General features: G+C 38.1%; 5 protein-coding genes and 1 pseudogene across 5 annotated transcripts; 3 read left to right on the forward strand and 3 right to left on the reverse strand.

The window, feature by feature from the left end:
* The first annotated feature begins 17,014 nt into the window (after positions 1-17,014).
* Positions 17,015-17,933, forward strand: LOC117668723 (olfactory receptor 14A16-like; annotated as a pseudogene).
* Positions 17,934-26,409: 8,476 nt separating this feature from the next.
* LOC148114017 (olfactory receptor 14I1-like) lies at positions 26,410-27,348 on the forward strand. Its single transcript, XM_087893616.1, has one exon. The coding sequence runs from the start codon at positions 26,410-26,412 to the stop codon at positions 27,346-27,348; it is 939 nt and encodes a 312-aa protein (XP_087749742.1).
* A 2,707-nt stretch (positions 27,349-30,055) lies between these two features.
* Positions 30,056-31,024, forward strand: LOC148114018 (olfactory receptor 14I1-like). The gene has a single exon (XM_087893617.1). The coding sequence runs from the start codon at positions 30,056-30,058 to the stop codon at positions 31,022-31,024; it is 969 nt and encodes a 322-aa protein (XP_087749743.1).
* Positions 31,025-43,151: 12,127 nt separating this feature from the next.
* On the reverse strand, positions 43,152-44,108 carry LOC117668724 (olfactory receptor 14A16-like). Its single transcript, XM_034422782.1, has one exon. It carries the CDS (start codon positions 44,106-44,108, stop codon positions 43,152-43,154), a length of 957 nt encoding a protein of 318 aa, XP_034278673.1.
* Positions 44,109-53,564: 9,456 nt separating this feature from the next.
* LOC117668725 (olfactory receptor 14J1-like) lies at positions 53,565-54,536 on the reverse strand. The gene has a single exon (XM_034422783.2). It carries the CDS (start codon positions 54,531-54,533, stop codon positions 53,619-53,621), a length of 915 nt encoding a protein of 304 aa, XP_034278674.2. The 5' UTR covers positions 54,534-54,536; the 3' UTR covers positions 53,565-53,618.
* Positions 54,537-61,106: 6,570 nt separating this feature from the next.
* On the reverse strand, positions 61,107-62,039 carry LOC117668726 (olfactory receptor 14J1-like). Its single transcript, XM_034422784.2, has one exon. It carries the CDS (start codon positions 62,037-62,039, stop codon positions 61,107-61,109), a length of 933 nt encoding a protein of 310 aa, XP_034278675.2.
* Positions 62,040-72,089: the final 10,050 nt, after the last annotated feature.

The raw sequence follows: 72,089 nt of genomic DNA on the forward strand, positions 1-72,089 counted from the left end.
TGGAAATCTCAATACACATAGGGACTTGTTGCAATAGATAGAGTTTCTCTTTCTCATGGATGTCGTAGTTCTAATGTCAGAGAGAGGAATGCATGGAATTGATGAGCAACCACCAAACTTTCTATAAGAAGCCTTAGATTGGAATGAAGCAAGAAACAAAGCCTATGAGATGAAAGTAACTTAATTGACTGCCTGGACAAGTTGGTGCAATTTTCTTGGCAAGATTTTTCAGAGATGACTTGCCGTAGTCTCGTTGGAGGACTGAGAATGACTGGCCCAATGGTACCAAACTAGTTTTGTTCTTAAGGTGGGACTAGAACTCCCAGTTTCCCAGTTTCTAGCCTGATGCCTTAATCACTATCACCAATTGGCTCTCTAAATGCTTTAAATAAACATCCTCAAATCAGGACTAGTAGGTCAGGAGTAGAAAAAAATATTTGAACACTAAATTGCAGCATAAGGAAAAGTCATAACTCTTGACTGTTATATAGCCCTCTGAATGTGATGATATGTTTATAACTATTCTCTCATTGATGAGCTTCCTGGGGAATCTTTGCTTTTACATATGTCCACTTTCACTACTTGCCCACCATATCAGTACAGCAACATTATCTATGACTGAGCTAAGAACATCAAGATGTGAAAGCAAGTCAACCTGATGAATCCATACAATACATGAGAAAAGAGAGTATTTCAAAACATGGAAAAACAAAAGGTATATGAATCTTTCAGTCTTATTTGGTAAAATATCAGTCCTTTAATTAGTTAATTTGGAAAAAAGAAGTTCAAACAAATCATAGAGACCACAGTTTAAGGAATTATCTAACAGGATTGGAGAATTGTCCATTCATTTTCCAAGATTATGTATGTAATTCTTCCTTTAATGCTAATTCTGTAAGCAGCAGAACAAATAATACTTTTATTAAAAATGATCAAGATCCAACTTCAATTTTTTTGTATCTTAAATGTATTTATTTATTTATTTAGAGGACTTAAACAACTGCCTATTGTGTATATAATGATTGTCACAAGGATACATAAAAACAAGGATAAAAACAGAATTCTTCCCCCCATGGTTAGTCCATCATAACATGTACTATGGTGCAGGTATGCTACAGGATGGCATGTACTACAAGCACCACTGGTTTCCTAAAAGTGGCATAATGAGATAACAATAGCAATAGTACTTAGACTTATATACCACTTCATAGTGCTTTACAGCCCTCTCTAAGGAGTTTACAGAGTCAGTATATTGCCCCCAACAATCTGGGTCCTTGTTTACCAACCATGGAAGGCTGAGTCAACCTTGAGCCTGGTAAGATTCAATCTGTCAAATTGCAGGCAGTCAGCAGTCAGCAGAGGTAGCCTGCACTCTAATCACTGCACTACTGCGATATTATTGAAGCCCCGGCCCTTTTTGCATGCATGCTGTGCAAATTAAAAAAGAACAGGCTTTTGGTCATTGAGTGTTGCAAGATTGTCCTTCAAGAGTATTGTCTCTTCTAACTTTCACAGAAAGTGAAGCACTGCCAAATTAGATCTAAAATACAGGAATAAATCTTACACTATAGGGTTTATAGATTTCGACTGAACAGCTGTATCTTATGATTCTTGATTAATGATTTTTTTTCTTTTTATGTACACTGAGAGCATATGCACCAAAGATAAGTTCCTTGTATGTCCAATCATACTTGGCCAATAAAGAATTCTACTCTACTCTACTCTACTCTACTCTACTCTACTCTACTCTACTCTACTCTACTCTACTCTACTCTATCTATTCCATTCTACTCTATTCTATTAAACATTTATTTATTAAAACTATTACAAATCAGTTCAAACACCCTTCTTTCCAAATAAAGTATTTACCAAGTACTTGAAAGCATATACTTGCTTCTATGGGAAGGAAAATAAGGTCTAGGACAACTTAACATGGCCAACTTACCACATCCAATTTGCCACTACCAACTTGCCAACCCGCTGCAGTCAACTCACTGAGGGACAAGTTGCTATGACCAACTCACTTCAGTACAACTTACCACAGAACAAGAGTTACACTATTATTGAAGAAATTGTGGAATTAGAGATGGGAAGGCTTGGAAAAAAAAACCTGGAAAAATAGGGGGAAAAACAGGGTTTTTTTCCATTTTTTTCCAAATGGTTTTTGGGTTTGTTTTTTTGTTTTTTGTTTTTTTGCAAAAAAATTTAAAAAAAGGAGTGTGAAATATGTTCTTCAGTTGCTTCTAGAACATTACCAAGTGTTTCTTCACCAGCAGCATTTTCAAGTAAGGAAGTGTTGCAAACCACTGCTTCACAAAAATACACAATATCTTCTTTTGTAGATAAAATGACACCTGAAAATCAAGAGAAAATTGATCATTCTCTTGCAAGAGAGTGTGCTTCTGGATCAGCATTGTCAATAAACTTAAAATGCATATTGTCAGGGAACTTTTAAATTATTACAACTATCATATCATTTGCCAAGCAGATGTTTCATGAGCAAGCTTCTTTTGGAGTCAGAATATGAATATATGATGGAATCTGTACAAAGAAAAATCAATGAAACAGTATGTCATGCAGATGGATGGGGAAGGAATCATCAACTTTGTGATAACAACACCTCAACTAGTCTTATAGAATAGAATAGACTAGACTAGACTAGACTAGACTAGACTAGACTAGACTAGACTAGACTAGAATAGAATAGAATAGAATAGAATAGAATAGAATAGAATAGAATAGAATAATTGATTGGCCAAGTGTGATTGGACACACAAGGAATTTGTCTTGGTGCATATGCTCTCTGAATACATAAAAGAAAAGATACATTCGTCAAGAATTGTAAGGTACAACACTTAATGATAGTCATAGCGAAACAGTCAATATAAATGCTTTATAGAAGCATTGAAACTAGAGGGAGCAGACATATTGCAGAGTATATCAACAATGAAATATATGCAGTTTTAGAGAAAATTGAGAGTGGTGAAGTATTTGCTTTGCTGATTGACAATACAAGTAATATGAAAGCTGCATGGAAAATCATAATGAACAAGTATCCACATATTACTGCAACAGGATGTGCATCTCATGGACTAAACTTACTTTTTAGTGACTTGAACTGAATTTGAACTGAATACCCTTCAAAGGCTTTATAGAAGAGCTAAAGAAGTTATCAAATATATAAAAGCTATTCATGTTGTCACTGCAGTCTATAGGAAGAAGCAAGAAGAAGAAAAAATGCACAGAATAAAAAAGTGATACTGAAGCTCTGTAATAAAACATATTGCAGTGGAGTGGTGATCTCCTTTAAAAGTTTATTAAAAAACAAAGAAGCTCTTCAAGTAATAGTAATAAATGAGGATCTTAAAATTCCGAGAAACGTAAGGAACACTGTGCTTGATGAAGAGGTGTTTTGGGTTTAGCTGCAAAACTCCCTACAGATTTTAACAATTTTTTCAGCAATTCATGCATCTGAACCAGATACTGCACTTTTATCAGAAATTCTTAACCATCTGGCTATGATAAAAACATCTGTTTTTGAAAAACTGTAAGTGCATCTCCATTTACAATTGCTGAAGAAAGTAAAGTGGAAGATTTTATTAAAAAATGAGAAGAATTTTGATGCCATCCAATACATGCTGCGGCAAATATACTGGATCCAAGATTCAAAGGCAGTGGTGTGAGTGATGAGAACACATTTTCTGCATTTGATTGGATTACAAAACAAGCTGCTCATTTAGGACTTGATGTTGGAAAAAAAACTTTCAAATGTTGCAGAACATAGAACATCTTCAGGGATTTGGACAGGAATGCATTCTGGGATTCTGCAAAACATATCCCTCCTGCAACATGGTGGCAAGGTCTCTGCACCATACAACTTCTGATACCTCTTGCATCTTGCTTACTGAAGATTCCTGCATCTTCTGCTGCATGTGAAAGAATCTGGTCTCTGTTTGGTAATAGTCATACTAAATGAAGAAAGAAACTGACCTGTGAACGGGTAGAAAACCTTGCTTCAATCCGTGCAAACCTAAAGTTTTTAGAAGTCCATGAGAAAAATGACAAAGAGGAAGAAGAAATGGAAAATGATAACGTCATTCAGAAAATGAGTTAGAATAAACTGCATGTATATATTGTATCTTCTGTTTCTTTTCTTTTTTTAAAAGCACCACTCAAAAGGCAAACCTTCTATGGAGCTTAAATTTTGAGATAGACATTAACTTTAATTGCTACAGGTGTTTAAGGACCAAATCTAATTAATTTTTATGTTGAAAGTTGCTTGCTTTTGTTGTTGTTGTTGCTTTTGAGGGAAAGGGTGGTTACTTGTTTACTGGAAGCATAATAATTTTATATACACTGCATTTCATGCAATTTGTAAAACTACTTCACACTGAACTTTTTTCTCCCAATTTTTCCAAAGTTTTTATTATTATTTTTTCAGAAAAAAAAGGGGGGGCTGTTTTTTTTCTCATGGTTTCAAAATTTTCAAAAATTTTATATTTCTTGGAGGAATGTAATCATTAAAGAAAGAATGCAAAAGGGGGGACAAGGTGAAATGTGAATGGCAAAAATTAAAATATTTTTTAAAATTAATTTAAATATTTAAATTGAATTGTTGAATTGTCCTATAGCAAGTTGTCCCACGGTGAGGGACCATGGTGAGTTGTCCCACAGTGAGAAAGCCATGGCAAGTTGGCTGTGCTGATTTGGCTGCAGCAAGTTGCCCCATTCCAAGGAAAAGGGGCGTTGGTCCTACCTGATACGCCCCTTCTCGTTGAGTGGAGACAGCAGCCAGACGTGGGTTGTGCTCATTGGTCAGAGGATGGACTGAGCCTGGAATTCTTTTAAATCCGCCCCCTGTTGCTAGGGCTCCCAGCTTTTGTCGAAGGAAATCCAGACTCGGTGTGTGGAAAGAAAAAGACAGTCAACAATAAATCAATAATACAAATAAACATAGATGACCAGACTGAGTTCAGGGTGGGGCTGGCTGCTGTCTCCACTCAACGAGAAGGGGCGTATCAGGTAGGACCAACGCCCCTTCTCCCTTGAGGGTGGAGACAGCAGCCAGACGTGGGACATACCAAAGATCACTGTCCCAAATCACGGGCGGGAACAGTCTGGGCAGAATACCCCTCCCGGGCCTCAACACGGTGTAACACTCTCCTCCCAAAATCAGCCTCCGCCGAGGCGAACTTATCCAGTTTATAGTGTCTGATAAACGGGGAAGGAGATGACCAAGTCGCCGCTCTGCAGATCTCGTCCAAAGAGGCGTTTGAAGACCAAGCCGCCGTGGTCGCCGCACTCCTGGTAGAATGGGCTGTGACCCTGGAAGGAAGAGGCAAAGACCGAAGTTCGTATGCAGTCGCAATCGTTGTTCTGATCCAACGCCCCACCGTGGAAGAAGTAACCCGTTGACCTAAAGAAGACGGTAGAAATGAAACAAACAGTGATTCTGTTCGTCGAATAGTCGCAGTCCTCCGGATGTAGAGTTCGAGCGCCCGGCGGACATCCAAGGTGTGCAACCGGCTTTCCAGTGGGTTGGAAGGGAATGGATAGAAATCTGGAAGAACCAGTTCCTGCAAACGATGAAAAGGAGAGTTAATCTTAGTCACAAATGTAGGATCCAATCTGAGGACCACACGATCCCCATGGAAAACACATAAATCCTCCTTAGTGGAGAGCGCTGCTAGTTCGGAAATTCTGCGCGCTGAAGTGATAGCCACTAAAAAGGCTACTTTGCCGGATAACAGACGTAAACTGACAGAAGCAAGAGGTTTGTATGGTGAGTCCATAAGGGAATCCAGCACCAGGGCGAGATCCCAGGAAGGATATCGATGTAGTACGGGAGGACAGAGGTTGGTTGCCCCACGGAGAAATCGTCGGATCAGAGGCTGCTGGGACAACAAATGAACCGAATTATATGTCAAAATGGAAGAAATAGCAGCCACATGTCTCCGGAGGGTGTTTGGAGACAGCCCTTTGTCCAACCCCGACTGTAGGAAGCGCAGGACCTGTAAGATGGAAGCCTGGAGGGGGGAAAATCCCTGAGTCTTATACCAAGAAGCAAAAGCACGCCAAGTAGCGGAATAAATCCGTTGGGTAGATGACCTCCGAGATGCCTGGATGGTATGAATTATGTCAGACGGGATGAGGTCCCGCTGTAGAGTTTCCCACTCAACCGCCAAGCGGTCATCTGAAGCCACTGGGGGTCCGGATGTAGAATCGACCCTTGGCTGAGGCAATCTGGAGTACAAGGAATCCTCCAAGGCACAACACAGAGAGATGCATGAGGTCCGCAAACCACGACCTCCTTGGCCAGTGTGGAGCCACCAGGATGATCTCTGCCTGTTCCAGCAGCAGTTTCCAAATTACCCTCGGGATGAGGGGAAAAGGAGGAAAGGCGTAAAGAAGGTACTGTGGCCAAGGAGTGCGCAGGGCATCCACCGCTTCCGCTTGATTGGACGGAAAACGGGAAAAGAAGCGAGGTAACTTGTTGTTCTGGTGGGATGCAAACAGATCTATCTTCGGACTCCCGAAGCGAGCAGTTATACCCTGGAAAAGGAGAGGATGTAGGCTCCATGCTCCATGGTCTATCTGTTGGCGGCTCAACCAGTCTGCTGTCAGGTTCGAGACCCCTGAGATATGCTCCGCCTTCAAGGAGGCCAGATGTTTCTCTGCCCAAAGGCCTAGTCTTTTGGCTTCCCGCATCAGTGAAAGGGACCTGGTGCCCCCTTGGCGATTGACATGTGCCTTGGCAGAGGTGTTGTCGGTGAGGATCAACACGTGCTCGCCGGAAACCAGAAGATGGAATGATCGAAGCGCCAGGTAAATTGCTCGCAGCTCCAGCCAATTGATGCTGCGGGTAGTTTCCACCGTGGACCACGTACCTTGCGCCATCTGATTTCTACAGTGGGCTCCCCATCCGAACATGCTGGCATCGGTGGTCACTGTTACCCACTGGGGGTCCAGGAACAGACAGCCCTTGGAGAGCGTTGGAGAGAGCCACCAGCGAAGGGAGGAGAGCACCTCCCTTGGAACTGCCACCTTGGTGAGAGAGGATCCCCTGCCCGTTCTCTGAAAAGGCAAGAGGAACCATTGGAGGTCTCTAAGGTGTAACCTGGCCCAGGGAACAATCGAGATGGCCGAGACCATCTTGCCTAGGAGTTTTGAAAGAAATAAAGGGGAAGCCCTCCTATCTTTCAGGACCTTAGTTACCATGGATCTCAACCCGGCCTGACGATCCGGGGAGAGAAAAACTCTCCCCTGCTCCGAATCAATAATGGCACCCAAATGCAGTATCCTAGTCGAGGGAGTTAGGTGGCTTTTCTCCACATTAACAGAGAAGCCGTGCGACGCCAGTGTCTGAATTGTAAGACGGAGATCAGACATGGCCTGCTGATATGAAGATGACATAAGGAGGATGTCATCCAGGTAACACTGGAGACGAACGGCCTGAAGCCTGAGGTGAGCCGCCAAGGCCGCCAAAATTTTTGTGAAGCTACGGGGAGCAGAGGAAAGGCCAAAGGGCAAGGCCGTGTACTGGTAGTGAACCCCAGCATAACAAAAACGGAGGAACTTCCTATGGGAAGGGCGAATGGGGATATGGAGGTAAGCCTCCGTGAGGTCTATTGAGCAGAGGAGATCGCCCCTCCGAACACCGTCTAGGATTGAACGTAAGGATTGCATTTTGAACCTTCTATAGATTACAAACCGGTTCAAACGTTTAAGGTCCAGAATGGGTCTCCACCCACCCGATGATTTAGGGACCAGGAAGACCCGAGAATAAAACCCCTGTCCCGCCTGATCACAAGGCACATGTTGGATGGCATTGATGGCCAGCAGATGACTGATAGCCGCCTCCATGAGAGATCTACGCTCGGCTATGTGGGACAGGGGGCAGCGAAGGAAGGACAAAGGGGGGGTGGAAACGAATTCGATGGCCAATCCCGATGAAATGGAGGCCAGGACCCAGCAATCCGAAGTAGTATCCTCCCAAGCTTTGGTGAAGAGGCCCAATCTTCCACCAATGGGAGGACCGCATGGACGACTAACGACGGCGACGGATGGAGCGACCCCCTCCCCCTCGAAAGGGCTGCCGGGAACCGAAACCCCTCCCCCTGGGAGGTCTGTCTTGGAAATTCCTCTGTCTAGGGCCTAAATACCCCATATGGAAGTTACCCATGGAACGGGAGGAGCCCAAACCGCCCTCCGAAGATCTCATCGGGGGGCGAGGACCATAAGGAAGAAAACGGGGTTCCCCTCGTCGAAAAACAGCAGGTAAGATCTTTCGTTTGTCCTTGGTTTCGATAAGAAACTTGTCCAAGGCATCACCGAACAACTTCGTGCCCGAAAAGGGGACAGAGGCTAGGCGCCACTTGTGTCTGGCATCCGCCTGCCAGTGACGAAGCCAGACCAAGCGACGAGCCGCAACAGCGGAGGCCATGGATTTTGCCGCAAACCGCGTAGCGTTCAAGGTGGCGTCCGCGGAAAATTGCACCGCAGCAACAATCTTGTTGAGGTCTTGCTTCAACCTTGAGTCCTCCGAAGCCATCTTGTCTTGCAGCTGGCGAAGCCAGAGAAGCGTGGCTCGATTGAAGAAGGAGGCCGTGGCTGCCGATTTAATGGCCCATGCTGCCCCTAGGTGAGCCCTCTGCAGGACCTGCTCAGCCCTGCGTTCCTCCGGCCTTAGACCTTCCTCCGGATCCCCTGGCAGAGATGACGCCGAAAGTAAAGCTGCCACAGGGGCGTCAAAAGTAGGTGTCTGCAGCAGGGAATCAAGGTCTGGGGACACAACAAAATTCTTTTTGTCCGTGGAGGACGGTATCGGTACCGAAGATGGGGCGGACCATTGCTTGTGTATGACCTCTAAAAAGAGAGGAGGGGTTGGGATCGTTGTTATCGATTTAGGTTGTTCCGCAAACAACGGGTTCAAGGAACCTGCCGTAGTTGCAGGTTCTGGAGTGGGAGATGGACCCAGCTGGGCTGCATTTACCGCTTTAAATAATAGCGACTTAAAAAGGGCCTGGGGAAACAGACCAGTAAATGCAGGTTGATCTGCGGGCAACCCCTCATCCTCAGATAACTCTGGTTCAGGAGCTTCAGTGTCAGCCTGGATGACATGATCGCTGACACAGGAAATTGCTGGGGAATCTGAACCCGCCAGAGAAATTGCATCTTCCATATTAAAATCCTCCATAGGCTCCTCAGATACAGAAGGCGCAGGCTGGAGGGGAGTTGGTGTCTTAGCAGGAAAACCACGCTCTGCCAAGGATTGCTGCACCGCCACAGTGATCATGCGCTGAATATCCTCAGGTCGCCAAGAAACCTGAGTTTGACCAGGAGCCGGACTGACCTCAGTAGAGGTTCAGTCCGGGACAGAAAGGGGAGAGGGTTGGAGTCCCGAAGGGACGGGAGCGTTAGACTCCACAGTAGAAACCCTACCCCTGGCAGAAGAGGACCCCCATACATCAGCTGATTCAGCTGACAACTGATAATCCTGAAGAGACACCTGATCAGAAGACACAGAAGCTGCGTGTCCAGGGACATTAGAGTTAGCCCTGAGTCTCTTGGGATGAGCCAGGTCAAGGTTAGGAGCTGCTCTATCTTGGTTCCTGCCAGAGTTATCATGACCTATCTGTGAGGTGGGAGCCTTGGCAGAACGTTTTGCGCCTGTGCGGGAAGGGCTCAGTAGAGGTCCCTCATTATGCCCCTGGGTCTGCACCTCCCTGCTTGAGGCCACTGACTGGGCTTGAACTGTGGCCTTTTGGCCATGTTTTGATTTAGATATTGATTTAGGCATGATAAGCCTTGATGACCAGTATAAGATAGTGGCAGGGAGGAAATTTGGCTAGTACCCAAATATCGTACAATTAATGGAATCAAGAAAGACCCAGCAGCCTAAGAGCCCCCAATTAGCCTCAGATAGGCACTGCTGTTAGAAAGGAGAGACTCCGTCAGAAGGACAGGGGACTCTCAGCAGAGAGGCTAGGGCCGTTTTAGGGTGCCACAAAATGGCGCGGGCGCGAAGTCAGACAGGAGCGCTAAGAGCTCTCTTATGTTGGGGGCTGCAACGCCACACAGCAGAGCCTAATTCGCCTGAAAAGCACAGGTCTCTGCCTAGAAGGGCGAGCGCTCACAGGCAGCATGCTCCTCCGAAGCGCCGGCGAAAGCGCTAGTCAGCTGAAGGCAATTAACGCCGGGCGCAGAAAAAAAAAAGGAACAGGCAAAGCAGGCAGAAGGCGGGGAGCGCGATGCTCCACTAGCACAAGGCAATCACACCGCTCTGGATGGCTTACTAAGAAGCCAGGTGCCGAATTAGAGGCAGAGGCTATCCAAGCCGCTAACAAGACCTCCGGCACTATCGGGTAAGTAAGAGCCGGGAGAATTATGCAGCCGACAAGCGGCGAAGCTCAGAGAGCGCAAGGCCCCAAACTAAAGGCAGCAACAGCAGCGAGACCACGAGGGACAAAATGGCTGCCAGCCCGAAAAAAAAAAGGGAGGGTAGGCTCCACTGAGCGGCCTGAGGCGAACGGCTACACCAGAAGGTGATAGCCAGTGGGACCACCCTCCCCAGGGGAGCGCTAAACTCCACTGACCAGGTTAAAACACTGACCTTCTAATGAAGATGACAAAGGGGAGGAATGGAGGCAAGGAGAAATAAACTGCAGGGATTCAAGGAATCCCTTGCTAGGGAAGGTTCCAAATCAGATTAGAATAGAATTGTCAAACCGTCCAATGTCAACCAAATAATCCAGCAGAAGAAATTAGCTCTAATACACAAGACTACTAGAGCTCCAATCCACACAACTGTCCAGTCTGATGACTGAGCAAAAAGCTGGGAGCCCTAGCAAGGGGGCGGATTTAAAAGAATTCCAGGCTCAGTCCATCCTCTGACCAATGAGCACAACCCACGTCTGGCTGCTGTCTCCACCCTCAAGGGAGAATATAATGTTTATCATAGGTATATGAACCCAAATTACCTATAGATATGTTGTGACATTTATGATTTTTTTCAGAGAGAGTTATTTCAAATTACTAATGCACTAATTTCTCTTGGGCTATACATTATTTATCTATACTAGGTGCTGTGGTATTACAGACATACTTATAAAATATAATTCAACAGGATGAAAAAGTATTGTGTTCTCATCCAACTCAAACTCAGAAAAGCATGGATTTCTAGGACCTGCATTCTAGGCTGTGTAACCTTTCTTTAATGATACCTTAGTGAAGGCACCATTAAAATGAATTAAGATGTTGCCTTGAGAGGTAATTTATCTCTTTTCTATATGTCATACTTTTTCTCTGTGTGTATCAATTCTTTCATCCTTCATTATACTTTATTGTAGAAGTGAAAGCCATGATATAGCACAAAAGAAATATTGTCTTAACAGTGTCCACATAATTTAGGGGAAAAAAACTTAATTCCTATTAAATTTGAGATTCAATCTCCTAGAGATAAGAAAAAGTATTTTAGCATTAACATAAATTTTGGGGTAGACATGGTTTTGAATATGCTATTCAATTCGTTAAATAATATATTAAATTGTGTAAGATTAAAACAATATAGTTCCCTAAGATCAAGTAACTTCCAGATGTCTTGATTTCATGGCTATGTTTGTTGGTTTGCTTGTTTACTTATTTACTTAATATGGTCACCCCTCTTATGTATATAATTCTGGGTTGCTAAAAACAACCAAAGCTAGAAATAATATAAATAACATAGAATTAGTGCAGGGAAAGCACCTCAGAGGGAGACCACAGCTGCAATATAAGGATATCTGCAAGAGGGACCTAAAGGCCCTGGGAATGGACATTAACAATTGGGAAACCTTGACCTCTGATCGTTCAGCTTGGAGGCTAAAGACGCAACATGACCATCTCCAATTCGAAGAGACAATTGTTCAGCAGGCTGAGGCAAAAAGGCAGTCCTGGAACCAGCGAAATCTGGGGGCTGAGCAGCGGACATAATGTATCAGCCCTCAGTGTGGAAGGGATTGCCACTCTCGAATTGGCCTTTTTAGTCACACTAAATGCTGTTTTAGGACCTCTTTCAAGAGCACAATACCATAGTCTTTTGAGACTGAAGGTTGCCAATGTAAAAAAAAAAAAATGTAAAAAACCCCCCATAGAATAGCAGTTGAGAATACTCATAGCATTCCAATTTCAATAAAACCAAGAAACAGATTCACCCATTCTTCTCTATTTGTGATGGCAAACCAGATTTTTAATGTCTTGTGATAGACCAGAAATAGCTTATTTTTATTTTATTTATTTATTTATTATTAGCTGTACCTGGCCACGCATTGCTGTGGCCCAGTCTGGTGCTTCTGCTGGGCTAAAAGAGCGAGGCTGAAGTTCCAAACTTTCCATGAACATTTGGTGGGTGTGGCCAACTCAACGTCACTCACTTTCATCAGTCACATGACAGCCCCCAAGCCATGCCTACCCAGCTGGTGATTAGGGCAGAGAACCGGTTGCTAAAAAAATAATGGGAACCACAAAATCCTCCCTCTCTGTCTCCCCCTCTCTCTTTGTATCTCTCTATGTATCTCTCTCTCTCTCACGTCTGTATCTCTCTATGTTTCTCTCTCCCCCTCTCTGTATCTCTCTGTGTCTCTCTCTCCCCCTCTCTCTGTATCTCCCTATGTCTCTCTCTCCCCCTCTGTATCTCTCTATGTCTCTCTCCCCCTCTCTCTGTATCTGTCTCTCTCTCCCCCCTCTCTCTGTATCTCTCTCTGTCTCCCTCTCTCCCCCCTCTGTATCTCTCTCTGTCTCTCTCTCTCTCTCTCCCACCCTTTCTCTCTGTATCTCTCTGTGTGTGTGTCTCTCTCCCCCCCAGTCTCTCTGTATTTCTCTATGTCTCTCTCTCCCTCTCTCTCTGTTTATCTCTGTCTCTGGCCCGGCCTCTTCTGCATCCCCCACCATCGCCCTTACCTTTTCAGGCCAGGCCTTCACAGCTCTCTGCACTGCAGCAGAAACTCAGGGCCCCCCTCTGTCCTCCCTACACAGATGTTCTCTGGGGGTTCGATGGGGAGATGCATAGCAGGGAAGGGAAGGAAAGGGAGGGAGGAAGGGGGTGCGGTGGGGATTCGAGGCTGGTTTGGGGCTTCCTGCCTGAAGGAAGAAAGCGGCAAAGCCAGGAGCCATGCACACCCCACTGGACCCCTGCTGCGCAATTCTCCTCCCCCGCCTGCCAAGGGCAGGGGAATGATTAAATCCCCCGCTCTTCCAGGTGAAACGAAGGAAGGCCAGCCATCCTCCCTCCTGCCCGTTTCCACCCCCGAAGCCTCCCCGGGGCCCCTTTTCTGCCAGAGGCTGCAATTTTCAAAAGGCTCCGTGAACTGCCAGAGCGCCCACCTGGGAATCAAAGGTGGTGCTGGTCAAAGGTGACCCCGAGGCTCCAGTTGCCTCCATCTCCAGCTCACTGACCAGATTCTCATAGCGCCAGTTAACGGCTGGTCTTTCTGACCTTGGGGCCCATGGTAAGGCAGGGCCAGGTGCGATTCAGGCCAGGCAAGGGACGGAGGGTTCCCACTCGGCAGATCCAGGCATCCTTGTTGCCAGGTGTTCTTTGGAGGTAGCCCCGACAGCAGCTGGCGAGGGTGATGGGCAGCAGCAGTGGGCAAGGTTAGTTTGTGGGGTGGCCGGGGGAGGGGGAGGTCAGAACCAGGCTCAGGTGGGCCCCGCCCAACCCTAGAAATGCCGGCTGCAAGGGCTTCCTGGTGGGGAGCTGGCTGCCTACCTGCCAAGCCTGGTGGCAGGATATGGCCCTCAGACGTCTCTGCCTTCCAAATGCGCAGTTTCTTGGAAGCAATATGGAGAGTCTAAATATAAGGAGCAGAAATCTGTTGAGTGTAATCAGGGCTGGGAGGCTGCCATGTTGGTTTTATGTCCAGCAGATGGCACTGTTTTTCAATGTTTGTCAATGTTTGTCAATGTCTTTCAATGTTTTCCAATGTTTTTCATATTTTTACCTGTCACAGGTGTGACATGCATATAATATAGGTATATAAAAACACATCCGTAGTCGAATGCAACGTTGTGTCAAAATTTGAAAGCAATCGGTGAAGAACTTTCAGAGATGTATGGTTATGTTCAAACGGACATTTACATTTTTATTTATATAGACTAGCTGTACCCGGCCACGCATTGCTGTGACCCAATCTGATGGTTCCGCTGGGCTAAAAGAGTGAAGCTGAAGTTCCAAAGTCTCCACAAACATTTGGTGGGCATGGCCAACTCAATGACATTCACTTTCATCAGTCACATGACAGCCCCCGAGCCACGCCTACCCAGCTGGTAATTAGGGCAGAAAACCAGTTGCTAAAAAGCAATGGGAACCACAAAATCCTCCCTCTCTGTCTCCCCCTCTCTCTTTGTATTTCTCTATGTCTCTGTCTCTCCCCATCTGTATCTCTCTCTGTCTCTCTCTCCCCCCGTATCTCTCTATGTCTCTCTTTCCCCCCCCCTCTGTATCACTCTATGTCTCTCTCTCCCCCCTCTCTCTGTATCTCTCTCTGTCTCCCTCTCTCTCCCACCCTCTCTCTCTGTATCTCTGTATGTGTCTCTCCTCCCCCACCGTCTCTCTGTATTTCTCTATGTCTCTCTCCCTCTCTCTCTGTTTATCTCTGTCTCTGGCCCAGCCTCTTCTGTATCCCCGGCAATTGCCCTTACCTTTTCAGGCCAGGCCTTCGCAGCTCTCCGCACCACAGTAGAAACTCGTCCCCCCCATCCTCCCTACATAGATGTTCTCTGGGGGCTTGACGGGGAGACACATAGCAGGGAAGGGAAGGGAGGGAGGGGGTGTGGCGGGGGTTCGAGGCTGGTTTGGGGCTTCCCACCCAAAGGAAGAAAGTGGCAAAGCCAGGAGCCATGCACACCCCACTGGACCCCTGCTGCGCAGTTCTCCTCCTCTGCCTGCCAAGGGCAGGGGAATGATTAAATTTCCTGCTCTTCCAGCCAAAATGAAGGAGGCCCGGCTATCCTCCCTCCTGCCCGTTTCCACCCCTCAAAGCCTCCCTGGAGCCCCTTTTCTGCCAGAGGCCAAAATTTTTGTGTAGGCTCTGTGAACTGCCAGAGTGCCCACCTGGGAATCAAAGGCAGTGCTGGTCAAAGGTGACTCCGAGGCTCCAGTTGCTTCCATCTCCTGCTCACTGACTGGATTCGCATAACACCGATTAGCGGCTGGTCTTTCTGACCTCGGGGCCCATGGTAGTACTGGGCCAGGCACAATTCGGGCCAGGCGAGGGATGGAGGGTTCCTGCTCGGTGGACCCAGTCATCCTCATTGCCAGGTGTTCTTTGGAGGGAGCCCTGAGAGCGGCTGGCGAGGGGGATGGGCAGCAGCGGTGGGCGGGGCTAGTTCGTGGAACGGCTGGGGGAGGGGGAGGTCAGAGACACGCTTGGGTGGGCCCCACCCAACCCTGGAAGTGCCAGCTGTGAGGGCTTCCTGGTGGGGAACCGGCTGCCTATCTGCCGAGCCTGGTGGCAGGATATGGCCTCAGACGTCTCTGCCTTCCAAATGCGCAGTTTCTTAGAAGCAATATAGAGAGTCTAAGTATAAGGAGCAGAAATCTGTTGAGCATAATCAGGGCTGGGAGGCTGCCATGTTGGTTTTACGTCCAGCAGATGGCGCTGTTTTTCAATGTTTGTCAATGTTTGTCAATGTCTTTCAATGTTTTCCAATGTTTTTCATATTTTTACCTGTCACAGGTGTGACATGTATATAATTTAGGTATATAGAAACACGCTCATAGTCGAATGCAACATTGTGTCAAAATTTGAAAGCAATTGGTGAAGAACTTTTGGAGATGTGCAGTTATGTACAAATGGACATTTACATTTTTATTTATATAGATTTGTCAAATACATAAGATAACAGATATAAGTATAAACATGATTATGAATACAGGATAAGGATACGAATAAATGGGGACAGTAGGATAGGGATGGTAGGCACGTTGGTGGGCTTATGCATGCCCCTTACAGACCTCTTAGGAATGGGGTGAGGTCATATGAAACAAAACTACTACTTTCTTTCCCTATGAATTTTCTAGTCTAGTTCAGAATCTGAAAAATTCTGGAAGATCTCCAACATAGCCTAAGTAAAGTAAAATTCCTCCCCTCACATTTAACAATACACATTCTAATTAGTAGGGATTCTCTATTTGGTAGATGGGACCTTTAGATTGGTGTGATGCTGTAAAGCAGTTGAGATTCGACCTAGAACTAAGATACTTCCTGACAGAACAATTAATCAGTGGAACAGCTTGCCTTTAGCTCCCAAGTTGTGGGAGCTCCAACACCAAAGGTCCTCAAGAAGAGGTGGAAAAAACCTTTGTCTGGAATGGTATAGGGTGTCCTGCTTGAGCAGGAGTTGGACTAAAAAACCTCCATCATACCTTCCAACCTTATTATTTTATGTTCTTAGCTATGTTTATCTTCCAAGCTCAGAGATGTTCTGATTAACCAGAAGTACAGTTAACCAGAAACCATTCACTGAGTTACTTTATTTTCTCTGGATCCACACCAAAAGGTACCATAGCTACTCAAAACCATAACAGTTTTCATTTACCAACTATCGCAAAAGGTAATACTTCATTGAAATCACTTTTCTGTTATTATTTTGGATGGAGAGGCGTCATTTAGGAATTAGAAACTGTTTTGAGTTAAATTATTCCTAAAATATCTTTATAGATTGAATTGACCTTGATTGGGAGATAGAGTAACGCTTGATATTTCTTCTCTAGCAAGAAAACGCCTTAACGAGTCTCTTTAATTTAATTTAAGAACCCAAATTAATATGTCAACATATCTAACCAGCACCATCCACATGATTTAATAGTCTTATTATGATAAAAATGTATGATCAAACTGTTTGCAAATATTTACATTTTTATTCCAATATTAATTAAAAGTCCCATTACTATTCATGATACAAAGTTTATTGCTTTATGAGTTAAATAATTTGTATTCTTTCTACAGAAATGCAGTAAACAGTCTCCAGGAAGAAAATGTCTAATGTAAGTGACATCAATGTTTTTCTTCTCCTGGATTTTTCTCAGCAGTTTGAACAAAATGTACTATTTTTCTTTCTTTTTTTTCCTAGTGATCTACTTAGCAGCTTTGATTGCAAATTTTCTTATTAGCTCAACAGTGTCCTTCCATCATCAACTCCATACACCCATGTACTTTTTCTTAATTAATTTATCAGTTATGGGTCTTGGGTCTATTTCTGTCATTATTCCCAAAGCCATGATAAATGCTTTTTTGAATTCCAGGGAAATTTCCTACTATGGGTGCATCACACAAGAATTTCCTTTATTCTTCTTCATATTATCAGATTTTTTCCTACTCACGGCCATGGCATATAATAGATACATTGCTATCTGTGATCCCTTACACTATGAAAGCATAATGGACACAAAAACTTATCTTCAGCTGGCAGCCATTGCATGGATAGCTGGTCTTTTTTCAGCCTGGCATACTTGTAGCACCTTTGCAATTAACTGTTGTTCCAATGTTCTCAACCAGTTCTTCTGTGAAATCCCACAACTTCTGAAAGTATCCTGTGATAATGCATATCTTATTGAAGTTGAAGTTATTGTATTCAGTGCATGTATTTTTCTGGGTTGCTTTGGTTTCATAATTATTTCATATGTGCAGATTTTCAAATCTGTGCTTACAATTCCTACTTCACAAGGACGAAATAAGGCCTTCTCAACTTTTCCCCATCTTATTGTTGTTTCCTTGTTAATAAGCACTGGAAGTATTGTTTACTTAACGCTTACTTTGGACTCTCCTTCAGATGTTGATGTTGTAATTGCTGTATTATATTCTGTGATTCCTCCTTTAATGAATCCGATTATCTACACTATGAGGAACAGAGAGATTAAAATTGCATTGTGGAAAATGTTTAAATGTGAAATTTGATATTTATAAATATGATACTTATGCATGGAAACAAATCATATTCTCAAATGGTATAATGAAATCAGACACAATGCCATTTACGTTATATTACAATCTAAGGAGAATTTTAATAAAGCAATGTACTATTGGTACATATCACCAGAGAACCTGAAAATGTAAATTACTAGAAGGGAGACTTTATTGTATTTGGTGGACATATAAAAAGTTCTGTATGCAAAGATATATGCTGATTCAGTGGATTGTAAATATAAATATACAATTTAAATGAGAAGTCTTTGTTTTGTGATTAATGGAAACATGTCATAGAACTTTATTTTTATATATGATAACTGCAGCAAGATTATTGTATGCACAAAGATGCATCACAACACACAACACATAATGGAGGAATGGCTGGTGAAGATGATGGAACTTGCTGGTATGGCTATATTGAACTCTTTGATCAGATGATACGTACATATATTACAGCTAGGAAATGCATTATAGACTTTTTGCGTGAAACATACTAGTCACAAATGGGAAATTCAACTCCTTTGCTGTGAACTTTATTTAGGCACTTGTCTCTGCTTTATATCCCAACAGCTAACAAATAATCACAGGCCCTCAGATTTATTCTATTTGTAGCAGCTATTCTCAGACAAGAAAATTTTTAAAAACATTTAGTTATACTATCGAACTGAACAGTAGAGTTACAGTATAGCTTGATGAATTAATACCTGAATATATGTTTGTACTTTATTGTATATGTGATGACTTCTTCTTCTTCTTGTGCCATGTCCATCATCAGACGTTGGTGATCATGTTGGCAATCCTATTTTTTGTCAACAGCCATATGAAAAAGTGCTGTTGAGTTTTGGATGTGATGACTTATGCCCTTTTATTAGTTATTATATTATATATGTATCTTGAGATGTATCTATGATCATAATATATATAGTTGATATATTTATGGTATACTTGATTGGACAAATTAAAATAGTGTTCAACTATAATGCTTATCTATATAATTTGATTTAGATTTAACTGTATAAACAATTGCACTACATTATTATTAATTAGAAAACAAATAGATTTTAATTTATTTTTTCCATTTTAAAGACATTAAAATATATTTTAATTTTGAGGAGAAAATGGAAATGTTACATTTAACCAAATATATACTGTATACACCCAAATACTGTATACACCCAAATATATATAAAGATGCTATGGGGATGACCAAGGAAAGGAAAGTATATAATATAGTAAATAAATTATGGGAAATATATTATGGGAAATATACTAGACGTCTAAAAGAAAAAGAATATGTTCCAGACTCCTCCAAAATTTTAATTCCTGAAACCATCATATGTAAATGTCAAGGTTCTGACTAATGAACCCAACCAATTCAGCACTCCGAGACTTTCAGCTTTCTCAAAGAATTGTATTATTGAGTACATCATTTTGACACAGATGAAAACAAAACCAGCTGTAAATATTTCCCATGGTTTCAGTATAATTAAAGAATAGATAATTCTCTCTGTCATGGTTACAGATCACATTGTCCACTTAGGTTTTCTGGCATCTCCTTGGCAAGTCCCCTCAGTTTCTGGCCAGCACCTGTTGAGATGACCTTAGTTCCCATGGGATGGTCTGTCATTGTTGTCTAGTCTGACATTTCAGACTTCCCCCTCCCACACTGTGTTGACATTATAATTCCGACTACTGTGGCCTGTGTTCTGGACTTGGATGGTAAAGTGTTCTCCTAGATTCTAGAACCCAGCTCAACATTGAGTCAAGAAAACTGTTTAGCTAAGATTTAAGGAAGCTGCCTACTGAAGTGACTGAGATTTAACATCAAGGAAACATTAAATTAAACCTGAACATCCAGCTCATTGAAGGAAGCTGGCATTTGTCAACCCACTTCATGGTCCATTGTTCAGTTCCCTTTTCTATTTTTTCTTCTCAATGGAACTATAGCATATATCATCATCACCACCACCACCACCACCATCATTATCATTGTCATCATTATCCTTATCATATACAATATAATTTGAACCATTATAAAGAAATATAAAACAAACAATTTACACTAGACTTGCATTCAGAAGGTCATGGAGGAAATGGATTATCAGAAACTTTTTCAGATGATAGTACATTACTATGGCAGCTTTGGTCATATTTGTCAATGACTTGTGGCAAGCCTGGGATGGGGTAATGCTTGATTTCTTAGCAGCCTTCTTTACCATTGACATTAAACCAATTTAGGGGATTGGGAATGCAAGGAGAATTATTGTGCAATGATTTTTCCCTTCCTCCAGACCTGGTTCCAAATAGTGTAGGTAAGAGGAAAATAGTTGACTAGTTGTTCCCATTTTTATACTAGGAGGCCTTGTTCATGGGCATAAACATACCTTATACTGTCATACTTTAGACACTTTCTGGTTGCAACCTGCTCTACATGAAATTGCCTTTGAGGACCATTCATAAGCTTCAATTGACCCAGAATACAATGGTACAGGTAATTATGTGTGCAGTTCATTCCACCCATGTTGCAATACAACTGTATAAGCTGTACAAGCTGTTTTCACTTTTAAAGACCTACATGATATAATACCAAGTTACTTGCAGGACTACCTTCTCTCCTCCTCCTCCTCCCAAAAAATAAACATCTGCTAATGTCATACAATCCCACAAGGAAGAAATTCTCCAGATTCCCTTTTTTAAATCCTGCAATTGCATGCATCTTTTATTTAATGTTTATTCAAGTATTTCACATGGCCATCAAGGTAGGAGCCCTTTGAATTTCAGCACTGGAGGCTGTTCCTTATATAAGATGCTGCTATGGAGAAGGCCCACTTCTTGGGTCTGCCAGATAAAATTATTTAAAAGAGGGCTACCAGCACTCACTCTATCTAATATGGAATGGTGAGCATGTATCCTCTGGAGTTTGAAGGGAATAACAAGCATTTGGAAGGAACCTCGGAGTCAGTACACTTTCTGCAACAGTAATGTAATATGGGTAAACTGTGGGATACTTAGAACTGCCCTTCCAAGCTGTCCCCTTTTCAGATATGTTAAGTTTAAAAGCAGGTGACCATACAATATGTAGCTATTTTATAAATTAAATTTTATGCAATATATGTCCTTCACTCATGTCCATAACTGGAACAGGCACTCTTATTGGCAAAGGATGCAATATTACATATTGATTGCTGGCTTGTTTTGCTTCAGCCAACAAGGGAACAAAAACACCAAAACACCTCCCCATCAGTAATCAACACCCAGATGAGGATAGATTAACTCCAAGAGTAACATCAGACCAACATCCAAGAAGTAAACAATACCCCAATCAAGGAACTGCCAAACAAGCTAATAGTGAAAAGTCCACAAAAGAACCTCCAAGACCATTCCAACCAACACTATCAGACAAATCATTAGAATATAAATGAGTATATACATTTGATAATGTTACCTAGTATGGATTGTTTCTACAAGGAAACAATCAAGCTCAAAGAGCATCAAGGATTCTCTAGTGATTATAAAACAAATTGAACTATGATGTCCAGGGAAAAAGTCATTTAACATAATTAGAAAAGAAACTTAGAAAATCCTCTCAAATAAATATTCTTCTACTGATCTTCGTGTCTGAAAGAAGAAACAAATCCCTTTACCATGACAGGCTTGGATATAACATTTTCTTGAGAATGGAACACAGATAAAAACAATAGATAAGGTTATGCATGTTACAGAATTAATTAACTTTCAAGAGAGAAAGTTAATTCCAGTCCAGTAAGTATGAAGTCTTTGTCTACATTTTGAAATATATTAAAGTTGTAAATGTCTGTTGGACCATTTTTTAAAAAATGTCAATCTAATTTTATATGTGAATTATCTAATCAAGCAGTTAATCAATTATGCTTGACCATAAGCAGAATCTAAAGCAAACAATCCTTTGAAAAAAAGGAAGAGGAATTAATCTTGCAGAACTGCATAGGTGAAACAGATTTCTCAAAGGTATTTAATTTTTTCTCACATTAATTAAAAAAGCTTTACATATGTAGGAACTTGGTTTGTTTAAGGGATGCCCAAAACTTCTAACTTGATTTTGCTCATTTTGAATTAAAGTTTGGAGCAACCTAAGCTTACAAGAGGTTCAGCTTGATAATAAGAGAGTATAAGGAAAAAATTAATGTTAGTGATACTGGATGCTTTTAAAAAGTTCTTTATATTACTTCCTGATGCACTAAGTATATAAGAATAATGAAATAGGTTAAAAAAAATGTGATCTGTTAATGTAAAGAATTGGCCTAAGCAAAATGATTAGCAGGTACATCAACTGATATCACTGAGAAGTTTTAATATCTAGACACATTTTTCTCCCAGAGAACCTAATTGTGTTTGTTCCACTTAAGTCTTGTGTCACTGTGGGATGGAGAGAGAGTGTGTGTGTGTATTTAGAAGAGATGAATGAAGTATGAAGACAACCAGTTTGGCTTGTAGGTTAAGGCACTAGGCTATAACATGGAAGGCTGTAAATTCTAGTCCTACTTAGATATGAAAGCTGGTTGGATGGGGTAGTCTCCCTCCCTCCCTCCCCCTCCCCCTCCCCCTCCCTGTCTCTCTCCCTCTGCTTCACAGGGCTGTTTCTGTGGAGAAAATAGGAGAAGGAAAGTATGCATTGAATTATTTATTAAAAATAATAAAAGTAGGAGAAAATTAAATAAATAACTAAAATACTGTGGGTATAAACCATGCATATTTAAGTTAGCATAGTTATACCAAGTTTGAACACATTCCCAGTTGCCCAGCTAAAGTAAGTAGGCACAGATTGGAGAGCAGCAATAGAATATGTTCAAAGTGGAAATTTACTTTAGTGACAATAATAATTTCAAATGGCATGGGAAAAGGAATAATAAATCACTTCTGTATTTTACCAAGAAAACCACATGGTATATAAAGTGATATTATTTAAAAAATGATTGACAATATAGTATCAGGTGATGGGACCCTCAACTCAGGTAACATTTAACATGCTATGAGAAAAAGCTCAGGATGGAGACTTGTCTTCTTTTGCTACTTCCTCTAGCTCAACAATTATGTAATACAAGCTTAAGCATAAATGTTCCTGTGCATTTAGCTTGATATTTTGCTCATTGTTTTGGTTAAATCAGAACATTACAATGTTAGCTGTCGTAACACTATCTCCATCTCTCCTTGTTGGAATTTGTCTGTCTTACTGCCTGCCTATCTATCTATCTATCTATCTATCTATCTATCTATCTATCATCTATCTATCTATCTATCTATCTGATAGACAGATAGGCAGGCAGGCAGCAGGCAAGCAGGCAGGAAGTAAGACAGACATTTCATTTTTCATTTTCATTTTATTAAATTTGTATACTGCCCTATTCCTGAAGGACTCAGGGCGGTGAACAGGCACAAAATAAAACACATAAATACAAAAGTTAAAAAAACATAATTAAAATCAAATTAAATAATTTTGCCCGAGACAATTAAAATTCCCAATAATTTAAAACAAATTACAATTTCAATTTAAAAATTTAAAAGAAGGGGAGAAAATTAGGCCAGGCTGGCCTGCTGGAATAAGAGTGTCTTCAAAGCACGGCGAAAAGTGCACAGATCTGGGATCCTCCATATCTCCAGGGGGAGCTCGTTCCAGATAGTAGGTGCCCCCACAGAGAAGGCCCTCCCCCTAGGGGCTGCCAGTCGACATTGTTTAGCTGATGGCACCTGGAGGAGCCCCTCTCTATGAGAGCGTACCAGCCGGTGGGAGGCTGTTTGTGGTAGTAGGTGGTCCCGTAAGTAGCCAGGTCCTAAGCCATGGAGCGCTCTAAAGGTGGTAACCAAAACCTTGAAGTGCACCGGAAGACCACTGGGAGCCAGTGCAGCTCGCGCAGGAGAGGTGTCATATGGGGGCACCATGTTGTTCCCATAACCACCCGTGTGGCCGCACTCTGCACCAGTTGGAGCCTCCGGGTGCTCCTCAAGGGGAGCCCCATGTAGAGAGTGTTACAATAGTCCAGGCGGGAGGTGATGAGGGCATGACTGACTGTGTGTAGGGAGTCCCGATCCAGAAAGGGACACAACTGGCAAATCAAGCGAACCTGATGAAAGATCCTCCCGGTCACGGCCGTCAAGTGCTCTTCTAAAGACAGCCGTGAATCCAGGAGGATGCCCAAGTTACGAGCCCTCTCCATGGGGGCCAGCGATTCACCCCCAATAGTCAGCGATGGCATCAACTGACTATATCAGGATGTCAGAAACCACAGCCACCCGATCTTGGATGGGTTGAGCCTGAGCCTGTTCCTCCCTATCCAGATCCGCATGGCCTCCAGACACCAAGACATCACTTCAAGGGCATCGTTGGGGTGGTCCGGGGTGGAGATGTACAGCTGGGTGTCATCAGCGTACTGGTGGTACTTCACCCCGAAACCATGGATGATCTTGCCCAGCGGCTTTACATAAATGTTGAACAAAAGGGGTGAGAGGACCGACCTTGTGGCATCCCACATATGAGGGGCCTCGGGGTTGACCTCTGCCCCCCCTGCCAACACAGACTGCAACTGGCCAGAGAGAAAGGAGGAGAACCACCGTAGTATAGTGCCTCCCTCCCCTAACTCTTCCAACTGGTGCAGCATGATACCATGGTCGATGGTATCAAAAGCCACTGAGAGGTCTAACAGGACCAGGATAGAGGAGCACCCCCTGTCCCGAGCCCTCCAGAGATCATCAACCAATGCGACCAATGCCATTTCCGTGTTGTACCCGGGCCTGAAACCCGACTGGAATGGATCCAGATACGTCGTCTCATCCAGGTTGCTGGGGAAGCTGTTGCGCAACCACACTCTCGACAACCTTCACCACAAAATGAAGGTTGGAGACCGGACAATAATTAACCAACATTGCCGGGTCCAGGGAAGGCTTCTTGAGGAGTGGCCTCACCACCGCCTCTTTCAAGGTGGCGGGGAAGTCACCCTCACCCAACGAAGCATTTATAATCTCCTGGAGCCAGCCTCGCATCACCTCCCAGGAAGCCAGCACTAACCAGGAGGGATACGGGTCCAATAAACAAGTGGTCGCGTTCAGTTTGTCCAGAATCCTGTCCACGTCCTCAGGGGTCACAGGATCAAACTCATCCCAGATAACATTCTCAAGACCTGCCCCAGTCCTTCCCCCTGAGACTACCCAGTCGGAGTCCAGATCTTCCCGGATCTGAGTGATTTTGTCATACAGATACTGAACAAAATCTTTGGCTCTACCCTCCACAGGGTCCTCCCGCGCTTCCTGGTGGAGCAGGGAGCGGGTCACCCTAAACAGAGTGGCCGGGCGGTTATCTGATGATGCAATAAGAGCAGCAAAATAACTACATTTCACTGCTTTTATCGCCACTAAGTAATTCCTAATATGGGATCTTACCAGTGTCCGGTCCGATTCAGAAAGACTGCCCTCCAACTACTCTCTAGGTGTCTTTTCCGGCGCTTCAACTCCCTTAGCTCCTCAGTGAACCAAGGAGCCAAATGAGATCGGCGCTGGGTCAGAGGCCGCAAAGGCACGACCCGATCCAGAGCTCCAGCGGCCTATCCCAGGCAGCCACTAGGTCTCCAGTCGAGGCGTGTGCCAGAGCCTCGGGAAATGGCCCAAGCTCCATCTGGAACCTATCAGGTTCCATCAGGCGCCTGGGGTGGAACCATCTTACTGGCTCCGCCTCCCTGCGGCGGGGTGCAGACAAATTCCAACAAGGAGAGATGGAGGGAAATAGATTATCTATCTATCTATCTATCTATCTATCTATCTATCTATCTATCTATCATCTATCTATCTATCTATCTATCTATCTATCTATCTGTCTGACATTATTTCTTTGCATATGTCTAATTAATAAGGATAATGCTTTCTCTCCCACTTTCAAAAGAGAAAAATGTTTTGCCTCATCAGAATCAGACAGTAGAGGATGCTTAATTTATTAATTCAGATATCTGCCTATTTGTCATTGATTTTATTTATTTTTATTTATTTTTATATGCCGCCCTTCTCCGGAGACTCAGGGTGGCTTACAATGCGTTAAGCAATAGCCTTCATACTTTTGTATATTTTATACAAAATCAGCTTATTGCCCCCACAAACCGGGTCCTCATTTTACCCACCTTAGAAAGGATGGAAGGCTGAGTCGACCTTGAGCCTGGTGAGAATTGAACTCGCAGTAATTGCAGGCAGCTGGATGTTAAATGCTGCCTTAGTAGGAGGCATTAGCCTCCTACGCCACTCAGGCTCATTGATGCTTCTAAGTAAGCATGAGAGGGCAGAGAGATTTTTAAACTTCTCTTGGGTTATTATGTATTATCAATACAGTAAGAAAATTACAGCTATTCATTAATTGTAAAGATACAATTTTGGTTGTCCCTTGTATTCTAGTTAATTCAGAGTATCAATAAGAGTTTTTCTCTCTACAGGTTGCTTACACAAGAAATGAATGGATAATCAAAGTTTTATTACTGATTTCCAGCTCCTAGGATATTCCGATGTTCTGGCGCTTCGCATGTTAACATTTGGAGGATTTTTGCTTATCTATCTGGCTGCATTGATTGGAAACCTTCTTATGATAACTGTTGTAACCCTCAACCCTCATCTTCAAACACCAATGTATTTTTTCCTAGTTAATTTAAATATTGTTGATCTAAGCTTCATTTCAGTCACTGTTCCAAAAGCTATGGCTAATTCAGTGATGAATACCAGGAGGATATCATATTATGAATGCATGGCACAAGTCTTCTTCTTTTTTTGGGCAGGAGCATCAGAGTTCTTGCTCCTGACCTTGATGGCTTATGATCGATATGTTGCTATATGTAATCCACTGAATTATGTGAAAGAAATGAACCGGGAGGCTTGTTTGAAAATGGCCATCAGTGCATGGATCTTTGGGTTTTTTGATGCATCACTAAACACAGCTTGCACTTTTACTATCACATTCTGTTCTAACAAAATCAACCAATTCTTCTGTGAAATCCCACAGCTCTTGAAGCTTTCATGTTCCAGTTCCTCCTACCTTATTGAACTTGGACCCCTTGTATTTACTGTGTTAATATGTGTAAGCTGCTTTAGTTTCACAGTTACCTCTTATGTGTACATCTTTAGAGCTGTTTTTATTATTCCTTCTGTGGAAGGAAAGAAAAAAGCCTTTTCAACTTGTCTGCCCCACTTGGCTGTACTCTGCTTATTCTACTTTACTGGAGTCTATGCTTGTTTGGGGACAATGTTCAGAACCTCATCAGGTTTGGATCTGCTACTCGCAGTGTTGTACTCAATGGTCCCTCCTTTCATGAACCCCATCATTTACAGTATGAGAAACAAAGAGATCACAACAGCACTTTGGAAGCTTCCACATAAAACAAGAAATATGATTTCAGTTTAGATATTTGATTTCATCTTTTAAAATACAAATCTAAATAAAGGAAATTGATTAAACTTCAATGATCTCAACAGAAGATGTCACTTGTTATTAGCAAATTGTAAAGATTTCAATAGAGCACTGGGAGCAAACAACATATAATACCACCAAAACAATTACTGAGTAATTGACTCTTTAACTATAAAAAGAGTGGGAAGGGAATGGGGATTTTGCAGTATTCTTCCCCTGCCACACCCACCAAGCCACGCCCACCAAGCCAATCATGCCCACCAAGCCAACCACGCTCACCAAGCCACACCCGCAGAGCCGATAGTAAAAAAAATTGGATTTCACCACTGGTCCAAGCTGTTTCTTATCTGACTATTATCTAGGCTGTGCTACATCCTCCTGTCTCCAATTCCCATATCCAATCACAAGGTTAGAAGATGGGCACAAATATACTGCTCCTTGATTGATCCAGAACTTGTTAATTAAGTGTTCTTCAAGACTCTGGAACCTAACTCAGCAGGATAACAGGAAGACTGTGCAACTAAGACTGTGGAAGAAATTAAGTAAAGGGACAAAGTTAAAAGACGTGAGTGGAACTGCAAATCCAATTTTGTGAAGGATATTGACACTGCCCATCCTATGTCTGGCACATTGTTCAGATTCCTTCTCTATTTGTTCAGTTTCCTACTCTATTTCTCTTTCTTTGCTCCAAGATCCCTTCCAGCTCAATTATGATTTGTTGATTGATTGATTGATTGATGAAAAGAGCTAATCTTTCATTTAATTTTAAGCTGTGATGTAGAAGGGGTTTTGCAGCCCCTTTGTCAGAATGCGTTTCATTATAATTCCCACCATCTTTGTCAATTGCAACTATTGAGCAGGACATGCTTTATGGAATGATAAATATTATATTCCCAACCCAATTTGAGAGTAGCTGGTTGGGGAAGATGAGCTTGACTTAGTATGTAAGAGAACAACTACTAGGATAACAAAGCAAAACTGGATTCTCCTCCATTAGTGGAAAGACCATAAAATGAATCCTCTGTGAATTCATCGGAAAGGCTGCTAGTATTACTGGGGTATCTACAGAATTAGTCTTAGCATGACTAATACAATAGCCAAATTTTGTGTGGCTGCATTGAAAATGAAGGAAATCAACCCTGGTTGTTCTTTTGAAGTCTAGACACTGGAGCTGAAAATCAAATACTTTGGCTGCCAAAAGCACTCATTAGAAAAGACTCTGATGTTGAAAAGATTGAAGGCAAAAGGAGAAGCAATTGGCAGAGGATGAGATGGTTAATTAGTGACATCAATGCAATGAATATGAATTTGGACAAACTTTGGGAGATAGTGGAGGACAGGGAAGCTGGTATGCTATGTATACCATTGCCATGGTGTCAAAAAGAGTCAGACTACTTAGCAACTGCAAAACAATAACAAGTGAAAATGACGAAACTACAAGTACGAATATCTATCAATTGGAGATGGATCACTAATATTATTTACTTTATTTTACTTTAATTATTTTAGTTGATATTTGATCACAATTGGTTTGATATTGCTCCTATTAATTTTATTATATATATAAAGTAAATATGTGCATTTACTTTTTTTCCATTGAGTTCAAATAAGTGCATACTATACATTATTCTCCAACTCCTACATCTACTTATATCTGAATTAGTATAAGGTCTCCTGCTTGAACAGAGAGTTGGACTAGAAGACCTCCAAGATTCTCTTCCAGATCTATTCTGATTGATTGATTGATTGATTGATTGATTGATTGATTACTCCCTATTTCACTAGCACAACCAACTTGCCAATAGAGTATATTGAAATTTATAAATTTATAAACTTTACCACTGAGCATTGTACCTGAGTAGGGAGTTGGAATTAAGTTCACAGTTCAACCATCTACCTAAGTTCTTTAGATAAATTGAACTACATCAGGGATGAGTCATAAAGTGCCCTCCAGGGATACTGGTACAGAACTGACATAAACTCTATTCCTGTAATTCTTTAAACATCTACAGTACCTTCCTTACCTGCAAAATATATAACATGCAAAAGATTTCTGCTTCTGCATTACACTATACATTTTTTTTTATGGATTCCCTTACAGAAGGGAAAACAGATTTCATTATCTTAAGATAGCATTCTTGTTGTAGCTGATATCCTCTGTAAACTTTTCAGGTGATTTTTTTGTCAATCATCTTACATGGTCAAATGTTATGAATCAGGTGTCCAATAGCCAAACTTGGTTACCCTGCTTGTCTGCAGTTCATATAGATGCAGTTGGCAGACAAAACAAACCTTTACTTTTTTTGATATTTTATTTTTATTGCCCTCTGGACATTACAGCTTTTATGTACATCTGTTTCTATTTTATTTTATTTTATTTTATGTACATATGTGTATTTATATAATCAACATGATGCAATTCTCCAAGGAAGAAACTCCAAATATCTCAAAAGGATATGACTACTTCCACTTCTTATACATTTCCACTAACAACTAAATCCAATTGAGGTCAGGCAGTTTGTTCTCAGCTAAACAAGGATTAAATAGCAGTCAAACTCCATAGTATTGCTTTCCTGATTTCAATCTCTTCCACATCGTACTTCTTTTTCTATTTTATTAATGTCAATTGATCCTCTTCTCTGAAATGGATTTTTGAGAAGAAACCAATCCATGATATACAAGATATCCTTTTTCCTAAATAATGTCCAATGAAAGCATGGTAACATATTTTGTATTTGTTGGTTTCTTTGATGTTCCAGAGTGGCAGAATTTCTATGCTTTGGTATTTTTTCTAATTTATATTGCATGTGTGATGGGGAATCTACTCATCATCGCCATAGTAATTCTCAATGTTCATCTTCATATCCCAATGTATTTTTTTGTCCTAAATCTATCAGTTGTTGACATGGGATATATCACAGTCACCATCCCCAAAGTCATAGCCAATTCTTTAATGGGAACAAAAATAATCCTCTATTCTCATTGTGCTGCCCAGATGTTCTCCTTTGTTCTCTTTGCAGCATCTGAATTCTTTCTACTGACAGTTATGTCCTATGATCGTTATGTTGCTATTTGCTATCCACTTCAATATGAAACTTTAATGGACAGACACAGATGTATCCAAATGGCAAGCTGTGCCTGGATGGGTGGCATTCTAACAGCAATATTGCACACTGGTGCCACATTTGCAAGCACCTTTTGCTCCAATGTGATCAACCAGTTCTTTTGTGAAATCCCACAAATTCTCAGGCTCTCCTGCTCTGGTATGTATTTCATTGAAATTGGGGCTATTGTTCTCACTGCCAGTTTCTATTTTGCCTGTTTTGTTTTCATTGTTAATTCTTATGGACAGATCTTGAAAGCAGTAGTAAGAATTTCCTCTGTACGAGCTAGGCAAAAGGTCTTCTCTACCTGTTTGCCTCACCTCATTGTGGTTTCCATGTTCTACTTTTTTGGCCTCTTTGCTTATTTACGGCCAATCAACAGGACTCCATCCTGGATGGATTTAGTGGCTGCTATAGCCTACTGTGTGGTGCCACCATGCATGAATCCAGTGATATATAGCATGAGGAATGAAGATATCAAGCGAGGACTGTGGAAACTGATTGCCTGGAGATTTTTCAGGGGAAAAAACCCCCATGCTTTAAGCCTTAATCCTTCAACTGTATAAAAGTAATGTTTGTATAGAAATATTGTTGGTAATAAGAAAATATTTTTCACATTGAACCTATTGCAATGAAAGTCATTTTTGATCAACAATATATGAATAATATGCATTGAAGGACAGATAAAGGAACATTTTTAAAGAGTTTGTTTACATGCAGTTTACAGATAGCATCTGTGTGGTTATGTATATATTTATATTTGTATATATTTAAAGGCTAAAAGAAACATATTGTTTCAGTAGGATAGTAATCCATTTAAAGAATAAAATGTGTTGGATGAAAATCTGCAAGGAGTACAGTTCTGTACTTAGAACTGTAACAATGCAAATCTATAAATAAGTGTTCTAATATAATGAGAGTCTTCTTGAGAACTGTATAACCTGTATATGATTCTACAACATATGTATTTCTTAATGATCTTGTTTACATGTTATCTTATGTGATATTTATAAAAAAACTGAATTAATTTGCACTGTTTCACTAAAAGATTAATTTAAAATATTATGGATATTAAGGGGTTGTGTTTCATAAATAACTAAAGAAAAAAGACACTTAAAATGTTGACTTTTAAGCATAAGAAAAGAGGAAATGTGAGTCTCAACTAAATACATATGCACAGAAAAGCACATACAAACATTTGAGGGGGTGATAAAGAAAAGAAAATAATTAATGAACTGTGTTAAATATATTAGGTTTCAAGCCATTTGAATTATAATAATTATAATGCTCCTCCAGTGAACATAGGAAGGACAATCCAATTTTATGGAATCTTTCCAAAAAAAGGTGCAGTAAATTCAAATTCCTAATTCAAATTAATTGTGAAACTTAAATAAACAAACATCATCATCATCATTATTATTCTCTTTTATTCATTATAAATGAAACTCAGTCAACTGGACATTTAAAAATGTGTCACAAATACAATTGACTGGTGCTAATGGTTGATATGAGTTGCTGCCAGCGTCCTAGGTATCAACCAACTACCTTCTTAAGATGAATGATATTCCAAGTAATGCAGTTCTTTGCAGTTCTGCTGGTGTTATTGCAAGAAGCTGCAATTTGTTGATGTAACTTGGTCCGATCGAGATATTCCATCATTGACCATCGGGGGTGAGGTGTTACCCCCGGTGGATACGGCTCACAACTTGGGTGTCCTCATAGATTCACAGTTGTCTCTGGAAGATCATGTAATGACCATGACCAGGGGGGCATTTGCTCAGGTCCGGCTTGTGCACCAGTTGCGCCCTTACTTGGACCAAGATGCCCTATGCACCATTACTCATGCACTGGTCACCTCCCATCTTGACTACTGCAACGCTCTCTACCTAGGGCTGCCCTTGAAAACCACTCGAAGGCTTCAGCTGGTGCAGAATGCGGTCGCGCAGGTTGTGATGGGAGCGTCCCGACACTCCCATGTTACACCCCTCCTGTGCGACTTGCATTGGTTACCAGTTGCCCTTCGGGTGAGGTTCAAGATGCTGTTATCACCTACAAAGCCCTTCATGGCCTAGGCCCGGGATATTTGTCACTCTCCCTGAAGCCAGTGACAATTCCCAATCACCAGTGCGTTCCCACAGACAGGGCCTCCTCAAGGTGCTGTCAGCCAGACAGTGTCGGCTGGTGACCCCCAGGGGGAGAGCTTTTTCTGTGGGCGCACCCACCTTCTGGAACCAACTTCCTTTGGAGCTCCGGATGGCCCCTGACCTTCGCTCATTCCGCCGCGATTTGAAGACCTGGTTGTTCCGCAGCCTGGACTGATGTGGGGGTTTCTTAATGAATTTTAAGTTGTTTTAAATTGGAATTTTAATTTTATATTGTCTTTAAATGAGGAACTGTGCATTTTTACCATTGTGAGCCACCCTGAGTCCTTGGAGATAGGGCGGCATATAAATTGCATTATAAATAAATAAATGAATCTTATAAAATTCTTGGACATGGTACCAAGTGCCCTGATGACAATGGGTATCACTGTTACATGTTTCATCCATAGCTGTATAGTTTCAATGGCCAGGTCATGATATTTCATGATTTTTTCCAGTTCTTTTTCTTTGACTCTGGCATCTCCTGGTACCGCAATGTCAATAAATTGTACATTTCAGTTTTTGACAACTGTGATATCTGGTGTGTTGTGTTCCAAGTGATGATCTGTCTGTATTCGAAAGTCCCACAAAATCTTCACCTTCTCACAAATCACTAGTTGAACACTTCCCAAGCGTTTAGGACTGTGTGATGTATCGGTGGATTATATGAGCAGATCCCAGTAAGGTGGCCTTCTGCAGCTGACCAATGGTGATCTTGTCAGTGCCAATTATTTTTAAGTGCTTGCCTAGATCTTTAGGCACAGCCCCAGTGTGCCGAGTACCACTGGAACCACCTGCACTGGTTTATGCAGAGTCTATGCAGTTCAATTCTCAAATCCTGATACAGTATCTGGTGACTTTTTTAAGTTGTTTCTCGTCGATTCTGCTGTCACCAGGTATGGCAATATCGATGATCCAGACTTTTTTCTTCTCCACAATCATGATATCTGGGGCACTGTGTTCCAAAACTTTGACAGTCTGTATTTGGAAGTCCCAAAGTAGTTTTGCATGCTCATTTTTGACCACATTTTCAGGCTTATGATCCTACCAGTTCTTTGCTACAGGCAGATGGTAGTTGTGACACAAGTTCCAGTGGACCATATTATTATTATTATTATTATTATTATTATTATTATTATTATTATTATTATTATTGTTGTTGTTGTTGTTGTTGTTGTTGTTGTTGTTGTTGTTGTTAATCTTTGGTGAGATTCACAGCCTTTGAGGCTGATTAATAGCTCAGCAGCTTGAGTCCTAACCAAGGACCTAGGAACTGTCAAGTATCGTCGGAGGATGTAAGCTGTTCCGAGTAAGGTGGTTTTTTGTAGAGTCAAAATGTTCAAGTCCAGTAACTTTACAATTTCTAAATAGCGAGGTAGCCCTTTGGGTATGGCTCCAAGGGCTCCAATTACAATTGGGACAACACACGATTTCTTTTTCCACAGTCACTCAACTTCAATTTGCAAGTTCCGGTACTTTGTGATTTTTTTTCTTGCTGCTTATCTTCAATCCGTGCATCACCAGGTATTGCAATGTCAATAAACCATACTTTTTTCTTTTCAACTATTGTTATGTCAGGTGTGTTGTGGACCAAGTGCCTGTCAGCCTGAATCCGGAAGTCCCACAAGTTTGAGTTTCTCATTCTCTAAAACTTTCTCAACCTGATGTTCCCAGTGGTTTTGCTGTACTCAAATCCAAACTTCTGGCACAATTTCCAGTGAATGATCTTAGCAACACAATCATGGCATTGTAGGTAGTCAGTTTGTGAAATTTTGCTGCATCCACTGATCAGGTGGTCGACTGTCTCATCTTTCTCATTGCAGAGGCGGCATTTGCTGTTGGTGGTAACATGTTGAATTTTTGCCTTCATGCAGTTTGTGGCTAGGGCTTGTTCTTGAGCTACCAAAATAAAGCTTTCTGTTTCTTTTTTCAGTGCTCCTGATCTTAACCAGTTCCAAGTTAGTTTCTGGTCAGCTTTGCCTTCAATACTTTTCAAGTATTGGCCATGCAGAGCTTTGCTTTTCCAATTTTCAGCTTGCTGTTCAATTACTTCTTTCTTATATTATTTTTAATATACTTTAATACAGTTGATTGCTAACAGTGGAGCCCAGTTCTTATTAAACTACAGCTTTCAACATTTTTCATCATTTTTAGATCATTTTCCTTCATGTGTATCTGTGTTTGTATGCACACCCAATCACACACAGTATGAGCATGCACATATCTGTATATTGGCATAAATGTATACTGTATACTAGCATAAATGTAAAAATATTTTAAAAAACATTTCCTACTTTTCCCTCTTTTTAAAAGTGACTTTGCAAAATTCTAAGGAACAAAAATTATTGTTTATCTCCTGAACTCTTTCTCCATTATATTTACAATTCAAGAACTATTCATAAAACACCAGAAGCAAGATAAAGGCTGCTTTACTGATCTGTGAATTAGAACCACTATAATAGTTTGAAGATTCTGAATTGTGAAGAAAGTCTATATTAGACCACTAGGCTCCACGTTTAAAACTATGAAGGGCAATAACATTTAAAAATAAAAGCAACAATCCACAGGGTGACATGTTTAGTCATGCCATAACTTTGAACCACATGAGGAATGTAAATAGGACTATACTGTTTCACAGATCCTATCTGTATGTATAGCTGCATGGGTTTGTGTATTTGTTTCTATATATCTATACAGGTAGTTCTCACTTAACAACCACTCATTCAGTGATTATTTGAAGCTACAATGATGCTGAATTAATGGTAGTTACAACTGGTTCCCAGACTTATAACTCACATGATCATGTCTTTTTTTTTTTGTAAATGTTTTTTTATTTTTTCCCAAACATAAACATAAAATATAACTTTCAAGAACAGAGTTTCAATCCGGTCATAGATGGTTAACATGCTTGCATTCTTTGATATGCTCTATTCCCCTTTTCCATAACATCTTTTTTAAAAATTTAAAACAATTTAAAATTTAAAACAGAGAAAGAAAAAAGAAAAAAAAAAGAAAAAAAAAGAAAAAAAAAGAAAAATCAATCTAAACATAAAATTCTAACACATTCATCTAAACAAATCTAATATATCACTACAATTTTAACTTCAAATTAAATTTTAACTCCTTATCTCTGTATCTATATCTCATCAATTATCCAAATAATTATTAACAATATTCTAGTCTCTTGTTCTAAATATATACCTTACAATTTTATCACCAAAATTATCAAATTCAATTTCAATATATTTCCATTTTGTTAAGATTTATAAAACACAATTTTATCAACATCTTAGTTACTTGACCCTTTTTATCAAATCAAAATGTCTTAGACTTTCCAATCTAATATCCCACATATTATACAGTTTTATCACAAAAACATATTACTTATTCCTTCTCCAAATTATCAGCTCTTTTAAGATACCTAGTTTCTAGCATAATCTTCTCCCATACTCCCTCCAATATTTGGCTGACTTCAGCATATTTTATTTGACTAATTTCTAGCATAATCTCCTCCAGAACTCCTTCCATTGTTTGGCTGATTTCCAGCATATTTTTCTCCGACTCTCCTCCTATTGTTTGGCTGATTTCCAGCATTTTATTGGCTGATTTCCAGCATTTTATGTTAGCTGATTTCCAGCATAGTCTCCTCCAACTCTCCTGCCATTGTTTGGCTGATTTCCAGCATTTTAATTATTTTCCCACTTATTTCCTCCGTGTCTCTAGATAAGTTAGTATCCTTCACCTCATTATTTTATTTTTCTCTTGCATCATAATTATCTATTTAATCTTGTCTCAGCATATTCATCAAAATTAATTCTCATTATGTTTCATAATAATCATCATTTCCCATATTTGTTAAATTAAATCACAATTTATCTCTATCATCTGTGTATTTCATAGTTTCATTCAATAATATATTAATCAATCATAGTCAACATTCTAGCTTTGTTTGCAAAATATAGTTAAGGCATGTTACAACTAATAATAAATTTTCTTAAGGTTATCTCACATTAGTATACATTTCTCATTATATTTTTTAGCCATTTAGTACATAAGTTCCTATTTCAATTGCCATTTATTATTTTTCCCTTTATTGTTAATCCAAAAAAAAAAAAAAAGAACCCTTTAGGCTTTTAAACATTACATACAATTTAGTTACATTTAGTTTAAATCTATTTTGTTTCTACTTTTTCCTGTCTGTCCATATGTTCCACTTCAAAGTTCATCTATTCAAATTAAAAGTTCTGGGTATCACTTTAGCGCTCTTATAAATGTCTGCTTCGAACATGATGTCTTCACTTCCTGTCTTTGTTCATGTACCACACCTTCTTTTTGCTAGGTCTGTAAGTTTCCATTATAGAAAAAATCCTGGTTCTTCCTTCTTAAAGTCACCCAAAACAGGATAGAAATTTCCAAAATCCATTAGTCTAAAATTAATTCCAAAGTAGTCATAATAATCCAAAATAGAAAGCCAATTAGGATATTCCTTTTCCAAGCAGAAAATAAAATCTCTTCAATCCATTTTCCTGTTTAGTCACCGCAGACTTCATGGCAACTTTGTAACTACCCGTCTGTCAATCTTCATTAACTTCATTAACTTTCACTGGTTTAAATTCCCAAGAAATTATTTCTTCAATCCACTCCAAAAAATAGAAATAAAAAGTCCAATTTTCCAAATTATTAAGAATAAGTTTTTCTAAGCCAATTTAATTACTGCAAGGTTTGTCTCGGGTCTCCATTTTTTTTTCTCCTTTCTTTTAAAACTTCAAGCCCCACGGATCTATAGCCACTGTTTAAGGCTGGGGTCTTATTTTTGAAAAAAATATTCCAAGTAATCTTTATTGCCTGGGTTGGTGTCACTCATCCAGCTTTGAAACTCTTGCTCTTTCTTCTTCCTCCTGCCCGATCTTGTGTCCTGGTCTGCCACGGCTTCGTGGCAGCCGCCATGGCTGCCTACCCCCGCCGCCGACTTTGAGGATTCCCTCTGGCCTCCGAGGAGCTTGCCTGCTCCTCTTGGCCCACCGAGGCGCTCCACTTCACCCCCCATCCCTGCAGGATGGGGGTCAGTCCGAAGACCGATTGGACAGCGGTTCGTCAGTCGGGGTTTCCGCGGGCTCGTTAGAGCCCGCTAATTCCCCAACTGTGGTGTCGCGGCTCCAGACCGGAAGTCCACATGATCATGTCTTGACTACTTAGCTACCATGCCGCGTTCCTGATTGTCATAGCTTTCTTCAGGCATGTAATTGTCATTCGTTGCCACTTCCTACAAGAAAAGTCAATGGGGAAACCAGCAGGAAAGTAAAAATAGTAATCATGTGAAGTCTTTGCTTAATAACTTGTGTGATCCTTACTTAAGGACTGCAACCGAAAGTTTTGCAAATGTTGTTATAAAGCAGCGTGATCATATGACATCACACTCAACCAACCTGCTTCTTAACAATGGAGGTCCTGAGTCCAATTAGGGATGCTAAGTAAGGATTAACTATATCTGTATCATCTAAGTGCATGTGCATGTGCATGTGCATGTGCATGTGCATGTGTATGTATATGTGTCTATGTATATGTATACTATGTTTTCCCCAAAATAAGACCCAGTCTTATATTTTATGGGCTCCAAAATAAGCTTTAGTGCTTACTTTAGGGAAAACATGACATCAGGGTGATAAACCCATCTCGGCGCCCCACCCCCTTGCATGCTCACAAAAGGTGGCAAGAATGTGGGTGCCAATGGTGTCTGGTAGCAGCCACAGCTTGCAGGCCTTTTGGTCAGCGCACCCTGGGCCTGCACAGCCCACACAGTGTAGGTGAGTTGATTACCTGTTCAAGCAGCAGATGGAGGCAGAGGAGCAGGGGAAGGCATGCAATCTGGACAGCCGTGTGAGCCATGGGAAAGCCAAGAGTCAGTGGGCTGGAGTGGGTGGGCAGCTATGGGAGGCTTGTCTTCATGTTGCGGCACTGGCAAAAGACAGAGGCAGAGGCACAGGGGGAAAGCAAGCAATCCAGATGCACCATGCAGGCCATGGGAAAGCAGGGAGTTGGTGGCCCAGAGTGGGGGTTGTGGACGCAGGAGGCTCATCTTCACATGGTGGCACTGGAAGCAGACCAAGGCAGAGGTGCAGGGGGACGGCAGGCAATCCTGATGTACTGTGCGGGCCAGAGATAAGCCAAGAAACATGAAGACAAGCCTCCTGTGGCCACTTGCCCACTCTATCCAACTGTATCTCGGCTTGCTTGTGGCCTGCAGGGAACATCTGGATCACCTGCCTTCTCTCCTCTGCCTCTGCCTCCATCTTTTGCCAGTGCACCATGTGAAGATGAGTCTCCTGCCACCACTGGCCTGTTCTGGCCCATCAACTCTCAGCTTTCCCACAGCCTGCATGGCGCATCTGGATTGCGTGCCTCCCCGCCTCTGTCTCTACCTGCTGCTTGGAACGGTAATCTAATATCATTGACCCCCATGCCCTCACCAGCTCCAGTGCTGACCACACCCACTCCCCAATCATGATGATGACCCTAACTAGGGTTTATTTTTTGGGTAGGGCTTATATTACGAGCACTATATTACACTAAAAATTGGGCTAGGGCTTATTTTTGGGAAACACGGTAACTATATATCATCTATATCTTTTTATTTATAGCTATCTATGTCATATCTATCTATTTATCTATCTATCATCTATCTATCTATCTATCTATCTATCTATCTATCTATCCATCCATCCATCCATCCATCCATCCATCCACTAATCTCTCTATACATGCTGTATCCATATCTCTCGTCACCAAGAAATGACTTTGATGACACATTCTCTCTTACACATTCTCTCCTGACATTATTTAATATTTGCCATAATCTCCAGATTCTTCACAAATACTTCTATGATATTTCATTACTAATATACAAATAATTAGAAGTCAGATGGTATATGCAGAATCTATGTCACTGATAAAATAATTATCATATCTCTATCCATCATCTCTCAGCCTATGCTTTTTAATACTGCTATATGTTTTTATTATAAACTGCACAGGGTCACTTAGATAAGATGGATATTTAGATAAATGGATATTTGTTAATGTAAATTGAAAAAAAAAACCAATACATTGGAGCTACTCTACATTTTCTCTGTTGAAAGTATTACATTCCTTTTTTTTTTTTAGGTATAATTTTCATCATTATACATTTCAGCCTTCTCAGATTAATTGATAGAAAAGAAAAAACTAATTTTGGTCCTGGGAGCACAAACACTTAATGAAGATAGTTACTATCATTAATATTAATTGGAAAACATGATAATCCCAAGAATATATTTTTTTCTCTGATTTATCTGTACAAACAAATAAGCTAAAATAGTATTATTCTATTAAGTTTAATATAATGCTATGATGAACATTAAAAAGTAAATCTCATTACATAAGAATTTAATTTTATGTTAAATTTCAATAAACTTTAACATAAATGGATTGTCTCATTTAATGAGATTTATTTACTGAACTTTATACACCTTAATTAGAGACCAGCCAATCTTCCAAGCTTGAAGAACAACTTGGAAATAAATAATTGTCTTGAATTTTCTTCCTAAGAGATTAATTAAAACAATTTATTAATACTAAGCAGCTTCTATTCTTCAATTTTGTATATGTGATAGAAATGGATAAAAATTTAGCATTTAAAAATGTTGTCTGTTAATTTGGTGTAAAAAAGAACTTTAATACTTCACCAAATATATAACTGTGCGCACATGTACACACACACATACACTTTATTAATTATTTATTTAGCTAGCTAAATAAAAATTATTTATTTAAGTAAGATTGACCATGTAGAAATCTGATAACTAGCTAGCTAGTTAGCCATCAGATTTCTACATGGCCAATCTTATCTAAGCGACCCTGTGCAGTTTATAATAAAAACATATAGCAGTATTAAAAAGCATAGGCTGAGAGATGATGGATAGAGATATGATATCTTGCAATATAGGGACTATAATAAAAACTAATAGAAATAAGTAGAAAGTATAAATTGGGAACATAGCAGCACATATATAGATACACAATAGAATTTATTATAATAAGGTTAGGAGGTGGAGGATTATGATTAGATATATTTAACTATATTATTATGATTAACAGTGTGCAAAAAAAATAGTGGAATTTATAGCTTTCAAGGAGTATAAATTCAGGGGATTTAGAGATATAATCCCAGGACTGATTAAATCTTATTAATAATTGGTTTTATTGGTGTTTATAGAAAATTGAGATAGTGGAAATATAATGGAACATTGAGTGATATTTAAAATATTAGTGATTTAACAGGAGTCAACAAGTACATTGTATGAGGAAATGTTATTGATGTTTAAATATATTTTTGGAGAAAATGATAAAGAACCATAAAGAGAATAGTACTGTTCAAAGATAAAGAGGTGAATATAGAAGAACCCCAACAAATGGGAAAATAAAGAAATAAGTACAAATCAGGAAAAGAGTATGATATATATTAATATATAAAAGGATCTATCATCTTTGTGGCAGCTCCCAAATACTGGAATACTGCTATCATGCCCTCCCCCCGCCCAGGTCCTTCTTTTCTCTCGATTGTTGTTGTTAGTCACAAAGTCATGTCCAACCCATCACGACTCCAAAGGTACTTGTACCTTTGATTTTTCCTGCTCAGGTGTAAAAACCTTGCTTTTCTCCACATTAAATTTCATGTTGTTGGATAGGGCCCATTGTTCAAATCTGTCAAGATCTTTTTGGATGCTGAACTTGTTTTCTGGGGTGTTGGCTATACCTGCCAACTTAGTGTCATCTGCAAATTTGATGAATTCTCCTCCTATTCCCTCAAATAAGATATCTATGATGAAATTGAAGAATAATGGGCCCAGGATGGAATCTTATGGTACCCAACTGCTTATTTCTCTCCACGTAGATGTAGTACCATTAAGGCCTACTCTTTGAGAATGGTTTGTCAGCCAGTTACAAATCCATCTGGTGATGCTGCTATCTCACATTTTTCTAATTTAAGAAGTAAAATTTTCTAGTTTAAGAAGTAGGTTGTGGTCTACTTTATTGAATGCCTTGCTGAAGTCTAAATATACTATGTCCACAGCATTTCTCTGGTCTACTAATTTAGTCACTGTCAAAGAATGAAATAAGTCATAGTGATGGTGCAACATTTCTGGTTTTGTAAAGAAATTTCAAGTACAAATATATAAACTTGGACATTTTCTTCAAATGACTTTCTTTTAATTAGCAGGTGATATTTTTTTGAGCTTCTGCCTTGCATTAAATGTCTTTGCCTCTCAAATCATTGTTTTCATAATTATAGTATTATAAATGTCATTTATAATGACTTCAAAATGGCTTTATTATTATCACAATAAAATTATATTTAAACATGACTAAACAGAACCAATCAAATCATAAAACTGATCTTTTCCTTCTCCTTTCTGCTAAATTCTCTCAATTCACAAAATATAATACTCTGGATCAGGAATCTGGAATTTGTTGACAATGAGAGGAAGGGAAAAATGGCATAGAAAGGCACAAAGACCGAAGATAACAATGACAGCTAATAGGGAAGATATTCACATTTTTTCCACTACAGGAGATTAAGGCTATCCAAAATCCACAGAAAGTAATTGTTATCTAAAGGCTTTTCTGCTCAATTATTATCTGTTCAAAACAATCAACTGACAGAAGGTTAGTATTGACCTTCATATGAATCAAATTTTCCCCAAAAAACTAGAATGTCATAATGTATTGACGTGTGAACCAAACACAGTAGTCTTCTGCAATTGACAGATAGAATTTGCTCAATGTGCAGATTGTTCTATTATTATAGTTATTTGCACAGCCAGAAGTTTAGACTGAATTTGGCATTTTTATCTCATTATTATTTTAGACTTTGATGTAATACTTTGTATCCCATCCTTCTTATGTTACTCTAATGACCATAATAAAGGTGGTCATGATTTAATTTGACTGTAAGGAAAGCTTGGATTTCTAATTCAGTAAAATCTGGAGTGGCTATAGGCTCATTTTTGCTAAAATATAGGGAAGGAATGAAATATATCGTTACAAAAAAGTGGAAGAAAAAAATTCCAAAATCCAGCAATGATGTAGCTGAATTGGAACTAAGTGATCCATTTTGCTTCTTTGCACCTAAAGTAAAGGAATATTAAAGTATAGTTCAATTGCTTGCATATAAACTCATGAAGAATGTTCTTTTTACAGGAAAGCAACTACTTTGTGCTTATCATACCCTGAGACATCATTTGAATTTACCAGCCTAGTTTATTGTGCAGTTCTACAATACTCTGTACTTTTTCATCTAATTACTAATTGGGACAATCTTTTTTCGCTTATGGGAGCAGAAAAAATTAGACATGTTGTGCTATTTCTTGAAGAATTTCCCCCAGTATTGTGAGTCTCTTTCATTTTAACAGATATCAATATGACACTTGTCAGCTTACAGGTAAGTTGTACAAGTAATAAAGAATGCAGTTTAGTTTTACTAATGACTTTGTGATTGGAGTATGTAGAGGTTTTTTTATCCAGAAATACACTTGATGTTTGATATTTTCTTGTACATTTTTCTTATATTTAGCACTTTGGACAAGGCAATTTTGATGTCTCTATTTCTCATACTATAGATGATAGGATTCAAAAAGGGTGGGGCAATGCAATATAACAAAGTTGAAATAAAGTCCAATGAAGTGGAGGAAGGCTTCAAATGAGCAAAGAACCCAGAGAATAAGAATATGGAAACCACAATAAGATGGGGTAAGCAAGTAGAAACTGCTTTTTTCCTTCCTTCCAATGAGTGAATTTTCAGCACAGCAGTGAAAATGAATACATAAGTATAAAGAATAAAGAAAAAACAAACAAAGGCTAAAGCAGACATGACCATAAGTACTTTGATTTCATTTTTGTTTATCCCTGTACAACTGAGTTTAAGGAGCTTTGGAATTTCACAGAAGAACTGATTGATCATGTTGGAACAAAAAGAGGTTCCAAAGATAAAATAGGTATTCAACAATCCATTAAGAAGGCTACTAATCCAAACTGCAAGGATCATATAAATACAAGCTTGTTTGTTCATTATTTGTTTGTATTGTAATGGATTGCAAATAGCAATATAGCGATCATATGCCATGACAGTGAGGAGCCACAAATCAGATCCCAGAAAGAAGACCAAAAAGAAAACCTGACAAATGCATCCAAAATAAGAAATGTATCTTGTATTCATGAGAATATTGGCCATGGATTTAGGGAGAATGACTGAAATGGCTACAAGGTCTTGTATGGCCAAGTTCAACAGGAAGAAGTACATCGGTGTATGCAGGTGATGGTTGAAAATTATTGCAAAGATGATGAGAAAGTTTCCTGTCAGAACTGCGAAATACATCACCAGAAAAATAAAGAAATAAAGTAGCTGTTGTTCTTGTACTTCTGAGAATTCCATGAGCAGAAAGTAATATCGGTAGTTTGTGGATTGGTTATGCATTTTCCTCTCAGGATGTTTGTAGTAACTGACAAAAACTGAAAGACAGCTATTTTAAAAGCAGTCTGTTTCAAAATCATTCATAAATTCATCTGGAATAAGAGAAATCTGATTCAGCATGGGGATAAGGATTTCATTCATTAATTAATTCAATATTAATAACTGCCCATATCAATCAGGAGTTAAAATATACATAGCAATTAAATAATTGGCTGATTAACGATACATTCAGCATCCCAGTTTTGGCTATCAATTCAGCTATCTAATTAGACATTTTACCTGTTTACTACAATTCTAAAGATTCTAGAAGTTTCACTGGATTGGTAGTTTTTTTAAAAAATGAGATATTATCTGCAGGTCTTCAGATAAAATCAGTTCTTACTGCTATATTGCTATTCTCCTTTCCAATATTCACTAAAACAATTTTTTATTAACTTTGCTTTAAGAATAATAGTTGCAAGAATGTCTAGTTTAATGAATAAAAGACTAGGGTGACATGATAGCAGTGTTCCAGTATCTCAGGGGCTGCCACAAAGAAGAGGGCATCAACCTATACTCCAAAGTAGTCTTGTCCTGAAGGCAGGACAAGAAGCAATGGATGGAAACTAATCATGGAGAGAAGCAACCTAGAACTAAGGAAAACTTTCCTGGCAGTAAGAACAATTAATTAGTGGAATGACTTGCCTCCAAAAGTTATGGATGCTCCATCACTGGAGGTTTTTAAGAAGGAATTGGACAATCATTAGTCTGAAATGGTATAGGGTCTCCTGCTTGAGCAGTGAGTTGGATTAGAAGAGCTCCAATCCTATAATTATGTTATAATTCCAAATATATTCACTAGTAAATGATCATAACAGAATCTTTTTAATGAAAATTTAAAACTATTCTGAAAAAGCATAAACTGGCAGTTCCAATGATTATTGAAGTATGAATATGGAATAATTATTAAACATTTGGAGTCAGAAAGATAAAGTCATTTTCCCTCAAGATATTCTAAGTTTCAATTCTTTAAAATCATTCCTTCATTTCTTTTGGAAGAAATCATGCTGGTGCTCGTAATTTTCTCAAGATTGAAATAACATATTGCATCAATAAGTAGAAGCTGATTTTTTTAAAGGACAAAAATGGAAATCACCATATAAATAGATTTTAAAATAATCTCTTTTTGATTAATGCAACCTTCTAAAAATAAAGTGTTACATATAAGGAAAGTAGATGAATAAGGTTAAAAAAGCTTACCATACTTCCGGGTTTAGGAAACAAGAAGAACAGAGAGTTCTCATTGAACATTTTGAGAGCTTGATTGAAATTTTTTCCCAAGAGCTAATTATAAATAAATTAAGAGCTATTATCATAGGATTGACTATATATTGCCTGTCAATACGCCAGTAACTAGAGGTCAAAATTGTACCCAATGTTCTGTTATGCTGGTAAATTAACAATATGTTTACAGAAGGCTACAACTTCTCATCCATCTTTGAGTTTCTTAAGAAGAACTTGGCTGCCTTAATATTGCCATGAATTTTTCTGAAATAAACATTAGTATTAATCATGTCTCCAGAATCAATTATCTTTCAATGTGTTTCCAGTATGATAAATCAAATTTTGATTAGGAAAGTCTCACAGCAAAATAAAGTAAGAAAAACCCCATATCAGTTTGAGGACTAATATCACTTTTAAAATCATATCCAAATTTCTTATATATTTTTTTCACAAATGCCATATTCTGAGATGAAACATAAATATCCTTGCAAGTGCATTTCAAAAAAAGAACAATTGACTTATATTTTAAGATTGATCCTATGAGAAGTTAGATTTTCTCTTTTACAATACTTTATTTTACCATCTTCATTCTCTGACATTAAGCACTTTATAAGGACTGATTATTCAACATCATTAAATTATATACCATTTGTACTTGAATAATAATATTAATTCACTGAAATGATCCACAGTTCTCTCTACCTGCCCAAGCAGTTAGAGTACAAAGTTATATAATGAAACTACTATGCATAATAGACAACTAACATTAAAGTTGAAACTGTGTTTGGGAAAAAAAAGAGAAATAGTTTTATCACTCACAAATGTTTGCAAGCAGAAATATTTTACAGTCTAAAACTAAACCCTACCCTTTTAGTTTTCAGCATTGAATGCTCACCCATTCATGCCTGATTGTTTCTGAAATCTTACATAAAACAAAAGGTTTATAAAGAAATAGAAAGGAGCTTATTGACATTCTGCCCCCACCCCTGGTGATTTCTCTTCATTCGGTAAGGTCACTAATTTCTCCTCACAAATCAGTTCCAGAAGTCAATGCAACAAAAATAGAGCCAGAAAGAAACATTAACTCGTTAATTGTCTTTCTTATAAATTGAAGAACTATTTTCTGAAAATGACCATATAACAGCTATAACAATTTCCCCTGCTTTCAGAATGCTCATGTTTCAATTCAAATTGCTTTTGGTCAGATAAACAGTAATCTGTGATGAACGAGTTTTGCTATTGTGGTAATTGGCTGTACAAATATCCATTATTCTAAGGAAGAATGGGGATGCTGTAGCTGCAGCAATATCCCTTTTTTGCAACTCTCTATGGGGAAAATCCAGTCATTAATATAAATGTGGCTCTTAAACCATCAGGAAATATAATAGTACACGATGAAGGAATATATTTTTTTTAAAAAAGTGTCAGGCTAATGGCAAGACCGTTTAAAAAGTAAGAAGAAAAATATTGTTAGACAGGTTTTGCACAAGCACTTTTACCAAATTATTTTGTGATATACACTGTCCAGTGAAGCACCATGCTAGATGGGAATTATGCTTTAAGTTGTCTGCCAATTATTTTTTATCAGTTTATAGTAGTTCTTATGTTAAATTGTTCTTCTGCTGTCACGTAATTCACTTTGATTACAAAATCAGTTTTTTGGGGTTTTTTTGGCCTAGTCACATATAGTACTCATATTGACACAAAAATAACCAAAAACAACTTGCATTCACTGGTGGAGAGACTGAATTGGCAGTCAGAAATTCAATCATAGCTCATTGCTTAAAGGGCACTAAACAGGATTTACAGCAGGCATCAATTTGCACAAACAGTAGCAACACAAACTTCCCATCAACTGACATAAAAGGGGAGGGGGAAGTAAAGAACAGGTCAGACCTTCTAGTGCACCAATACTGCCACCTTGTAAGATTGGAGACATCACATACAACCCTCATATACTATTATTCAGAGAGTTTACACTTTTTCTTCCAAATGCATCTTGTGTGATTGTAAACAACTGTCCATTTTTTTGTTTAATGGGTCCAAAATACTTTGTTAGAAAACCTGGGGCATATTAAGGTTTTTGTTGTGCATATTTTCAACAATGACTTTTATGATGAGGTCAGGTTACTCCCTCATGTAGATCATTGTTATATAAGAAACAAGACCTGTTAAAAACTTTTCCAATGTCAGCTGATCTTTTCAACAAATCATTTGCTGTTTTCTATGAGTTGTGGCTCCTTTCAGAAATCTATTCATGATAATTAATAAGGCTATAAAAGCAGAGACATATTTGTGAATATACAATTTGGAGAAGTAAAAAAAAAAAAGTTAAATTAATGTAGATTGAGAAGTCACCTAAACCACAAGATGGGTGTCAAACAACAAACAAACAAATAATATGGTTCTTGATTAACGTATCTTTTTTTATGTACACTGAGAGCATATGCACCAAGACAAATTCCTTGTGTGTCCAATCACATTTGGCCAATAAAAAATTCTATTCTATTCTATTTGTGTTGCATTGAACTTACCAAGAATTTTTCTCATTTTTTTTAAAAAAAATATGGTTTTGTACCTGGCTACAGAAATATAAACATATACGAGGACTTCCAGTTTGCTGCTTGTCACTGCCAGACGTTCTTTCGGGATCATCAGCCCCACTGCCTGTAAAGAGCCGCCTTCACAACGGAATGGCAGCTCGAAAAAACTCCGTTTCCATGAGGAAATGGAGATAGAGCCGGCTGGGGTGGGTAGAGCTCTCTGCATAGTCCCAAAAGTTTTTCTTTTACTTTTGGGACGGAGCAGATGAGACTCCCCATATCCCCAGCCGCTGCTCCGGGCTTTGGGAGACCTCTGCTATATGCAGAGCTAGGCGTCAAGAGCAAGCCTGCAAATTTAACAGAGTAATTAAAGAAGACGTGAGCTGGACCTGTGATCCTGAATCGCAAGTATTTTACTTATTTTTCAAAAGCTATTTAAGAAAGAAAAAAAAAAGGAAAAGGAAAGAAAAAAAGATTTTTAAAATGGCGACTGCCGCGGCTTGAGGAGAGGCTGAAAGGGAAAGTCCTTCCATTTTCTATTATCACAATGTAGCGGAATAAATACCTTTGGCTACAACTGAAGACAAAACTTCACTTTCGTGTTTGTTTTTTTTCCTGGAGAGCTGATATTGCTCTTGGTTGGAAAGAGGTTTTCTTCTTTTTTCTAATAAAGTTTGTCTGGGCGGAAACATGGCATTGAGACTTATAAAGTCAGACAAACAAGCAGTGTGGGGGAGATTCCCCCATTAACAAATTACAAGAACAAGTTTTAAGTCTCCAGTCTCAGAAACCTGATTTTAATATAATAGAATTTCTTTTAGAGGAGATTGTAAGAAGGGATGAAATTGTGAATCAGCATCTTGAAAAATTTAAGCAGGAAATTAAAGAATTGGTGAAATCTAAGTTTGACTTTTTGGAGCGAAAGATTTTAAAAATGGCTAACGGTTTTCAGAATTTATGATCCAGTTGGATGCAAATACTAAGTTATTAGAGTCTAAAATGGAAGAAACTCAGGATAATTTGGACAATAGAATCCAAAAAATTGAAAATGATTTGACAAATACTCAAGATAATAGCTCAGAAGAAAAACCTAAAATGGAGGCTGATCAAAAGACTGGTAATGTAGAAAATTTGCAACAGAGGTTTGAAAGAGAAGTTTTAATGATGCAATATAATTTCACTGAATATGCGATTAGACTGAGCGGTTTGCAGGAAAATAACAGAGATGATTTAAGGAAAATATCTTCTGAAATTCTGGCCGGGATTTTAAAGGTTCAACCTGAGGAAGTGTTTTGTAGGATTGACAGAGTTTATAGAATAAACTCCTGGATTGCAAAGCAAAGGCAATTGCCTAGAGATGTGGTGATCTATTTTACAGATAAAGAAATTAGGAATAATATTGTGCAAAATTCCTTTAATTCTACTTTGCAATTGTATGGAAGAAAGATTTGGATCTACAAAGAGCTCCCGCCCAAGTTGTTAACGGAAAGGAAGAAATTTGGTTTTCTGGTGACTGAGTTAAAAAAAAGAGATATTCCATTTAGGTGGGATGCCCCAGTTGGTATAATATTGAGATATCAAGGAGAAAGATACCAACTAAATACTGTTGAAAGAGCGGAAGAATTTTATCAAAAAAAATTTGAAAATGAACTTAACATCTTTAGGCATAATACAGGATAAGCAGAAGGAGTTGGAAATAAAGGGAAAACATCGAACTACAGAGGTTGTGGTAGACAAATTGCCTTTGGATTCTTTAGATACCCCAGCTGGATTATCTACAAATATGAGAGAAGTGGCATCTGACTCCAACGTGATGATTCATCAAGTCAAAGACAAGTATGGAAACCAATTAGCTGATATACATTTGGCAAAGAAGAAATATGAGATACCAAAACAAAACCAACAAGATCAACTTATAAAGCAGAATGAAAACCGATCAGTTGATATACAACTTGTAGAAAGGAAACCAGGATGGAAATTAAACCCACAAAAAGAAAAGAAAAAAAGAAACAGGTCTCACAAAAATAGAAATTTCTAAATCAAGCAACAGTGAAGCCAGTGATTTTTTAAAAAAATGAATGAATATGCGAAAAGATAGTGGAGGCGAAGTATTGGTTAATATTATCCTGAGGACAGTGACAGACCTCTGCAATGCCGTAATTTTGGGATGTGAAAAGAGCCTTAAATTGTTGGATTTGAATTATCTACTTTGGATTTCTTTCCTGTATCGATAAATATATTATAACTATCCTGAGCTACAAGGCAAGAGAGTTACGCTGGGGCATGCAGAAGATCTGGTTGTTACCCACTAGGATGATGGGAATTAATAATCCTGATGAAAGCCACAGTTACAACTATATGGAATATAATCATAATGTCACTCGGGTGGTTGTTTTTACTTTTATATATATATGAGGATATTTACTACTGATGGGGGCAGATGATGATTGAAGATTTTGAACAAACTGTTGCATCAGGAAGCTATGTTACCCTATTATGGATGATGGACTCAACAATCCAGTGGAAAGACATCAAAGAAGATATTATATGGATTATAAATTTAAAGTCATTGTCTTTTTTTTTATATAATGGAATATATACATATATATATGTGTGTGTGTGTGTGTGTGTGTGTGTGTATGTGTATGTGTATATATATATATATATGTATGTATATATATATATGTGTGTGTGTGTGTGTGTGTGTATATATATATATATATATATATATATATATATATATATATATATATATATATATATTTAGCAGAGTGGGCAGTGGATTAAAGATATTAAGAATTGTGCATGGCAATTTTGTAGGAAAGTGGGTAGAAATAGGTTAGTTTACTGATTGATTAGTTTAAGAAAAGGGATGTTTAAGTGATATATCTAGGGGAGTGGAGGAATGGATAGAGTTGATTAAATGTTAAATTAGGATTTATGGGGAAGGCTGCTTTGAAATGTTATATTAATATACACAAAAGATTAAATGTTAAAGTAGGATTTATTATATAGTTTTAAAGTGGAAGGTTGTTTTGAAATGTTCTAATAATATACAGATATAAGTTTGGGGGAGGAGAAAAAGGGCAAATTATTGCTAAATTGGGAGTTATAATAATATTATGCTAAATTAGAAGTTATCACACAATGTTATAGTAGAATGTTTTTTTTTTTGAAATGTATGGTAAAAGGGGGAATTAACAATATTAATAATATTATTAGCAAGTAAGGGTCAGTATTTAGAGGAGGGAGTAAGGGAATGGTAAAATATTATATAATCTGTTATGAATTAGGTTTTTGTTGTGAAGAAGTCACAGGGGGGGATGGGTGGTGAGGGGGGGTTAGGGAGGAGGGGGGGAGAAAAATGGGGGAAAAATTTGTATTTGAAAACTTTTTCAATAAAAAAAAATATATATAAACACATACATACTTTTCAGTGTATGCATGCTCAGAGTCTGTTATGACCTGTGCAGTTTATAAAGCCAATCAACAATCAAACAATTTCATTTTTAATTCTTATTCATCTACGTAAAAATGATTTCATGGTTTCTGTTTGAGGCATCATTACTGTCAAATTTCCCAAGAATGCACAGACTAGGGTTAGTGTCCAGGTCAAAAAAGCTGGGATCCACAAATTTATTGTAATTCAGAAACATTTTAGCTAACCTCTTTCGATAAACTCTTTTTCTTGATGGAAGAATTTCCTTCTCTTTGAAAATATCCACTTGAAATCTGGCAAGTCTCAAAACTGGAAACTCACATTTGAATCTGATCCAAAGTAATATTCACACAGGATATCTATCTGAACACAGATATGCAAATATACATATACATATACACATAAACTTTTATACCAATATATCTATACTGGGAAAGGACAGTAAGGAGAACCAACCATTAAAAGTGTACAATATTTTATATGGAAATTCTAAACTTTCTGCCATTTCAGTTCTGAAATAATAAATTGGCAGGCTACTTCATGTGCATCTTGTATTACTTTCTGATGCATGAGCAGCATGCTTAATTCTTGAATCATCACAACTCTATAGAGAATCACCATACATCTCTTAGTCTTGCTGGCTGTGTGTGTCATAGCCCTCCCAATACAAATGCATTCTGTTCTTTGGACCCTATTTGACAAATGAAGGTCCACAGTCTGTCTTTGTACACCATTTTTATTGTGTAGAGTCATGGAAATAGTTTTTAACTCAGAGTTTATAGTCTGAACAATTTAACAATACTATAGATTAATTTGATTAGGTAACTTTTGAGATCTCTTTACTCTAATGGCAAATTTTCATGAACTCCATAATGCCTTGATGCTTACCTGGTTCATATCTATGCTAGAGGTTGAAATGAGGTTGAAATGTCCAAAATGGCAATGTAGGATAAATAGGGATTTATTTATATACATTTACAAGACACTTGCCTATTCTCATATGTAATCACATTACTTTTAATTGCAAAGCAACGTCGGTTGGTCAGAAGTGTAGCCAGATTTTTTTTAAAAAAAAAGAATATATGGGTCTAAATTAAGCCACCTTGAGCTGTCACATATGAGTAGGTGGCAATATAAATTTTCCAAATTTAAAAAAAAAACATAAATAGTCAAAAAGAGCAATTATACAAAACAGCAGATTCAGTTCTGTCTATTCCAGTGATGAATGGTCTACAGTATTCTTGATGTTGCTTAAATATAGTCCCAAATGTTGAATCATGAACATGTTAGTTCAATAGCTTCTCTCTGTCTAGCTTAGATGAAATGATAGAAATATTTCTCTATGTGAGAAATCCAACAAGCTGAATAGGAATCGACTGATATACTTTTCAGCTCTGTGTGGCTTCATTCACTTAGTAGATATCAAAAGGAAAGCCATAAAATCAGGGGTGAAATGTAAAATTTGTTACTACCGGTTCTGTGGGCATGGCTTGATGGTGGTGGGTAATGTGACTGGGTGGGCGTGGCCAACTTTTTTTTTTTTAACTTTTCAAAGCATTTTTTCTAATGCTTTGAAAAACCTCTGCCGATCAGGCAACTCAGCTGGGATCGTCAGAGAGGCTTTTTAAAAAATACCTCTCTGACAATTCCAGCTGAGTTGCCTGATTGGCAGAGAGGTATTTTTTAAAAAGCCTCTCTGACGATCCCAGCTGAGTTGCCAGATAAGATAATTTTTTAAAAATACCTCTCTGCCGATCAGGCAACTCAGCTGGGATCGTCAGAGACTTTTCAAAGCATTTTTTTTACCACCTCTTCAGCCAAGAGGTTGCAGAAAACAATGCTTTGAAAAGCCTCTGATGATCCCAGTTGAGCCACGTGATCATCAGAGGCTTTTTTTTTTTACTTTTAAAAGCATTTTTTCATTGGAAGAGGTTGTAGAAAAAATGCTTTTAAAAGTTAAGAAAAAAAGCCTCTGATGATTGTGCGGTTCAGCTGGGCATGGGGAGGGGGGCGCAGGGATTTTTGCTACCGGTTCTCTGAACCACCTGCCGCCATCGCTACCGGATCAGGCGATCCGGTCCAAACTGGGAGCATTTCACCCTTGCATAAAATCTGCAAGATCTTGTAAATTGACATTTAGGTTCATTGGGCATACAGAAACAGACTCAAGTTTTACTTACAATTCTACGGAGCTAATGGAGCCATAGATACAATCACAAACCGAAATAAATACTTACAAAATGAAACAAAACAGAACAGTTCCCCCCCCTAAGAGTTTCTCTTATTTAATAATTTTGAAAGGGCAAGATTGATACTACTGTTTCTCATACTATAGATAATGGGATTCAAAAGAGGTGGAATAAGGGAATACATCACAGTTGATGCTAAATTTGCATTACTGGAAGGAGGCTCCAGATGAGCAATGAATGCAGAAAATAGGAACATGGAAACCACAATAAGATGGGGTAAGCAAGTAGAAACTGCTTTTTTCCTTCCTTCCAAGGAGCGAATTTTCAGCACAGCAGTGAAAATGGACACATAAGTATAAATAATAAAGAAAAAACAAACAAATCCTAAAGCACAAACAAACACTATTAGTCTGATTTCATTTTGGTTTAAACCTGAACAGGTGAGTTTAAGTAACTGTGGGATGTCACAGAAAAATTGATTGATGTTATTGGAACAAAAAGATGTTCCAAATGTAAAGCAAGTATGCAATGATCCATTAAGAAGGCTGCTGCCCCATACAGCAAGAATCATGTAAATGCAGGCTTGTTTGTTCATTATTGTTTGATAATGTAATGGATTGCAAATGGCAACGTAACGATCATAGGCCATGACTGTAAGGATCCAAATATCAGATCCCAGAAAAAAGACCAGAAGGAAGACTTGAGAAACACATCCAATATAAGAAATGTGTCTTGTGTTCATCAGCATATTTGCCATGGATTTAGGAACAATGACTGAAGTGGTACCAAGGTCTTGTATGGCTAAATTCAACAAAAAGAGATACATGGGAGTATGCAAATGATGGTTCAAAATTATTGCAGATATGATGAGGAGGTTCCCTGTTAGAATTGCCAAATACAATACCAGGAAAGCAAAGAAATGTAACATTTGTAATTCGTGTATTTTTGAGAACTCAAAGAGCAGAAAATCAGAGACAGTTGATTGATTATCCATGTTTTATAATATCCTAAGTGATGTCTCTGGAAAGAAAAGAAATACAATCATTTTGAATGCAGCCTTTCTTATGTCTGTTTATAAGTGCAATGCTAGAAATAAGAGGCCATTTGTTGGCCAATATCTTGGTAATATGTTTGTCATCAGAACTTCTGATGAGAGTCTTAGTCTGCAATTGAATATGTTCAGTGCTATTTCAAAATTCAAACCAGTGACAACTAATTAGAGATAATACCATTGATACTAATTCTAATTTTGCTTCTCATGCCTATCGATTTATGAGCATGAAAATAAAGTCCCTAAACAGATATTTAAAAAGACTGTTTCAAAAGTATAAGTACAGTTATCAAATTACTGCTCTGATCTCCATAATTTTAAGAACTTTATATCCAATTCTCTGGGCAAATTTCAGTGTATGAATTTGGAATAGCCATTTTGATTTTGTTATGAGTGTTACAATCATATTCAATTAAAATGAGATGAAAATAAAAGGCAGGATCTAATTTCAGGATAAGATAGATAAAGGGAAATACAATATTAAAATGCATATGTGATAAGTACAAAGAATCAGCATTCAGATAAATACATCACCTTTACGTGATACTTCAATCTCTTAGATATAATATAATTAGCTGAATTGCCTTAACTAGTCTTGCTGCCACATTTCTTGCCAGAGTATATGCTCATGTCACAATATTCTCTCTGAGATAGAATCATATGTCCAAGGGCATCATCTAGAAAATAAAGATGATTAAAGTTTGTTTCTGAACATTCCTTCAACACACTGCAAGAAAATATGCATATTAAAAACACAGGTGTTGCTATTCCTATTCAAGTATAATGCTTCTAGTTGTTATTACATATTTGGGATTAGCAAAATAAAATCTAACCTTTGTAACACCATGTGTTTAAACTGTGATTCTGTAAATTATCTTTCTCCTTCCTATTCTCTCCCCTCAAACAAACATCAATTTTGAAGGAAATGTGTTGCTGCATCTAGAGAAAATATTTCTAGATGGTTTCTAAAAGTTTACACAACTTGATGACACATAATCAATCATACTGATGCTGTTAATTTTGTTAACTCAAAAAAATTAATAATTGAAATAAATGTAAACTTTTTTAAAAAAAAGGACAGGCACAAATCACTATGAATACTTGTAAATACATACATACATACATACATACATACATACATACATACATACATACATACTGGGTTTCCCCAAAAATAAGACCCTATCTTATATTTTTCTGAATTTCGAAATAAGCGCTTGGCCTTATTTTTGGGGAGATCTTATTATTTTGGGGTGTGTGGAGTAAGATGGGGCTCCTTTTGCGATCTTACCTGATTTCCAGCTCTGCATTTAAATATTTTCAGGGAGGGCTTATTTTCAGGGAGAGGCTTATTTTAGTGCATGCACTCAAAAGCCTGATTGGGTTTATGATCAGGGGATGTTTTACTTTTGAGGAAACAGGGTACATACATACATACAACGTATGATACATATACACATACATATACGTATACATACATACATACATACATACATACATACATATCCTTGTAAAAATAAAATATGAAAATATGAGTAAGTTTCACTAAAGAGGCTAGGCGTGATAGAAATAAAATCAATATTTCATGTGAATATTTTTATTATGGTCACTGACCAGAGTTTTAAACAAAAACACATTAAAAATCAAATAAAAGCATAGCAAGATAAAATAGCAATAGCACTATCACTTGGACTTATATACCGCTTCATAGGCCTTTACAGCCCTTTCTAAGCCATTTACAGTCAGCATATTGTTCCCCAACAATCTAATCATTTTACTGACTTCAGAAGGATGGAAGACTGAATCAACCTTGAGCCAGTGACACTTGACTGCCAACTGCAGGTAGCCGGCAGTCAGCAGAAGTAGCCTGCAGTACTGCATTCTAACCACTGTTCCACCATGGCTAATATTACAATTGGTAGTAGATTCCTCAATGAAAGAGCAAAGCCTGTTTAATTTTACAGGCAGTATAAAAAATATTAGTTACATTGAAGGAGACTGAATCATACTGTTCTGATAAGAACCGTAGAGAGGAAAAGAAAACTGTACAGGAAAAAGAATTTCCTGGATGTTTTACAAGGTAAGGAATTAGAAAGTGGATCATTGAGTTCTTATAGGGGGTACAATATAGCAAGATATGAGCTGTAAGTTCAACTGTCTCTTGTCCATAGGGAGAGTCTCAGATCACAGGAATTTGTTGTAGCTTAGTTTGCACAACCTAATTCTAAGCAGATAAAGAATAATTAATTTGAAATTAAATATTTATTCCAAGTTTATACAGCAATGACAAGCAGTTAGGAAATTATTTTTAAAATATGTTTTGATGCGATAGTGAATTAAAAATAAATGATTAGAAGCCCACCATCATCTTTTGAGAGTAAGGCAATCTGAGCCCCCTAGGACTGCCATGAAAATAGTCAATCAAATATTTATATGATAAGCTTTTCAGAAATTTGCAAGTTTACATATCACTCCCTAATGTTACAAATTACATTTTGATTATGAATGTGTCCCAAAATAACAGAATACTTATCATGAAAACAATGTTTTATTTAACTGTATCAATTTATTCTGTTTGTTTATATAAAATTTTGACATAAGAACAACTTTGATTTCCAAAATTTAAAATTATATCTGGAATTTCCTATTTGAGTCTTCTGATCATAAATAAGAGATATTATTAAATTGTAACAGAATAGTGTAAAAAATGTAAATAAACTTGAGGAATAACTGTTTTGTGAAACCAAATTGAAAAGCCTTCTAATTTCATTTATTTTTTAAAAAAAAGAAACTTTCTGTTCTGAAGATAAAAATATACATACATGGGAAATGTATTTGGAAAACCTATTTTGATAGAACAATAGAATCATATTTTGAATTGTTTATCTTCATCACAGCAGTTTTATTTAATGTCTTCTTTCTAATACAGTATTATGTTATCTACAATTCTTAGGTTTAATTAGCACCAGCAATTCAACAGTTGGGTGTTAAGTTATGACAATTTAAAATGAGTTTAAAATGCTATCTCTGAACATTTGGCCTCAAATAAGCAGTTGTATGGTTGCATGTATACAATTTCATGTATACATTTTCGTTTGAAATATTATTGAACATTTCATATTCTCTCTTTTTGCAATAGAAGATAAACAGAACAGAGTGCTATAAAAATATATTTCTCAATATACATTTAAATAACTGACATTCAAACCATTTTATCTAAGGAATTGAGAAATATCTTAACTAATTATTAACTCAATCCATCCAATTCAAGTCCTAATCTTAACCCTTTTGGCTCCCAACATTGCACCTTCACCCAGTCATACCAGATGTTGCTGAAATCTTTCAAATGATGAAATGATTTTCATCAAACTGGCAGGAGTTTTTAATAAATACCCTATGATTTCTAGTGATCTCTTGTGATCCCACAAGAGCTTAATTGGCTTCTCCCAAAGCACTTCATTTCAGAATTCAACCTGGGCAAACCAGGGGCAAAATTCTTTAATTGTATTTTTGATTCTATAATGAAGATCTGTAATAGTTTGTTATGTTTATTGAGTCTATCTTTGAACATATGGCCTCAACTAAACAGTTGTTTGCTTGTACAATTTCATATATACATTCCTGTGTATACTTACAAGAGAATGATAAAGAAATATTCAAGTCATGCTGGTGAACCAGGGTTTGGGCATTTTGTACTTCTCAATTATTTTAATATTTTGTATGACCTTCACATTACTTTTGAGAAAAACAGGCACCAGAAATCATATTATAAGCTATCTTCAAAGTTAAAGGATAACCCAATTCTCCCATGACTGACTGTGATAACAAGTGGGGTTGAAAGATAACAGACCTGACTCATTTTAGTTTGTTTTTTCCTGCCTATGTGACCTATAGCAGATCAGAGAAATGCTTGTTTTACTGCTATGAAATGTTGCTAGTTATCTACTTAGATATCTCTAAGACAGGGGTGTCAAATTCAAGGCCTACGGGCCAGATGGGGCCCACAGGGTGCTTAGATCTGGCCCATGGGGCTGCACTGGGAACAGCAAAGGATTGGTCTGTGGTGCCTCTGCCAGCAAAAACACACAGTTTTCAATTTTCAGCTGTGACAGCTTCCGGCAACCCTTTGCTGGTGAAAATGGAGCTCGGAAGGGCTCCTTTTTTTTTTTTTTTGCTTTCATGAATTAGATTGCAAGGCTTGTTCTTGAGCAGCCAAAATGAAGCCTTCTTCTCCACAGGCCATCAACTTAGTTTGCCATAGCTTCATGAAAGTCTTCAGGAATTTCAGGATGTTGCTGCTATTATTTATATTATTTGTAAAGGAGCTTAAACAATTATGACTTCAAACACTGTTCTGAAATTAGAGTAAATCAGCTTTCTTGATTTGATTTTATTCAGTATAATTGACACTGAATTTTCTCAGCTTTGACTTTAGTTGCAGCATGATCACCTTGCAAGTGTTCATGGCTGTCTGCCAATGTACAAATTTAACAGATGTTATAAGAGAGGTTCATCTTCAGGTGAATACCATAGTGCTAAGTGGCTGTGCAATAAATTGCATACCATGCCACTGAATATCACTATAGGACTAGGATATATTAGTTATATTTCTTCAGTCCAGTCACTATCAAACCAAAGAAACACCATTATTTTTATTTATTAATTCCATGTATTATTTTGGCATTCCACTGATTTGTGTGCCCAAACCTCATGTTTTCCATAGGTAAAAGTATCTGATTCTGGTCCATGGTGATTTGGATTAAAAGAATGACCTGAAGAAGAAGGGAGTAAGAAAAAATCCACTCAAAAATCATAATGGTGATAAGATTGTATGTGGGTGAGAGAGAAGGGAAGGGAGGGAGGGAGGGAGGGAGGGAGAGAGAGAGAGAGAGAGAGAGAGAGAGAGAGATTGTAAAGAGATCTGTCAATTAATGTAAACTAAAACATTTAAAAAGAAGAAGGTAGCTTATGCCTTCTAATATGGGATAAAATAAATCTTGATTATAACCCAAGTTTCTTTTATGTGGCTTGATTGAGCCCTATTTTGCCACCATTCTTGAGAGTTCTGAAGATGTGTCAGATAATACAAAGTGTGTGTTTTCTTCCAGAACGCAGTTGGAGTGATTAATGAGGAGGAGTACTGTTAATTCAGTGTGTTATCTATGTTACAATGAAACTCAGCAGAACTCAAATGTTAATTCAGCATCCTCTACAGAAGGACAGAATTGATTCTGAAAATAAATGTTGTTCCCATCCAGAACCCTTGATGGTAAAGTGCCAAGCCTGGTTAGAGTAAAAGCTTTTCTGTGAAGGACACAGAATATACTACATAAATATTTAGATATAAATAAAGGGCTATTCCAATAGTTACCATGACAAGAGAGTATTTTCTTGTCCTTTGGGAAAACTACATCTAGAATACCTTGCTTGAACTCTTGCAAGACCTTTTTATACTCTAGCGATATCAGTGATTTCACTAAAAGTCCATAGTAACTGGGAAAGAGATCTCTTCAAAAAAATTATGCAGGACTCTAATGGTCTGGATTGTGTCCACCATTTTATATAACTAGAGGCACAAATTTGTGTGCCATAAAGACTGAGCAAAAGAAGACTTATAGTAATGAAGAAATTGTTTTCCAATCCTCTAATACTTGGAAACAGCAAGAAAAATGTTATCTTATGTAGAAAAAGAAAACCAAACTAGATTTACCAACAAATTAGATTTATCAACTATTATGTCCCTGCTGCTGTCATAGTCTTTAGGGTCAAAGTGTTGACAAACAAGGCAAATAGGATCCATTTGCAATTCCTGCAGTCTTAGAAAGATTCAATTTGTAAATAGATTTAAGCCACAGAATCTGAGTTTATTAAAGAATATGTGTTTTGTTTGTTTGTTTGTTCATTGCTTGCATTCATGGAAGATGCTTAGTCAGTTTTCTTACCCAATCACTTACCCACTCCCAAACCTGTGGGTAAAATGTTACATTTGAATTTTAGGAAATTAAAACCACTAAGCTGTGCTTTGGGATGGTTTATTTCAACACTTTATATATCTAGTCTTCAAATGTCACATTTTCTTAAGAGTGATAATAATAATGCAAAACTGGTAGTTCTTTAAAAATAATAATAATCTTTCTGAGACATCATTTCAAGTATAAATATGTAGGATTGGATTTTTTTTTAATCCAAATGATTTATTTTTTAAAATGGGAAATTATTTTTTCCTGGGTTCCACTTTGCATTAATACTTTCTTTCTTGACCCATTGTCTCCATGATTGTAGTGTGATACATGTTACTTGTAACAGTTTCAAAATAATTTTATTAACATTCCAATAAAATTAACAGAGATTAATCAGATTAACTACTTGCACAATTAGTTTTTCCCTCCCGTCCTTTCTTCTACATTCCCTCAAATATCAATTTACATTTAAATTATCCCACTAATGAAAAATATAGTCCAGTTTTATCAGTGATCCCATGATTAGAACTTATATTTTATACTAAAGTATGAAAACTCAAATTGATATTTTCTTGGATAATTCTGACATATTTAATAGCTTTGACAAGGCAACCTTGATGTCCTTATTTCTTAAACTATAAATGATAGGATTCAAAAGAGGTGGAGCAATGGAATATAATAGAGTTGTGATTAAATCTGGTGAACCAGAGGGAGGCCTCAGATGAGCAACAAATATACAAAATAGGAAAATTGAAACAACAATAATATGAGGTAAGCAAGTAGAGATAGCTTTTTTTCTTCCTTCCAAAGAACGAATTTTCAGAACAGCACTGAAAATTGACACATAAGTTATAATGATGAAGAAAAAACAACCTATGCCTATTACACAAATGACTATAATTAGTTTGATTTCATTTTGGTTTAAACCATTACAGGTGAGTTTAAGTAGCTGTGGGATTTCACAGAAGAATTGTTTGATTATGTTGGAACACAAAGGGGCTGCAAAGGTAAAAGAGGTATGCAACAATGCACTTAGAAGACCACTAACCCATACAGCAAGAATCATGTAAATGCAGACTTGTTTGTTCATTATTCTTTCATATTGCAATGGATTGCAAATAGCAACATAGCGATCATATGCCATGACTGGGAGTATCCAAAAATCAGATCCCATAGAAAGAACAAAAAAGAAAACTTGACAAACACATCCCAGATAGGAAATATGTCTTGTATTCATTAGAATATTGGCCATGGATTTAGGGACAATGACTGAAGCACTCATAAGGTCTTGTATAGCCAAGCTCAACAGGAAGAGGTACATGGGAGTATGCAGCTGATGGTTGAAAATGATTGCAAAGATGATGATGAGGTTCCCTATCAGAATTGCTAAATACAATACCAAGAAAGCTAAGAAGTATAATATCTGTATTTCTCGTATTTCTGAGAAGCCAAAGAGCAGAAAATCAGAGATTGTTGATTGATTATCCATGTTTTATATTATAATACAGGATATATCTGGAAAAATACAGAGTTACAAGCTAAACAAGAGCTGATTCAGTATATTGACACTACTTTTTGTAATAGAACTAGGATAAGAATGTCATCATTTCTAGATAATATTTTACCTATGTACCATCAGGCTAATGCTTATGACTGTGCCTAACACAGCACTTTTCATTTGAATCCTAATATTGTTTCCTATTCCTCATTAATTCATGAGTATGTAAATTAGGGTTTAAATCCAATATCTTTACATCATTACTTCAGTGAAGGAAAGTCTTCCAAATATTTGATCTTGCTTCCTTAGTTTTACAATACATAATTATCAACCCAGTTCCTTATTCAAAGTTCAGTTGGTGAATATGAAATTACCATTATGGTTATCTGTGCTATGACAAATCACTTCTTTCTTTCTTTACAACAATTCTAAGATTTACAAATTCAGGCTTACTTACTAGTCTTAAAACAGGAAATGTTACCTCTAGGTCTGTGCAACTTGTATTCATTAGAATCCTTTCCAGAATACACTCCAGTATAAAAACATTCAAACTGTAAAAGAAGAAGAATTCAAAAGACATTCTGTGAAGACTTGATAACTCAAACTCCCTTTGCTAACATCCAAAATGCTGTCATTTAAAAATAAATATATTCCTATATCAATACAACTGTGGTCTTGGAATAATGGTTAAATTATGGAGAGAGAAAGGACTTTATGGTAAATTAGTAGGGAGCTGCATTGTGTATATCATCAACTGCTTTCTGTTAATCTGTTAATATAAATACTGATGGATGTTTTTAATTGTAGAATGTCATAAACTGTTTTTTATTGTACCACAATAAAGTGGTACAATAAAGCATTGTGTGTTTTTGCTCACTTTGCCTGAAATGATGTGAGCTGCCAAACTATGCCCTCCCCAAGTTGTGCTGTCATTACTGCTATTTCTTAATTTCTACAATGTGGTTTAGATATATCTTAGAAAGGAATGTATTTTTAAATGTGATTGAAATAATATTAAACAGCTAAATATATGGAACAAAATCTTTTTGATCAATAGAATTTGTAAAATGATGGATCCTGATTCATTTAATTTAAAGATGAAGAGAAGAAATAATGAATTTCCTATGTCTGCAGATTCCCATTTCATGTACTTTTCTCTCAGTTACAAAACAATTTTCCAAATATTTGAGGATTTAAATGTTCATAATTGTGTGGCTGATCAATAGATTAATTTATAGGAGCCCATCTTTCTGACAATAATATGGTAATAATATCAGAACAAGTCAACCATGAGTTGCCCCTCTTGTGACAGACAGTTTGATATAAAAATGTTAGCAGTAATATATCTGACACTGCCATTTTGTTTAGATGTTGATTTGAAACTGAAGCTAGGAAAATAGATCGACTTTGTAAACATTTGTTACAAAACTAAAGAACCTTCTTTTTTTTAAAAAAAAGTATGCCAACTGAAGTGCATTTTTCCTTCAATACTTACCTTTATGCAAATTTGTCAATAGCATCTTTCTTTCTTTCTTTCTTTCTTTCTTTCTTTCTTTCTTTCTTTCTTTCTTTCTTTCTTTCTTTCTTTCTTTCTTTCTTCAGTTTAAATATAATATAAATGAAATAAATAAATTATAATGTGTTTGTACAATTAATTGCAACTCTGAAATTGCATAAAATTCTACTCTGTGAGTGGAGACATAAATGTACATAAGAACTGGATTTAGTTTTAAAAATGTACTAAAAAAACCAAAACAATAATCAAATTTCATTCATCTGTCCATGCCATTAGAATATGCATTTGAGCGGGGTGATGTCATGGTGTTGCGATCCAAGAAACGGAGCTCCGTCTTCTCGGATCAAATTTCCGCACTTGGAAGCTGGTAACGACGAGAGCTGACCCTGGAGAGGTTAATTCTATAGAGGGGAAATTCTCGGGGTAAAATTTCAGTGTGGAAGAGACTGGCTGTAATGGTCGGATCTGAAGGCGTGATGGCTCACTTGAATAGAGAAGGAAGCAAGAAGTGGAAAAACAGCTAGAAACATCAGTGAATAGAGATGGGACAAGGTGAGTTACTGGGCTACTTCCTAAATTGGTGGAACTTTAAAGGTGAGACAAGAGAGTCTCTAAAAGGAGGAAAAGTGGTGCATCAGGAAGTGGAGCGGAACAGCATGAAAGAGGTGGAAGAGAGAAATGGAGAAGCTGAAAGGAAGAGAAAGGAAGGAACTTGAATTCCGGTAAAGATTGGCACTAATTTATTGGGATTTGAAAGTGAAAGAAGGTGTAACGAAGATGGAGTGCGGATTAGAGTAACAGCAACAGTAACAGTGCATATTAAGAGGAGCAGACATGTTGGATGAAGAAGTTAGAAAGTAGTGAACGGAAGAGGATTGGACAGTGCAAGGAAGTAGGAGAATGAAAGACTTGTTTAGAATCATTAAAAAAACTTAGGCTGGGGAGATTAGAAGCCAGAGGTGTATATTGTGTATATTGTTTAATTAGAGGTAAGTAATATGGTATATGTCTAGGCTTTTTCCATTTTTATTATTGTCATTATTTGTTATTCAACTGATTCTTGAAAATAGTGATATACTACAAGATAGTGTAAATAAATAGATAAATTTAGCTGCAAATAGGGGTAAACAATTTATATTTGGAGTAATTATTACTACTGTTTTGCCTTGTCTTTCTGCTTATATATCCTTTCTTTATTTTGAAGTAATATACTCTTGTTTACTTAGGTATTGTTAATTGAATTTAGAGTGAAAATTGATATTGATAAGGTTGGAAGATAGAATTAATTATTAATTATTCTTTTTATTATTAATTATACTATTAATTAATTATGCTATCTAATTATTTAATTATTCTAATTAATGAATTCTAAAAGAACTGTAATTGAGGGAGTATGTAATACCTAAAAGTAGATAGAAAAGATAAACCTCAGGAGTAGGAAGGAAATAGATTTTTGTATGGTTTTGTGGAAGAAACTTTTTGGGAAATTAGATATGTCAAATATAGCAACAGTAACCAAAACTGCAAAGAAAGTTACACAAATGACTGCCTCTCCAGCAGGACAAAAACTGATAGGAGATATGTTGGGAGGTGAGAAAGCAGGGACATCAACAAATCTACAAAGCATGCAGACAACTCTGAATATGATTCAGGAGGTACTTCTGAAGATTCAAGAATTGATTGGAAAGAATCATGAGGAATTGAAAAACAACATGGATGAAGTTAAAGGTGACATAAGAAAATTAGATGATAGAATAGGAGAAATACAAGAGACAATTGTTAAGAACGAATAGAGGATAAAAATAGTGGAGGAAAGAACAGAACAGACAGAAAAAAACTGGATGAGACAGAAAAGAAACTGATGGCAATGAATTGAGAACTTGAGGAGGCAATAATGTTTCTGGAAATGGACAACTCCGTGTTTTACTTATGATTTCAGAATATAAAGGAAAATAAAGAAGACCACCTGAGACTTATGACAGAGTTGTTGGCTGGTAGTCCGAAGATGAATAAGAGTGAGTTTCAACATGGTATTGATGAGCTGTATAGGGTGCATACTAATTATGCACGGCTGAATAAATTGCCATGGGAGGTACATATACTATTTACTAAATGAACAATTAGAGACAAAATTTACAGGAGAATGTGAGATACAACATTGACATATTAGGGGAAAGAGATTCTGACTCTTAAACAAATACCCACGGGGTAAGGGAGCAAAGATGGAGTTACCACTTTCTCTCCTCCCAACTTATCAAATATAAAATCATGTTTTGGCGGCTTATCCCAGAGGCTTGCTAGTGACCTGGCAAGACAAAAAAATTAGATTAGATACAATAGGCAACACCCGGGAGTTTTACAAACAGTGTATAGCAATAGATGAAGAAAGGGAGAGTGGGGAGGAGATAGAGGATAAGAGTCAGGAAGAAGAAAAAGAATCGGAAATGGAATTACAGGAGAAGACTGAAAAAGAGCAAAAGGAAAGAATAGGGACAAGGTCAAGGACACAAACAGAACCGATATTAAGGAAAAGAAACTAGGGTCATCAGTAGAAGGTAAATGGACGAAGAAATTAAATTAATTTCGATCAACATCAATGATTTAAATTCTCCAGCCAAAAGGAGACAAATTCTAGCTAAATTACAAAAGCATAACACAAATATTACATGCCTAAAAGAAACCCACATCAAACGACAACAAAGACACCTATTGGAAGCCCCTAAATTAGGAAAACTCTACTCAGCTCTTGCACCACAAAAAGAGAGAGGAGTAGTTATATATATTAAAGATTGGTTACAACAGAATGTGCATTTGAGTGAGTGTGTGTATGTGTTTGTGTGTGTAAAATGTGAGACTATTCTGCATTTCTTCTGTTAAATATTCAAAGACTTCTTACCAGAAAGGCTGCCACAAAATTAATTGCCACAGAAAAAAAAATGAGTATTATGGTTGAATCCTTTTTTGATCTTGTGTTGTTCCTTTGCTCTCTATATTGCGGAGGGTGGGGGGGCAAAAAGCCCTACTAAGCAGGTATATACAAAAAATATGAAGGCTATTGTTTAAAAGCATTGTAAGCCTCCCTGAGTCTCCGGAGAAGGGCAGCATATAAATCAAACTAATAAATATATATATATATATATATATATATATATATATATATATATATATATATTGATCTAAACATGTTGTATGAATGTATATGCACATCCATATGGCATACAAGGGAGAAGAGTGCAAATAACATGACAAATAACATGACATGAATTTAGACAAGTGATATTCATGCCAGCTTCCTGAAGAAGCAAGCAACTTTGTTACTTACTAAATATTTAGCTTTACTGGTGGCTTACAGTTTACCTTCATGTATATTTTTGGCTTCTGGATGCAAATTTAGCCCTTAACATTTCTTTGGTCATACCTGATGTTTTTAAATTTTTTCAGATGAAGAGTTTTTCACCAAAGAGGAAGGTGTATTTAACATCTCTTTGCTGCCCCAGGAGTATTTATTTTTCCAACAAGGATTTAGTTTAATTGTTCCCCAGGATTCAATGCTAGACAATCATACAGGGAAAAGAAAACCCATTTGGTCTTAAGGAGGAGGAGGAAGTGAAAGCCTTGGTGGATTGGTGCAATAAAAATAACCTGATTTTGAATATTAAAAAAACAAAGGAGATTTTAAAAAGTGCATAGTTGTACTCCACTTTGTACCATGGCTACAGCTGTGGAGGTGGTCAATAGTATTAACTATCTGGGAGTGCAGATAACTAACAATCTGACTTGGTCTCTTCATACATTATCTTTAGTGAAGCATGCAAACCAGCATTTGCATTTCCTATATGTATACACATATACATATACATATATATATCCTTTTTGACAACCAACTAACAAACATATGTAGGAAACACACTACAATAGTAATGAGAGACTTCAATTACCCTGATAACAATTGGAAAACTAATTCTGCACCAAGTGAAAAATCAAATAGGTTCCTAACCAACCTAGCTGACAACTTTGTTGTCCAAAAGGTAGAGGAGGGAACTAGAGGGACAGCCATACTGGACTTAATACTTACAAACAGAGAAGAAGTGATAGAGGGAGTTGAAACTGCAGGAGCCTTGGGTGAGAGCGACTATGTCATACTAGAATTCAACATAACACAAACACAAGCAGTAAAACAAAATGATACCAGAGTCTTAGATTTTAAAAGAGCTGATTTTAATAAACTCAGAGAAAACTTGGGAAAGATTCCCTGGATGAAAATCCTAAAGGGGAAAACAACTCAAGAATCTTGGGAAACTCTAAAAAATGCAATCATAAAAGCCCAGACCAGCGCAATACCGCTGAGAAAGAAAAACAAGAAATCCAAGAAGAAACCAGCATGGCTACACAAAGATCTCTCTGACAAATTAAAAGACAAAAATGAGAAGTACAAAAAATGGAAAGAGGGACACATAACTAAGGCAGGATATCAGCAGACAGCCAGAATCTGCAAAGATGAAGTCAGGAAAGCAAAGGCTCAGAATAAACAAAGACTTGCAACAAAAGTCAAAGATAACAAAAAAAGTTTCTTCCAACACATAAATAACAAGGAAAAAATCAAGGAAGCAGTCAGTCAACTAAAGAAAGAAGTCGGCAAGTAAGTAACAGGAGAGAAAGTAGAGCTGCTTAACTCATTCTTTGCATCGGTCTTCACGCAAAAAGAATCTATAGCCCAACCTACCAGAAACATAACTATAAAAACAGACTGGAAATAAAAGTTAAAATAAGCAAAAAAAAAAAAAAAGTGAGAGAACACCTGTCTGATCTTGATGAATACGAATCACCAGGACCTGATGGATTACATCCCAGAGTTCTAAAGGAGCTGACAGATGTCATCTCAGAACCATTACACCACATCATTCAAAACTCCTGGAACACCGGGGAACTGGAAAAGAGCTGATGTGGTTCTCATCTTCAAAAAAAAAAAAAAAAGGGGTGGGGAAACAGATCCAGGAAACTACAGATCAATCAGCCTAACATCAATACTTGGGAAGAAACTGGAAAAGATAATAAAAAAACAGATCTGCCAACACCTAGAAATGAGTAAAGTAATAACTAGCAGTCAGCACGAGTTTGTTAAAAACAGATCATGCCAAACCAATCTTATTTCATTCTTCAACATAGTGACTAAATTAGTAGAAAAGCGAAATACTGTTGACATAATATACTTAGACTTCAGCAAAGCATTCGACAAAGTAGACCACAATCTACTTCTTCGTAAGCTAGAAAAAAGTGGGATAGATAGCTTCACCACCAGATGGATTTGCAAACCATACTCAATGAGTAATCCTTAATGGGTCTAAGTCTACATGGAGAGAAGTAAGCAGTGGGGTGCCACAAGGTTCCGTCTTAGGCCCAATACTCTTCAATATCTTCATAAACGACTTAGATGAGGGAATAGAAGGGGAACTCACCAAATTTGCAGATGATATTAAGCTAGCAGGAATAGCTAACACTCTAGAAGATAGGCTCAAGATCCAGATGGATCTTGACAGACTTGAACACTGGGCTCTATCTAACAAAATGAAATTCAATGTAGAAAAAAGTAAAGTCTTACACTTAGGTAAGAAAAACCAAAAGTACACATATAAACTGGGGGAAACCAGGCGTAATAGCAGTGATTGTGAGAGGGTTCTTGGAGTCTTAGTGGACAATCAGCTAAATACGATCCAGCAGTGTGCAGCAGCAGCTATAAAAACCAATGCAATCCTAAATTGCATTAACAGAGGGATACAATCAAGTTCAAATGAGGCACTAATACCACTCTATAAAGTCCTAATAAGACCACACCTAGAGTACTGCATCCAGTTTTTGTCACCACCCTATAAAAATGATGTTGAGACTCTAGAAAAAGTGCAGAGGAGAGCAACCAGGATGGTTAGGGGACTGGAAACTAAAACGTATGAAGAACAGTTACATGAAAACCATCCGTGGTTTTGGGGTGCAGTATCATCAGTACGCTGATGATACCCAGCTTTTTATATCCACCCCAAACCAGCCCAGTGATGCCCTCGATGTGATGTCCCATTGCCTGGAAGCGGTACGGACCTGGATGGGGAGGAACAGGCTTCAACTCAACCCCGCCAAGACCGAGTGGCTGTGGATACCGGTATCTTGGTCTGATCGAGATATTCCATTGTTGACCATTGGGGGTGAGGTGTTACCCCCAGTGGATAGGGCTCGCAACTTGGGTGTCCTCCTGGATTCATGGTTGTCTCTGGAAGACCATGTAATGACTGTGACCAGGGGGCCATTTGCTCAGATTCGCCTTGTGCGCCAGCTGCGCCCTTACTTGGACCAAGATGCCCTATGCACCGTTACTCATGCACTTGTCACCTCCCGTCTTGACTACTGCAACACTCTCTACCTAGGGCTGCCCTTGAAAAACCACTCGAAGGCTTCAGCTGGTGCAGAATGCGGCCGCGCGGGTTGTGATGGGAGTGTCCCGACACTCCCATGTTGCACCCCTCCTGCACAACTTGCATTGGTTACCAGTTGCCCTTCGGGTGAGGTTCAAGGTGCTGGTTATCACCTACAAAGCCTTTCATGGCCTAGGCCCGGGATATTTGTCGGATCCCCTGCAGCCAGTGACAGTCCCCATTCGCCCGGTGCTTTCCCACAGACAGGGCCTCGTCAGGGTGCCGTCGGCCAGACAGTGTCGGCTGGTGACCCCCAAGGGGAGAGCTTTCTCTGTGGGGGCTCTCACCCTCTGGAATCAACTTCCTTTGGAGCTCCGAATGGCCCCTGACCTTCGCTCGTTCCACCGTGATTTGAAGACCTGGTTGTTCCGCAGCCTGGACTGATGGGGTTTTTTTTTAATGAATTTTAAATTGTTTTAAATTGGAACTTTAATTTTATATAGCTTTTAATGAGGAACTATGCATTTTTACTGTTGTGAGCCACCCTGAGTCCTCAGAAATATGGAGTCATATAAATTGCATTAAATAAATAAATAAATAAGGAATAATGGATGGAAACTGACCTAGGAGAGATTCAATCTAGAAATGAGAAGGAACTTTCTGATAGTGAGAAAATCAACCAATGGAACAGCTTGCCTTTGGAAGTTGTGGAAGCTTCATCACTTGAGACTTTCAAGAAAAGATTGGTCTGCCATTTGTCAGAAATAGTATATGGTGTCCTGCTTGAGTGGAGGATTGGACTAGATGACCTATAAGGTCTGTTCCAACTCTGTTAATCTGTTAAAACTGCATCACCACTGATTTGGTGGGAACAGTGCCTCAGACAGAAGGTCCAGGAAAGACACCTAAGAAGATTATAAGAAATTCACTTCCTGATATGCTTATAAGGATACTGCTTATAAGAACTAAGTGTTTAGAGCTCAAAGCCAGTAGTGGGTTCCTCCTGGTTCGGCCCAGTTCTGCTGAGCCAGTAGCGGTGACGATATGATGTCACTGAACCGGTTCTGCCCCCCTGCCGCCTCCCCGCTCCCTGTTATTCAAGCTTTCCTGAAGGAAATAGATAGAATAAATTGAATTAGTAGTATATCAAATTAAATATTAGATTTAGGAGGGACTCAATACCGCCAGTAACACAGAAGATAATATTAAATAAAAGAAGGACAATTAGTGGATGATAATTTGGAGAAATATCAAAAAGATCGTGAGAGACCAGAAAAAGTTGTTGAAGGAGATGACAAGCCTCTCATCCACTGTGCTCAAAATGGTGAAGAAGACAGCCTCCAATACCACAATAATGATGACATCACCCGCAATGTAGAAGTCGACTGAAGGATTGTCGAAAACAGAAAAATCAGCTATGATTCCTACTATGCAAGCGATGCAAGCAACACTTACAGCGATTCAGGATACTATGATCATGATGCAAGAGAATATGTCCAGTAATCATATCGAGTTGAAAACAGATATTAAAGTTATTGACCAAAAAGTGAATGACATACAAGAGTCAATACAAATTAATGAACAGAAGATAAATAAGATGGAATCTAAAATTGAGCAAAATGAAAGAAATTTAGAAATAGTAGACCAGAGGCTAATCCTAATTTATTGGAAATGGGGAAAATGGTCAAATATAAAGAGATATTAGATGGGGGAGGGAACCTTAAAACAAACGAAGAATTGGAAGAACAGGGCATCCACATTGATTGGTCGCCGTATGCACAAATAAAGTCCCATTATAAAAAGGACAAGGAGGAGTTTGGCATTGGGATGGGTATCAATGGATTTGATAAGATATGGATGGGAATAGACAACAAAATATTAGCTAAATTATATAATTACTTGTTGGAATACGATATGATGGAAGAGGTGGTTAAAGAGCAGATGATAGCATGGGCCAAAAACATTGGACAAAGTATAAATTTAAACAAATGAGATACAATTTGGAATAGCAATCTTAAAATGACAAGGACGGTGACTTATAAGGAAAATCAATATAAGATGCTGTACAGGTGGCATCTAGCCCTGGCCAGGATAGCTAAAATATATCCCAATATGAGTCCCAAT

This window comes from Pantherophis guttatus, chromosome 4 (assembly GCF_059756535.1).
Source record: "Pantherophis guttatus breed Tessera chromosome 4, ASM5975653v1, whole genome shotgun sequence".
Lineage (NCBI taxonomy): Eukaryota > Metazoa > Chordata > Lepidosauria > Squamata > Colubridae > Pantherophis > Pantherophis guttatus.

What these genes read in the sequence shown, in the direction of transcription:
- LOC117668724 (XM_034422782.1), bottom strand. Translation starts at nt 44,108, where the DNA reads ATGCATAACCAATCCACAAACTACCGATATTACTTTCTGCTCATGGAA.
- LOC117668725 (XM_034422783.2), bottom strand. Translation starts at nt 54,533, where the DNA reads ATGGATAATCAATCAACTGTCTCTGATTTTCTGCTCTTTGAGTTCTCA.
- LOC148114017 (XM_087893616.1), top strand. Translation starts at nt 26,410, where the DNA reads ATGGATAATCAAAGTTTTATTACTGATTTCCAGCTCCTAGGATATTCC.
- LOC117668726 (XM_034422784.2), bottom strand. Translation starts at nt 62,039, where the DNA reads ATGGATAATCAATCAACAATCTCTGATTTTCTGCTCTTTGGCTTCTCA.
- LOC148114018 (XM_087893617.1), top strand. Translation starts at nt 30,056, where the DNA reads ATGTCCAATGAAAGCATGGTAACATATTTTGTATTTGTTGGTTTCTTT.